The sequence below is a fragment of the Armigeres subalbatus genome, chromosome 2 (assembly GCF_024139115.2).
Source record: "Armigeres subalbatus isolate Guangzhou_Male chromosome 2, GZ_Asu_2, whole genome shotgun sequence".
Classification (NCBI taxonomy): Eukaryota; Metazoa; Arthropoda; class Insecta; order Diptera; family Culicidae; genus Armigeres; species Armigeres subalbatus.
The window spans coordinates 174,488,090-174,560,178 of record NC_085140.1 but is presented as its reverse complement, the minus strand read 5'-3'; the positions used below and the strand labels follow the sequence as shown (position 1 = coordinate 174,560,178).

At 39.6% G+C, this 72,089-nt stretch overlaps 3 protein-coding genes and 3 long non-coding RNA genes across 8 annotated transcripts; 4 read left to right on the top strand and 2 right to left on the bottom strand.

The window, feature by feature from the left end:
- The first annotated feature begins 26,778 nt into the window (after positions 1-26,778).
- On the top strand, positions 26,779-28,169 carry LOC134215522 (uncharacterized). The gene is made up of 4 exons (XR_009980203.1): positions 26,779-26,971; positions 27,034-27,099; positions 27,165-27,227; positions 27,330-28,169. It is a non-coding gene; the product is annotated as an uncharacterized LOC134215522 (long non-coding RNA).
- A 1,863-nt stretch (positions 28,170-30,032) lies between these two features.
- Positions 30,033-31,107, top strand: LOC134215521 (uncharacterized). The gene is made up of 3 exons (XR_009980202.1): positions 30,033-30,635; positions 30,703-30,814; positions 30,972-31,107. It is a non-coding gene; the product is annotated as an uncharacterized LOC134215521 (long non-coding RNA).
- Positions 31,108-42,595: 11,488 nt separating this feature from the next.
- Positions 42,596-43,697, top strand: LOC134215520 (uncharacterized). The gene is made up of 2 exons (XR_009980200.1): positions 42,596-43,246; positions 43,452-43,697. It is a non-coding gene; the product is annotated as an uncharacterized LOC134215520 (long non-coding RNA).
- A 3,055-nt stretch (positions 43,698-46,752) lies between these two features.
- On the bottom strand, positions 46,753-47,817 carry LOC134215519 (vacuolar protein sorting-associated protein 28 homolog). 3 transcript variants are annotated; one of them, XM_062694695.1, is made up of 2 exons: positions 47,660-47,817; positions 46,753-47,589 (listed from the first exon to the last, which is right to left on the bottom strand). In XM_062694695.1, exon 2 carries the CDS (start codon positions 47,577-47,579, stop codon positions 46,947-46,949), a length of 633 nt encoding a protein of 210 aa, XP_062550679.1. In that variant the 5' UTR covers positions 47,580-47,589; positions 47,660-47,817; the 3' UTR covers positions 46,753-46,946. The 3 variants fall into 3 exon arrangements, with proteins under 3 accessions (XP_062550679.1, XP_062550677.1, XP_062550678.1); XM_062694693.1 differs by having other exon boundaries at positions 46,753-47,597; positions 47,660-47,815; XM_062694694.1 differs by having other exon boundaries at positions 46,753-47,609; positions 47,660-47,813.
- Positions 47,818-50,542: 2,725 nt separating this feature from the next.
- LOC134211233 (nucleolar protein 11) lies at positions 50,543-52,965 on the top strand. Its single transcript, XM_062687928.1, has 3 exons — positions 50,543-50,809; positions 50,871-51,435; positions 51,495-52,965. Exons 1-3 carry the CDS (start codon positions 50,678-50,680, stop codon positions 52,925-52,927), a joined length of 2,130 nt encoding a protein of 709 aa, XP_062543912.1. The 5' UTR covers positions 50,543-50,677; the 3' UTR covers positions 52,928-52,965.
- Positions 52,966-68,188: 15,223 nt separating this feature from the next.
- LOC134211234 (UPF0389 protein CG9231) lies at positions 68,189-71,784 on the bottom strand. Its single transcript, XM_062687929.1, has 3 exons — positions 71,567-71,784; positions 69,361-69,649; positions 68,189-68,679 (listed from the first exon to the last, which is right to left on the bottom strand). Exons 2-3 carry the CDS (start codon positions 69,636-69,638, stop codon positions 68,469-68,471), a joined length of 489 nt encoding a protein of 162 aa, XP_062543913.1. The 5' UTR covers positions 69,639-69,649; positions 71,567-71,784; the 3' UTR covers positions 68,189-68,468.
- Positions 71,785-72,089: the final 305 nt, after the last annotated feature.

The window sequence follows — 72,089 nt, the reverse complement described above, 5'->3', positions numbered from 1 at the left end:
GAATTCTCCACTTCCTTCAAAGAAACAAGGTTTCAAGACCGTCCTGCCAAAGCGCGGAAAAAATAGAAGGAAACTGGAGAATTCAGATATTCCTTCTAACTCTAATATCGGAAATAATTCTTCTCCAATCGAACTGAGCAATCAGTTCGATTTGATTAATGATGAAATTGAGCAAATCGAATATACCTCTAGCCCAGGTGATTCGATTCATGCGAAAAAGCAAAGGATTCCGCCAATTGTGGTATCTGTTGCCGAGTTTTCTGGCTTCCGGAATGAGATTTTGAGTAACCTTCAGGGGATCAAGGTTTTATTTCAGATTGCTAGGAAGGGTGACTGCCGCGTTTTGCCGGGATCCTTTGACGATCGCAAACGTCTTCTTCAGTATTTAACTTAGAAGCGCCATAAATTCTTCACATACGACGACAAAACTGAGCGGTTGTTCAAAGTTGTCTTGAAAGGTCTCCCCAGTGATGACAAATCACTGGATGAGATTAAAATTGAAATTTCTCAATTACTTGGATTTTCACCAGTCCAAGTAATTAAGATGAAAAAGAAATCCCACTCTGGTACTTCCCAGAGGGGCATTTCTCAAGAATTTTATTTAGTTCATTTTAACAAAAGTGAACTAAATAATATGAAAAGTTTGGAAAAGGCCTGTATTATGTCCCATGTCCGTGTTACATGGGAACATTTCCCCCAGGCAATTTCCAAAACCCCACCTAGTGCCGTAAGTGCCAAAAGTGGGGTCACGGAACTAAACATTGCCATATGGATGCTAAATGCATGATTTGTGGTGGAACCTCTCACGCCAAGGATGCCTGTCGTATGAGAGGAGAAGATTCCAATAAATTTAAATGTGCAAATTGTTGGGGCAATCATAAATCCAATTTCTGGGAATGCCCTTCACGCAAAAAAGTTTTGAATTCCCGTGCAAAATTGATGACGGGAAATTCCAATCGGATCCCAGATTCGACGGGTAGAAGTTTTTCAAACGCTCAAATTTCGAAACCATTTACCGGTCGAGCAATTCATACCCACCACAATTCACAAACAAATTTTGCCGCTCGTCAACTGGTAGCAAGCACTTCAGTAAATTCCAATTTTTCCAATGTACCTACGTATGCAAACATCGCTGCTGGTAGACAAAATTTCTCTTCTCAAAATGAGGTTTATACCCATGTCCCAACGGAAAATAATGGTCATGTTGCCGATTCAGGTAGCATGACTGCTTCCGATTTTGATTTTTTAACTGAATAATTGCATCACATGATTGATGCAATGTTCAAAGCATATACCATACCAGAAGCTGTTCAGGTTGGTATAAAGTACACACAAAAAATTGTTATCGGACTCCGTTTTAATGGATCTAAATAATTGTGTGAAAGTTCAAAATTGGAATGCCCGCTCTCTAATGGGTAAGGAAGATGAATTATTCAACTTCCTAACAGTTCATAATGTGCATATTGCCATTATAACAGAAACTTATTTAAAGCCCGGACTCTCCATTAAAAGAGATCCAAATTATTTTATCTACAGAAATGATCGTCTTGACAGCGCCTGTGGTGGGGTCGCCATTGTCATCAATAGACGTATCAAACATAAATTATTTTCTTCGTTTGAAACCAAAGTTTTTGAAACTTTGGGAGTTTCTGTTGAAACAAATTTTGGTCAATTTTCCTTCATTGCAGCCTATTTGCCTTTTCAATGCAATGGGCAGCAAAAGAATTTGTTGAAAGCTGATCTTCAAATTCTGACTCGCAACAAATCAAAATTCTTCGTAATTGGTGACTTCAATGCCAAACACCGTTCATGGAATAATGCTCAAAGCAATTCCAATGGTAAAATTTTATTTGAAGATTGTTCTGCGGGATATTATACTATTCAATATCCCAATGGCCCAACTTGTTTTTCATCCACTCGAAATCCTTCTACAATTGATTTGGTTTTAACGGATTCAAGTCAGCTGTGTGGCCAATTGGTAACTCATGCTGACTTTGACTCTGATCACCTTCCTGTGACATTTGAAATCTCACAAATAGCTATTTATAATCCAATCAGCTCTACATTCAATTATCATAGGGCTGATTGGGATTTATATAAAACGTATATTGATAGGAATTTTGATGTTGATATTCCTCTCGATACCAAAAGTGATATTGATAATGCTCTCGTATCTTTGACAAATTTAATTGTCGAAGCCAGAGGCATTGCAATTCCTAAATGTGAAATTAAATTCAACTCCATTATTATTGACGACGATCTTCAGCTACTGATCCGTCTTAAAAATGTGAGGCGAAGGCAATATCAAAGAACTCGCGATCCCGCGTTGAAAGTTATTTGGCGAGATTTGCAAAATGAAATTAAAAAACGTTTCGCTATTCTGAGAAATACCAACTTTGAGAATAATGTCTCGAAGTTGGATCCCAGTTCGAAACCCTTTTGAAATTAACGAAAATTCTTTAAAAAACCTCAAAAGCCAATTCCAGCGCTTAAAGTGGGAAATAAAATTTTATTAACAAATGGCGAAAAGGCTCAAAAACTTGCTCAGCATTTAGAGAGTGCCCATAATTTTAGTATAGGTCTCACTAGTCCAATTGAGGATCAGGTTACACGAAGCTTCGAAGACATTCTCAACCAAGGTTTTTGACCCTTCGTTGGGAACTAATTTGGATGAAGTGAGATCTATTACTAGAAAATTTAAAAATATGAAAGCCCCAGGTGATGATGGTATTTTCTACATACTTATCAAAAACTTCCTGAGAGCTCTTTATCCTTTTTGGTTAATTTGTTTAACAAATGTTTTCAATTGGCATACTTCCCAGATAAATGGAAAAACGCCAAAGTTGTTCCAATTTTGAAGCCGGACAAAAATCCAGCTGAGGCTTCTAGTTATCCTTAATCAGTTTGCTTTCTTCAATAAGCAAACTGTTTGAAAAGATTATTTTAAATAGAATGATGGTTCATATTAATGACAATTCTATTTTGCTGATGAACAATTTGGTTTTCGCCATGGGCATTCAACCACCCATCAGTTATTAAGAGTAACGAATTTAATTCGGCTCAACAAATCTGAAGGATATTCGACTGGAGTTGCTCTTCTTGATATAGAGAAAGCATTTGACAGTGTTTGGCATGAAGGTTTGATTGTAAAATTGATGAATTTTAATTTTCCTCTGTACATCATTAAACTGATCCAAAATTATTTATCAGATCGCTCACTGCAGGTAAACTATCAGAATACTAAATCTGATAGATTACCTGTAAGGGCTAGTGTCCCCAAGGCAGCATACTGGGGCCCATATTGTATAACATTTTTACTTCTGACTTACCTGATTTACCACCAGGGTGTCAAAAATCTTTGTTTGCAGATGACACGGGCCTTTCAGCCAAAGGGCGAAGCCTTCGTGTCATTTGTAGTAGATTGCAAAAAGTTTGGATATTTTCTCCACTTACTTGCAAAAATGGAAAATTTCCCCGAATGCTTCCAAAACTCAGCTTATAATTTTCCCACATAAGCCGAGAGCTTCTTATTTGAAACCTTCTAGCAGACATATTGTCACTATGAATGGGGTTCCAATTAATTGGTCTAGCGAAGCTAAATATTTAGGACTTCTGCTAGATCAAAAATTAACTTTTAAAAATCACATTGAAGGCCTTCAAGCCAAATGTAACAAATATATTAAGTGTCTATATCCACTTATAAACAGAAAATCTAAACTTTGTCTTAAGAACAAACTTTTGATTTACAAACAAATTTTTAGACCAGCCATGTTGTATGCTGTACCAATATGGAGTAGTTACTGCAATACCAGAAAGAAGACACTTCAGAGGATTCAAAATAAAATTTTGAAAATGATTCTAAAGTTGCCTCCGTGGTATAGTACCAATGAACTTCATAGAATTTCTAATATTGAGACATTGCACAAATGTCCAATAAAATAATTTCCAATTTTAGACAAAAATTGTTGCAATCTTCTATTGCAACGATTAACTCCTTGTACCCTTAGTATAAAATAGGTTAAGATTAGTTTAAGTTGAAAACATTGTAATTCCTACATGGTTCAATTCAACCAGAGGAAAAATTCTAACTGCCAGAGGCAATTGAAATGTATTAATAATAACTAAAAATATAACATAGCAAATAAGGATGATAGTGTTAAGAAAACACGGAACACCTAGTCTAAGAGATGAATGCATGTATTAGATAATTAGCAAATAAAACTAAAAAATAAATAAAAATAAAAAAATAAAAATAAAAAAGTTAACTTCGATTCCATATCAGGTGTAGTTTACCTGGAGGACCAAATGATCTAAACTCCAGGATAATTTGGAGAACCTAGAACATCTGTAAGAATATTTACTGAGCATGCATGTTAACATAATTCTAGGAAAAAAACAGAATCAAAATTAATTGAAAAACAACGAAAATACTGTAGAAACATGAATGCAGTGCTTGGTTGATAACACCCGTAAGTTAGGTAATTAATGTTCAACCAGCACGTTTGATATTCCTCGTGGCTTGAACATGTCAAAACCTAAAGTTTGCAATTCGTATGAAATACGATTCATAACACTATTTGACCTGTTATTCTACCAGCCATTAAAACTTACCTCCAATGTCATGTGCCAACCAAAGTTAAAATGCATTCGACCCTTCTCATAGATCTACTCAAGTACTCCTTCGGTCAAGCTGTTAATGCTTAAAATATTGTCGTTTCATTTAACTGGTCACGATTTCAGCTAGCATGATGCATGATCCGAGACGCTATTCCGAAGCTTTGTCATTTCAATTTAAGTCAAAATCGTCTGCTCAAGTCAACGTCGTAGAACTTTTTCTTCTGTGATTAACAAAAAGTCGGATGTGTTCCCCAGCCATCATTATATTCTAGAAACTGCATTCATTTCATCTGAAGGCACGTTCTTACATTAAACCACACTGACAAATCTAGCAGCAGTTCGCATGTGCAATCATTTTTCATTCGATCAGTTGATTGCACTGGAAGGTCATACGCGCGCCATTCTTATGTGCACACACCGCGAATCTACCCAAGCAGCTCCCTCTATGATGTCATATAGGTCAACAGCCCTCTGTTCGCGGTGTGTTACAGTACTGGTTGGGGTAAATTCTCACCAATCCTAGCAGTATGCCCCCAAATCAAGTTTTAGCTTCAGAATACTTTAGTCTATAGACGCTGAAGTGAAAGCCATGTGCAACCGTGAGCAGCGCCAAAGACTCTACGAGAGCAGACGACGTTCGTGGATAAACTAACGAGACAGACGTTCATTGAATTTAGATGGAAGGAGTGTAGGGCAGAGCATGGAACGATCAGATATGAAATAAAACTGCATATAGGTAATGGCACATGGCTCCTTGAGCGGCGCGACGAATCCAATGCGTCGGAACATCGAACGGATCACGTGAGTCAACGAGTGTAGTAATGATGCCAATATTTATTGCTTCTAGTGCAGTCACTCCGTGAAAGGGAATTATTAGAATCAAACAATCACTCCGCACGCGGTGCTTTGACTATTCACGACAAATATCAAATCTGAACGTTGATTAAGGTGGATTTTGATTGTTACCTTGGGTACTCGATGTATTCTAGAGTTCATGAACAATTTAGCTGCTGTCAGCAGGTGTCATCATCTATGCATCAAACCCTACCATTACCCGGCAAATAACTCGTTACAAATACCATTCAACCCTGAGCCAAAATTAAAACTTCCGAACGTCAACGCAACGCAACAACGTCGACAGAGAGTGTCACTGGTACTGTGGCTGTTTGCCAAATGCATCTTTAATACGTTTGGCTGCATTGTGCTGTCTATAAAAGCTTTAATGACTTATATGCAAGTCTCAAACTTGCTCCAATCAATATCCGAAGAGTTTGATTGTGTGTACACACACATACACACGGACATTGTATCAGTTTGTAGAGCTGAGTCGAGTGGTATACAGTCCTATGAGTCTCCGAGCCTCCTAAAAATCGATTTCGGAGTGAAATGATAGCCTTTCAAAACAACCTTAATGTACGACAAAAAATTAATAAAAGGGTCGAAGCTGGATTTAATTCCCAGTCCTCCTTAGGCTGGATATTTCTCGTCTTCCCATAGAATCCGAGGGACGAATTTAATATAGATTAATATAAATACCCAAATTTTTTGACACATCAAAATAATTTTAAGGGATATCACGACAGAGTCCAATAATGGCTGCTACAAAGGCCGTCCTAGCCCTCACCTCGCGTTTTTCCTCGAACAAATGTCAATTTGTAGGTGACCAGCACATCTTTAAATCTTTGTTTCGTGTATTCTCCAAGTGAGCAAAGCTGACAAAACAATTCACTTTTGGCCCAAAGTTCACCCGATTTTGTGCCAAAATCAAACCAATTCTTCAGGCTCATTCATACTGCAGTACTTTTTCATTTGTTTCTTATTTTTGTGATTTTTTCAGCAGTGAGTACGCATGTTAGCAAAAAAAAAAGTGACGAAACTTAAGCCGTATTTCTTTGTTTCGTGATTAGATGAATACATGTGCCGTGAGATGGAAAACGGAACAGTTCCCCTACAACCTACGAATTTTATTCGCCGATTGCTTGTGCGCTGTTTATGGTTTTATGAGCAGTACTTGATATAATCATAGTCTACTCTACCCTAGACTATACCTCAGAGCAACGGCGCGTCTGACTTTGACTCGGCACACATGCAAAAAAATCTTTCACTTCCGCTCTCAGTGATTTTGATCGCTTAATACTGAATGCGACTCAATCACACACAGTGGGAGCGAGGATGCAAGAGAGTGTAGCGTAACGTCCCGCAAAAGCAATATTTATGCATATGAACAACTAGAATAAAAATTAAACTTCAAGGAAATGTGGTTCGAACTTGACCTATACCGAACGGAGGGAGCACCTCGCTGATCTTTCATTAGCAGTTGTAATCATTTATTAACTCATATTTTTGTCATTCTCATATAGTGAGTGTACGTGAAGACTATATCTTCGCTACAAAAAGAAACTTTTAATGGAAAGCCCGGAGACTCATTGTGTTATGATAATTTACCGATTGACTCAAAAAAATGTTGATCCGTTTTCAGGGTTTCCAGGCACTTATTCTTAATTGATTCGCTAGCAACAAGTTGCATTCGACGTGGAATCCTGTTGAATGCTGGCGAGGGTTACATTTTTAAATCGCAAAAAGCGTGCAAAAAATCTCACTTATTTTTCAGGTGCTTATTCTCAACCAATTTGCTCGCAACGAAATACAGTCATTGGCTAATAATTAGGTATAATAAACAAAAAAACAGTTTTATAATGTACGAGAAATGCATCATTAGCGCTAGTTGGACTGATACGTTTTTTCTGTTAAACCAGCGGTTCTCAACCTGGGGTACATGTACCCCCGGGGGTACCTTCGCTGACCCCAGGGGGTACCTCGGACGAAAATGCGTAATGGCGGACATATTACAATTCCAATAAAAAACTATTAGTAAAGTTTTTATAATTGTATAAATTTATATTCCAAGACTTTGTATTGTACATAATATGCATTGCAATAAGCATGAGCATGATGACCGTGATCTACTCCGTGATCGACCAGAACAATCGCAATTGCACAGGGAACCAATGGATGGAAGCATGGGATTTGCTCTCCAACCTCAATATGCACAGTCCGAGAGCTCTAGTATTTTGGATGGTCGATAACGGGGCTGGCCACGTCCTCATGGTCATCGGGGATGGGAAGGAATTGATGATGCAGTCACTCGCCCACTGCAAGCCGAGAACACCTCTGCACTCGCCACGAGTTCCTGCGGAATTTTATTGGAATCTGGGGTTAGGTTTTACGGCAGAGGTTCGTCTTGGTTAACGGGTTGCCAATGTGATAGTAATGAAAGGGTGGAGTATATTCTAATTGGATGCCGAAACGAGCTTTTTCTAGCTCATTTCGAATTCTAACAGTTATCTGCTAGAACTAAGTTGTAGGTATAGGGATAGAAGATGGAAACAGTATGAAAGCCCATTTCCAGTTCTAGCGGTGGCTAGAACTTGAGAAATATATAAAAAGATACAAAGTAGGAGGAATGAAACGGGCCTGGGATTGAACCCACGACCTCCTGCGTATGAGGCAGAAGCGGTAGCCATATGACCACCAAGCCCGTCTGTACATAATATGCATTGCAATAAGTAAAACAAAATCCACTTAATCGAAATAAAATTATGAAATATGTCAAGAATATACTTCCTAACTAAAATATTAAATTTGAACTCAGCTCAGCTCAGAAGCCTTAAGCATAAAGGTTTTTTTTTCACCTAAAAACTCTTGAAAGCCTTCTTCTACGTCGAAAGCCTTCTTCCAAGCAAAATAATTGAAATATTAAATTTAAAGGTTAGGACAAAAGTTTTTTTTTCAAAAAAAAAAAAACATTTTTGAAGCCTTCTTCGACGCGGTTCAACAACCACCTTCCAAGACCGCTTCAAGAGACTTGGAAACCTCCTTTCGAGGGGCTCAGAATTCTTCTTTCAGCCAGCCCCCTTTCATGAGGCTCGAAATCCTCCTTTTAAGAGGCTCGGAACCATCCTTTCGAGGGGCTCAGCCAACCCTGGTTCGGAAGCCTATTTTCAAATAGTCGGAAACCCAGTTTCAGTAGGCTCGGAAGCCCCCTTTTCAAGAAGCTCAGAAGCCCACTTTCAAGAGGCTCGAAAATACCTTTCATGCGGCACGGAAGCACCTTTTTAAGAGTCTCGGAAACCTCCTTTCGGAGGAGCTCGGACTTCTTTTTTCAGTCAGCCCTCTTTGAAGTGGTTCGGAAGCCTCCTTTCGGAAGCCCCTTTTCAAAACAGATAGGTAACCCTCATTCAAGAATCTCAGATGCCCCTTTATTAGAGGTTCGAAGGCCCATGTTTCCAGAGGGTTTGAGATCTTCTTTCAAACGACCCGGAAGCCCCCGTTCAAGAGGCTCGGAAGTCAACTTTCAAGTGGCTCGGAAACCCAATCGAGGGGCTCAGAGTTCTTTGTTCAAGAAGCTTGGAAGCCTACTTTCCAAAAAAAAGTATTTTTAAGATGGTTAATACCTCCCTTAAAGAGGCTCGAAAGACCCCTTTCATCAGGCTCGGAAATCAGATTTCGAAGGGGCTCAGAATTCTTTCAGTCAGCCCCCTTTCAAGTGGTTCGGAAGCCTCTTTTTGAAAGGGTCGGAAGCCCCCTTTCAAGAGGCTCGTAAGCCCCCTTTCAAGTGACTCGAAAACTTCCTTTGTAGGGGCTCGGAATTCTTCCTTCGAGAAGCTTAGGAGCCTACTTTCAAAAAACTCAGAAATGTCATTGTGGATGTGGAAGTGTCGGCTTGAGAAATTGATTGCAAGTGATTTGACTATGCGTCAAATTTGGGAATCTCAAGTTCATTCAGTAGCCGCTAGGTTGCGAAGGCCGACGGAGGTCCTTCGTAGTTTAGTTGGTTAAAGCACCAGTGTAGCCGCTACTCTAGCTACTCTAGCGTACTGTAGGGTCGTGGGTTCGAGTCCCATCGAAGGGAAAGTGGTTACCTCCAATACATTTTTCAAATCAATATCTTCCACATAATGTACATATTCACATATGAGTTTTCACAACATTGTGAATTAACGTCCAAGTCGGGTGGTTTAATCCTCGGAAATAGGCAATTAACTTTGATTGAACCACAGACAAACAGACATAACACATTGAACTTTTACTCATCAGATTCATCGTCGTCCAAACACTAACGACATCTGTTGATTTCAGTTAGTTGGGCAAATCACGAACCAGATGGCAATAGTGAGCAAACGTCAAACTCGAGTAAAAACGATGCGCGCGCCACGAGTGATCGATTGGCCAAATAGTAATTAAGGTACACTGGGGGAAGTGGAAAAGGAAAAATCGATAGTGCATGTTTGAATTAGTGTAAAACCAGTTTAAATGATCTAAATGCGTTCAATCAAAATGGGCTATCAAAAACAGTCAATTTTGCACCAACTGTGCGGTAATTCATACCATTTTGGTCGCTTGAAATTCATGGAAATAGATTTTAAAATTAGGAGTTGTTTTTCCACTTACCCTCGTGGGATGGGGTAAGTGGAAAACCCATGTTACCTTGACCTTCCATAGTGATGAGTTGTTACTTATAACTAAAATCAATACGATAATTGCTCTGAGTATCTTTTGTGGAATAATTTCATCATCTTACTATTCCGTTAAGATGATGAAATTATTCCACAAAAGATACTCAAGGAATTCTCGTAATAGCTAGGGGAGGACTGGTTTTGCCTTCTCGAACACTAAGTGTAGATAAAATCTATATGTTCGCCCCAAAGATGAACTTTTTATAGGAAAAATGGGACTTACAGGGTTACAAACTAATCAACTTATTTTAACGAATTGAGATGATGTCTGTATGTGCGTATTTGTATGTATGTGTGTGCGCAAAGCACGTACACAATAATCAGCTATTCTTAAGCTCTTGTCCTTAACCAATTTTTTCGCCAAAAAATTGCATTCAACGGTGAAACTTGTTATGAATAAAAATTAATTTGAATTATGCAATATATTTACCTATCAGTGCTATTTTTAATTTCTTATACATTTTTTTTCATATGTAAAACATATGAAAGGCATCAATACCGATAGGTGGATTAATCAAGCATTTTCTCATTTATATTAGTCCAATCACCACTGGAATCACAATAATAACAAAGAAGGAACATATTAAGATTCACAGCTATCGAAATAAACCCTGGAGGGAAGAAAAAAATTGCGTAATTAGAACATTGTCCACTTACCCCGCAGTGTTTGATACCTGGGGTAAGTGTAAAATCTTTGAATTCTTTGCTTTCTTGGTACAAACCACTACCAATTGAATGGGATTAGTTTAATTGTATTGTAACGGTCGTCTGTGATAGAAATTCTCTTGGAAAAAGGACAATTGGTGCAAATAAGAATTGATTTTATGAATGCAAAAATCAACTTTTCGCGAAACCTAAAATTACAGTTCAAGCGTTAACAGTGTTAGTGTGTGTATTATTCAAATTTCAACATAGTATTAGTGTGAGCATCAAAGTATATTCTTGCATAATGTTATGATGTGGTAAAAACTGTAAAGAATGTACAATTCCAATTTTTCGAGTCGCTTTTTACACTTACCCCCTTTTTCCACTTCCCCCAGTGTACCTTATTTGAATTGACCAGCAAATCAGTGAACAATGGAAATTTGACGAGTGTTATGTCTGTTTGTCTGTGATTGAACTGAATGTGAAAGAATTTATCTGAGTTTATGGAAATGATGATGACAAATCAACATAAACCGAGATTCTATCTTTTTACCTTGTTGTATTTGTTTGATCGCTTTCGAGATCCAATTTCATCGGGTTCTTGTCCAACGTTATGGCTAAGGTTTGGAGGTGTGCACAGCGGTCAGAAATAGAGATGGGCGTTCAGATCCGGAACCGTTAAAATGATCTGAATCTTTGAAGTGAATTAATGATTTGTAGGTCACTTTTTCAAAGATCCGGTTCACCAGATCAGCAAATTATCTAATTATTTGTAGGGAAATGGTAATTTTTTTTTGTAGGTTCTCTATGCATATTATAAGCATTAGGGTGCCAATGGAATGTATGGGAAACATTTTTCATCAAATTTCAAAAAACGACATTGCTCCCTAGTTTCATTACCCCAGATATGACCCCATGCTAAATTTTAGCTCAATCGGACATGATTTAGGGGTGCCTAAAATTCATCAAAGTTTGGAAATTTTTACCCATGAAAATTTTCCCAAGGAAAAGTCGAAAATCTAATTATTGTTTTTGATGCCAAATGACTTAAGAATGCATGAAACATCTAGATCTGACGTTATTTAAAAAAAATGATAAATTTCAATGATATGGAAAATGGAAATCTTCCAAACTTGGACGTACATGTTCATGATAGAATTAGAGGCGAAAGTATAGAATTGATAGTTCCGTTAGGATACGGCAGGCATGAAGAATGTTTTTTATAGAAGTTGATTTGAAAGCGAGCGGAGGGCAATATTTGTGATGGCACATATCACACGACCTTCCTTCTGCCAAGCTCCCGTATGAAGGGGGAGGGAAGAATATCAGTGTGGAAGCTGATATATCTCCACTGGCAAAAGGAAGGTGGTTTGACTTGCTCATATGCCATCGCATGCGGAAGGATTTGCTATCGACGAGTACTGTCTCCAAATTTCTAATATGACATCAGCATTTAGTCGAATAGGATTTTTATTGCACAGTTCTGTTTTCTCATTGCGTCCGTCTCGTCGCAACCAATTTGGCTGCCTCGGAGAGAACAAAGCAGAGAAAGGCACTGCTGCTGTACCGTCGACCAATAACAGCTGAATTGATGGATGCCCCCACCAAGGGTAGTACACTAAATTAATGATTTCGTGATAAATTTCAATTTTTTCTCTTAGAATATTTTTGGGACCTTTTTTTCATCGAATTTTAACACGATACGCAAACGTTTTCGTAGCCAAAAATATCCCCCTATGCAAAATTTGAGCTAAATCGGATATGATTTAGGATTGCTCAATATTAATCAAAACTTTATTTTTTTCATCTTAGGTTTGCCCATTACCATTATTCTTTTTCATAAAATGGTGGATATTCTGTTTGTTGTCATCTAATTTGACCTGAGCTTGATTTGAAACAAGACTTGCGCTTCTACTTGATTGAAGATCTGACGACCCTGAACGTTTTGGATGGCCTTCAGTGTATTGAAATGCAGAAATATCGGTATAACGTTTCTTGGCAGGTATCCAAAGATCTGTTGGGAAGAGTTTTGATAGCCTCCGAAAACATTTTCGAGGCCGTTGTTGCGTAGGTCTTACGAGCCGAACTTCAGAACATTTCACGCATTCTAGAATGTGATTATGGGACACGCAGCAAAATTTCCAGTAAGTCATTGGATTTCTTTGAACTGGGCAGGATGACCTGAACTTGATTTGAAATAAGCAGGGTTCGTAATGCTCACTCAATCTCAGGAGCACATGATTTTCCCTCACAAACGTTTTCGAGGAGAAATCGCTTTTCGGGAAAGAAAAACAGCCTGGAGAATGATAACAATTTTTCGCTCACTTCGATTGCTGCTAAACGTTGGTTTGCTCTTTTTCTTTCATATTCGAGTCTTTTCGTGGCATCATAAATGCAAATTGTAGTAGCTTATGTGGAACAAATAACTTAATGCTTTCATACAGATAGCGTGGTGGTGTGGCTAGAGTGAGCGCATCTCCACAGCTATTATTGTTACTATTCTGGGTTCGAATCCCGGCGTTTCTGGGTTCGAATTCTTGCGAAAAGTGAGTGAGAGGTAAAAGTAATGAACCGAAAAAGGATTTTCATCTTATAGGCAAGATTTTCGTTTATCTTCCAATGCTAATTCTAAAGAAAAGATTGATGGGTGAAAGATGATCCTCAACATAAACAACGAAACAAGATTTTCCCTCGGCCCGAAAAACGCTTGCTTTGGTCTCATTGAAATGAAAAGTCGAAACCCTGGAAATAAGCAAGCATTGCGCTTCTACTTGATTGTAGATCTGACGACCTGAACTCAAGAACGTTTTGGATGACCTTCAGTGTATTGAAATGCAGAAAGATCGGTATAACGTGTCTTGGCAGGTATCCAAGGATCAGCTGGGAAGGGTTTTGAAAGCTTGTCACCACCCCCTTGGGAGGGGAGGCCGCATGCCGACGGTGGACAAAAAAGGATAAGAAAGGCGGTTAAGATGGCACTGGTCCCCATGACCCACTTAACATAATCAGCCTGAAACAAAAAAACGGTTCGAACATGTGGGAACCAATGGCAAAAGTAATCAGAGCCGTTCTTAATAAATTAAAGCATAAATTTCACATGCACATAGTAGGGTGTTTATTTAGTACTTACTAGTTCAGCTTATACCTAGAAAAATGTTAGTCTCATATGTGTGTGTTAGTGTTTGAGGTGTATCCCCCGGCTTTGGGACAGTTCGTCGAATGATGTTTAGTCGAATGACATTTAGTACATTTGGTCGAAGGGACATTTAGTCGAAGGGACATTTAGTCGAATAGAAATTTAGTCAAATGGACATTTAGTCGAATGTACATTTGGTAGAATGGACATTTAGTTAGAAGGACATGAAGTCGAAAGGATATTTAGTCGAATAGATATTCAGTCGAATGTTGAAAGTGTTTAGTCGGTAATAGGTAATTAGTTAAATGGATAATTCGTCAATAGATTTTTAATTAAATTTGAATAAATAATCCACAAGATACATTGATAAACTGATAAAAGGAATTCAGTGGACGTGAGGAAGTTTCAATCAGCAGCGAAAGAAACGAATACGGATCCCAATGAGGATTTTTCACCTGAGCTAACAGAAAACTTCTGGAGACCCTGGTGGATTATAGAAAAATTTAAAACCTACAGAAATAGCAAAATATTAGGTGCCGAGGATCCCCGATAATTTGAACGGTACCTGAATTGAACGGTAACTGAATTAATTTTTTATTTGAACTTCTGGTTACTCTATTTGCATCAGGAAAACTGGTTCCTGGCTGCTCTCTGAGCTGGTTTGTTTTGATTCTGCGTTCCGTTTCACGATGTTCCATTTTTCTTTTCTCGATTCCACGTGCTAAATGACGTTTGAACCATTTTTAATTTGAACGATGTTCAAATGAACGGGGCTCAAATTAAAAAGATTAAAAGCGGTCATATTACCGGGGGACCACGGTACTGATGGTGAGATACCCTCTAATCAATTATTCGGCATATGGTCAAAAACCAATGATGACAATGTTATTTTGCCAATACTTCATCGTAGTCGGCTTTGGAACATTTAGTCTAATGACATTTTGTCGAAAGGACGTTTAGTCGAATGGAAATGGTTTTCTTATTCTTTTCATTCACTGCCAAAAATATCTATATAAGATATATGTGTCGCCGATATAATTTTTTGCAATAGCTCCATCCTAATATAATCGATATAGAACCACACATAAATTAAATAGTTGCTAATTCGAGACCACACATAAAGTTTATTTGGATATATATTTTATTAGTAGCTTGCTTGGAGAATGGTTATGTGTGCGCTGATAAACATCATAAGTTAAATCTATGGATTTTTGCCAATAAATATGTGTGGATTTTTAGTAGTGTTGAAATTCTTTCTTTCACTCAATATTTATACGATAATTAGTTCAGAATAAAATTCCGACCACAATTCGTTAATTATTGGCCGAAAATTTAATTCCGACCAGATGGTCATATGACCAAATATATTCGACGTCATGTCTATTGACGAAACATCATTCGACTAAATTTCTTTTCACCAGGTGGAATAGATTCAGTTAGAGGGGTTCTGCAAAGGGGTTCTCAATATCCAGTCGGGAATATTCTCGGAATATTCACAGTTTTTGTATTATTTATTATTTTTATGAACCCATCATTCTTTGGACAATATTAGAGCAATAATTATGTGACTTTTATAAACACCACGATAAATCATTCATTTTTTAATTGTTATTGACTAAAGTTCTTTGCCTATTTAATTCGACGAAACGTCATTAGACTAAATGTACCAAGATTTTTAATTCGAAAATCCGCTTATGCGCAAACGTCATTCGACCAAATGTACAAAGATTCTTCATTCTAAAATCTGGTTTCGACTAAATGTCCATTCGACCAAATGTCCATTCGACGTAGTGTCCTTTCGACCAAATGTCCTGCGTCTCTAGTGGATTAAAAAAATATGTTCGACTAAATGTCCCTTCGACAAAACGTCCATTCGACGTAATGTCATTCGCCGAAATGATATACATAGATTCGTATCCCCCGGCGACGATGGAACGAAAGGCCTGCCAGGACAGACTGATAAGCAGCGCCAGCCACAGGCCGGCCATCCTCTGCTGCCACTTCCACATCCCGCCAGGTAGTTGTTGTTGGCGATGAACAGAAAGGCCTAATGTTGAGAATAGGATTTAGTCACATCACAATAGCACATTGTTGCATCACAGAAACATGACATTGTTTCGGAATTGTTCCATTTCTTCACCCTTACCGATCTCAAGGCACTCCGTTTTCACTCTACTGCATTATGGTGGTTTCTGGTTGCACAAAATCAACAGGGGCATTAGTGGCTAAAGGGTAAATGGATAATTAATGCAAATCTTCACTTTTTATGTGTGCACTACCTTGCCCAAGCCCGAATCGATCACTCTATTAACCAATCTTCTCGAGCTTTGCACTTCTGATGACGAAATTTTGTCAATCAGGCAATTTAGCACGAATTTACTACACTGAGCCTTACGAGACACTCGCGTGCTGCCTGTCTAGCAGTTAACCGACAACTAGTTACTTGATCGGTATTTTCACCTCAGCTTTGTTGGAGCGTTGATTGTTCTCTTATCTTTGTGGAGGAGTGATAAGAGCAAGGAGTGTTATAGAGAGGGAGTCTGTTGGATGCAGTGAGATCAGTGAAATGAGGCGGCAAGCAGAGGGTTTCTGATGTTGAATTATGGTATCCATGAATAGATTGCACCAGTTTCTTATCATTCGGAGCAGCATTTCGGCACGTAATCACTCAACAGTCCCTATTTCTGTTGGTGACGAATTCTCTCAATGTGGCTCTCATCGAAATATGAAATTTGTTCGTGTTCTGTTGTTGTATGTTGTATGTGTAGTGTATTTAACATGGTGAGATTGATTTTTGCTTCAATTAGTTAAGGGTACATAGGGGCTACATGCCCTCGCGAGGCCATTGGAAGTGTGCAGGTTACAAACTGCCGAAAACATTTTCGAGGCCGTTGTTGCGTAGGTCTTACGAGCCGAACTTCAGAACATTTCGCGTATTCTAGAATGTCCCTATGGGGCACGCAGAAAAATTTCCCATGAGTCATTTGGTATCTTTGAACTAAGTATTTTTATGTGCACATTACCTTTCGGTTCTATGGTAGAATTCAAGACCTGAACTCATTTCATTTTGGATGAATTGGAATATACCAAAACAGTATCTTCAAGACATGAAATTAATTAGGTACATATATGTCTACAGTTTTTTGTGATATTTTTCCCTCCTGTCTGACACAATTTGGTTTATTTCGTGATCAGATTTTAAGAAATATGACCATAACTCTTAGATCAGGGATATGGCTTTCAATATCGATAATTACAGTAATCAGATAGCTCTTTTTTTACAAGGGAGAATGCATTTACACACTAACCCAGCACACGTGCATTGTAGTTACCAAACTACCACACGGAAGTGTACTGGAGTGTCGGACTCGACCGTACCGGTAATACCGACTAAACTCCCTTGGGCTCCGCCATCGTTTAATCAGATAGCTTGGAAACGTTCAAAATCACTTCTACTTGATATATTTCATGTAGCTACTTTATTTTATGATGCCAGAACTTTATTACACTTGATTACTGGAGAAATTTGGCCATCATAACAAACACACATAAATAAAGCATTTTTTTATGCTTTATCATAACAAAACACAGACATTTTTGAAACTCATGAACGCGGGGATGGGGAGTCTAGCAGGGTGGCACCTACGTTAAAAGAAAGCTCTACTAATCCCCTTTGAGAAAAGTCCGGGGTCATGAAATATGGTCAACGCTTTGAGAACGAGCACTTTGAAGGAGGTGACTGTCGTCCCGGCCTTTTAAGGGTTAAGCTTTTTCGATGTTTTTACCACAGAGAACAGACGTTGAAGCTCCACTCGCCATGTTGTGATAACTTTTTACTGTTCATTTTGAAATTACTTTGGAATGTCGCCGTTATCCCTTGCATAATCAGCGCTAGCGTCATCAAAAAATGCCACTGTGCGCTAGTGTCGTTATGCATGCAAGAGCATTCCAGCGCCATCGTGTTGTCAAAATGTGATTGTGAGTTGCAATGTCGACGTCGATGGCGTTGAGGTTCGGTGTGTTTGTTTACACATGTTTTGTAAGAAATTTTGTTCGAGCCTCCATGTCTGTTCTCTGTGTTTTTACTTACCATTTCAACGTGCAGGTTTTTGTGTCTTTTTCTAACGCAGTTAAAATATGTTTTAAAATGGGTGTTTGACAAAATGCCCGAATGGTGGTGCAATATGATTCGCATGATCAATAAATGGTGAACGCATGGTTATTTGTTTATCTTAGTAAGGGGCCATGCAGAAACCACGTGGTCATATTTTTGAAGATTTTCAAGCCCCCCTCCCCCCATGTGGCTTATTGTGGTCATTTGGCATTCCTGCATTCCTGTAGAAATTTCAGTATTGTTTTCAGAATCATCAATATTGGAAATAAATAATTATAATTTTTTTTTTCAATTGTTCATTGTTAATATTAATTTATTCATGAAAATTTTGTAATTTTTCGTTGAACATCTTTATGGAAAATTCTTATTTCATAATTGAAATTTTTGCTTTTACAAGTGCTAATTTATTATTGTTGTGTCGCAGAGTGTAAAATAATCGAAATTTTTTGGTGAAGTCAAACTTTCTTCACTTGTCAGCTCACTTCGAAACACATTCATAGTCGGCTCTGGACTGTCAATATTCGATTGAATGTTAGTCATTGAATATTTATGCACATTCTACAAATTGATAAATTATTTGAAATCTGAACACGTTTTAAATGAGTAAAATAATTTATCACATAGAACTGAACCCGATTTTCATCCGCGAGGCACTTTCAACGGTAAACATCAATGTAAACAATGCTAATTATGTATTTTTTTCCACATAGTGACCACACTCAGTGACAGTCGAATGAATGAGTTTGTGGAGTATTCGTCTGACTATGTTATTCTATGTTTTGAATATTCATGCGATGTTTGTCAAAATTCGGACTGAAGTTGATTCATGAAGTTGAATATTTCAAGCTCTGGTTGTGTGTATTATTGTTCTTTATTGGCAATTTCCTATTTTATTATGGAAAATTTCTATTTTTTTTCTCTACTAAAGAGATTTTCAATCCAGAGCTGGCTCATCTCTCAAAATTTCTAATTCTTCATTGAAATTTTATTTTGATATCGACTCGTGGAAGCCAATGATGCCATACTAAAAATATTTTCTCGGTCACTCTGATGGTTCTTTGGAATAATTTTCCAAGGAACTTCTATTCCACATCTCGAATATGCTTCAGTCAATGGTCCTTTCATAAGCGACTCATAGAGCAATGGATGTATTATAGACCAATTATTATTTTGAAGTTCGGATCATTCGATTTATGCAATTAACAAACTTATGAATTATGAATGATATAATATCCCAGTAGGTCCATTGGGTTGATATGACTTCAATTATTACATATTTATACAAGCTACTACAGACTTTTTAGGTTATACAAAACGTCCTTGAACTACTTGATCATTCAAGTCCGTGATCCCACTGCTTCTAAGACCCTACAAAAACAGTTTGCTAACATACCTCATAGTCATTGTGCAACTTGCTGTTGACTCAAGATAATTTTGGGTACCTTGTCTCTTGGATCTCATGTTAATGGAAATTTGGGTCATATGCTTATTTCATCGGATTCTGTATATACCGATGATGAGAACATTGCAAATGTCTTGATTGGTCTGGTAGATTCGTGGGTTGAACTTGAGAGAATTTTGAAGTACCTTGAGCATCTCGTATTCCTGAATATTAATCACTGGCTTAACGTTCAGGATGACCCATCTTATCTGACCACCCATTTGTTTAGAATGATTCAAACATTTAAACTTTATTTACACGCTCTTAGAATCGAATCTTCCCAAGGTATCGGATAAAGCCAATATCTAGATGAACAATTTTACTGGAGAAAATGGTGGCCGCTGGACATATATGGCCCATCATGAAAGGGTTGAGATTTGTTTTGGAATTCAATTTCAATCGTTATTATAACACTATTTTTTAGCCTAGATTGTTTTAGGAATTGGAGAGTTTTTTTTCTGGAACACTGCCACTTTTTTTTTATATCACAGGAATCTCCTTAGTTCTAAGACCCTTTTTCTGAATTTAAAAAGCATTTTATTTAGAATTTCATGTTGATTTTTTAAATGTAAGCTTCTCTATGTCATAACCTTTTTAATGCGCACTACTAGAATTTTGTGCATTTAGAACATTTAGGTGCATTAATATTTTTTTCGATCTATTTTGATAATTATTCAATATCATAAAAACTAGGCTTCTTAAGCCTAAATTATTTCCTACATTTATTGCTTGGATTAATTTTAAATTCCAAGATCTTCTTAATTTTCAAAAATAATTATTCTGGAGTTGCAAGGGAAACCCTTCGGAATAATTGATAAGAAATTTTTCGGAGTCTCCCCGGAAAATCTTTAGAATTTCAACGACATTTTTTCCGAAATTCTGTGGAAGAGTTCCGAAAAATGTTCGGTAGAAATTTTGAAGAACTAGAAGAATCTGTAGAAGGATCCGAGAGGCATATTTACGATGAAAATTCCGATAAACATCAAATTCCGAAGAATTTCAAGTATAAAATAGAAAAAAATCCTACTAATCTTACTTTTTTACAGAATTTCTAAAGATTTTTTTCAAAATCCTGGTCAACTTTAATGAATCTTCAAAGGAAATTCTTCTAAATTTCCAATGATTTTTTTTTCGTTTTCCAAAAAAAAATCTTAGAAATTTTCAGCAGTTTTTTTTTAATTTCCAAAAGAAATTATTCGGAATATGCCAAAATATTTCCGATGGAAATTCCTAAGATTTTCCAGTAGAAAATCGAAAAAAGTTTATCTGAATCACAAATAATGAATTTCCCCAGGAAATTCCGATGTTTTTACAAGTGGTAATAACGAAAAAAATGTACTTTTGTAGTACTTGTAAAGGTTGTAGGTTGTAGGTAAAATTCCAGTAGGAATTCCTTAAAAAATTAAATCAAAATTTTAAAGATTTTCTGATGTGAAAATTCCTCAAATTTTCTAAATCATTTCCTGTGCAATTTAAAGCAATGTTTAGCAATGTTTAGAAGAATGAATTCCCGATGAAATTTTGAAATGATTTCTGGTTCAAATTAAAAAAACATGAACCTTGAGAATTTTAAAGATTTATTCTATGAAAATCCAACGAATTTTTTGAAGATAATCCATAGACTCTTCCGTGGAAATTCTAAATAATGCCTCGAATAAAAAAATACTTGGAAAATTTTAAAAAAATGTGATAGGACTCATAAAAAGCGTAAAAAAGTATTCCGAAAAATTTTCATTTCGAATTGGCATTGGATCCATATTTCAACTGGAAGTTGGTCTGCTTTTCAACTTAGTATATTCTATTAGCATTTTTTCAGTTATAAATTGAAAGCATTTATATGCCAGCCATTGCACTATTATATATCTTGTGTAGCAAGTACGATGGATACACTATACCTAGGGTGTCGAGAATGTTTCCCACCCGAAAACATCCTAGACAGGAACGAGAATGGAACTCGTCATCTCCGGATTGGCAATCCTACGCCTTTGCTCGCAAGGCTAACTGGAGACTGAACATTTTGAAGTGCACTCCTTAAAATGTTCGAAAAACTTCTTTTGTATTGTATTGTATTGTAGAATTTCTGGTGAAGATTCGGAAGAACTTGTCGAAGAAATTCATTAGAATGTATTTCCACCGAAAATTATATGTATTTCCCACGGGACTGTTTTTAATTTTCAGACAGAATTCGCATGGTATTTTTTTGGAGTTTTAAGGAAAAAATTTCGGAATTAACACTGGAGATGTTTTGTTTTTATTTTATTCATTATCAATTTGTAGCAAAATTTCCAAGCAAAATTTTTCAGAGAGAATTGTTAAAAAAAAATCTGGATGCCAGCACTTTATCAGGATTGTATGAAGTAATGTCAAAGTTTATACAGGAAATTTCTTTACTTGATTTTTCCTGAATATCCACAAGAAATTCTTTTGAATTTTTCTTCTTAAGATTTTTTCAAAATTGTAGCTGCAGTCCGCTGATGAAAAAGTGTCGGTGGCGTGATGCCAAAAACCATCTGCGGCGGAATTTTTTTTAAATATTTTTCCATTTTTCCTATCCAATTTTTTTTTGTGGAAATTGAGACTGAATCGAAACCTGTTTTTTCGTTTATTTATGTATGGATATAGGATCTTAGGCTAAGATGGTCAAATAATGCAGATATGCATCGGCGTTGCGAGCGACGCTGCGTTATCGATTTTTCTCGATGCACACCTACGTCTCTTTAACGCTGAGTTGAAAAGACGCTACGTGGGCATCGGCCCTTAGATGCGCTTTGCATTTAATGATTTAATCATTAAATTTTAATGATTTGTATTTTTACACCGCTATTGTTATTCACCAAAGGTTTTTCGTGTAAAAAAAACCACGTGGTTCGAGAGCAACACCCCCCTCCCCCCATGTGGCTTATCGTGATCATTTTACAAACCCCCCCTCCCCCAATATATGACCACGTGGTTTCTGGACGGCCCCTAACGGCAATAATCATTCTGAAATGTCCTACAAGTGATTATATGAGTCATTTTCGGTAGTGGTGAAAACGCAATCAAGGCGTATATTTTGTTTGCATATGGATTTATTAGCCATTGTTTTAGGCGAATTCAATAATGAAGAACACGTAAAAATCATGCAATGATGCAAATCGCGATTCGAATCTTGAGGGATTCTCTGGGCCATGATTCTGATGGGATTTCATTCAAGAATTATTTGAATCACCGATGAGATTTGAGAAATTGAGATTCTACCGACCCTGCATTTTATGAGTTTTACCATTTTGTCCGGGGACGTGGGTGCGTTATGCACTGTTCTTCCCTACCTTTAATTGATCTTTCCTGTCAAAAAATTTTATTCGCTCAATCGATTGTTTGGCTTATTTGCTCCACACCTACATAAGTTGCTATCGACAAGGTTTATTCTGTATAGAGATGTGCATTTAGTGAATAGTGATTGGACATAAGCCTTGACATCGTGTGAATGAAGCCTCGGCTTAAGTCCTCACCTCTGAACCACGCTCGCGCAAAAGATCCATTGATTACGTAACGCAAAAATTGGCATTTTCAACCCCCCTCCCCCCCTCCCTTTCCCCTATGTCACACTTTTTGTATGAAACATCTGAAATTTTTGTATGGATCGTCACACTTCGCTCAACTCCCCTCCCCCTTTGAGCGTTACGTAATTTGTGGACGCTCCCTTAGTAAATAATCTCACAGTATGTTAAGTCATATGAAGTCTAAGTTCTAATCATCATCTCTTGAATGAGCCATGGAGGTTGAAAATCTATGTAATAAAAGACTCCAGAAACATGTGCTGATAAAATTGTCGTGTTTTTTAGGGCGACCCCAAATTTACGACCGGGAGTGTTGTTAAATTGGACTACTATTTTGCTAATTTACCGCTGAGATCGGTTCAAAATATATGTAGATCCACGAAGTAAAACGACATTTTTCAAAGCACACACCAACAAAACTTTCAATTTCATCTGATCTAACATAATAGCGAAACCAGGCATAAATGTCAATAACCGGATCTGAAACTTGTTCTGTACCTTCAATACTCCTCTGCAGAGCAGTACGCACAAAATCCTCTGACTAGTAAACTGCCGTTCCACAATTCGTGTGCGTTAGCTCCGTCGAACCTGTGACCCACAGTTCTTCTAGTGGCCAACCGCTTGTGTGGAAAACCTCTACCCACCATAGATGTTTAATAAACATGATCTAACTTAAACGCGTATACTTGCATTTCGAAAATATGCGGTAGGGAAAAAAAAGTTAGCATTGCATAGCACTGATTGCAAATGTTGGAATTTCTCAGTGCAAACCTCGTCACATTCCAATTTCAAGCGACGCATAGAAATATCCGCTCAAAGTCACATCGAATGAATGCACCAAACAACGACGTGTCACGTCAGAGCAATCACGCAGCTGGTGACCGCGCTCTGGTCCGATGCGTTGGATGATGGATGCTGTTCGCATTTAGTTTGCGTCTCTGGAATTTGTGCATCTACTTGAAATTTCGCACTTGGTTCATCCGTTTCATACGTTTGAGGGTGGCGTGGTGATGAAGGACAGGAAGCTAAATTTATTTTCGGAAGGACGTACCTTGATCTAATTCCATAAGGTTCACATGGTCAATGCATGGCTGTGCACAATAAAGGGCCAGTTGTAAAGTATATTGAAATGCCTGTTAAAACTTGTTTTATTGACGATTTACATTATTTTTGCGAACAAAGATGTCTTCTTTTGAATACCTATCTCATAAATACTTTCATGCATTGTCGGGGCTTCAAATGTCTGTCTGAATCTGCATGATAATTTTCTTATTAATCCTTTCTTTCCCACGGTAGCTGTAGAGCTCCCATCAAATTTTGCACCTTCCAACTTTCATAGAATTGTTTAAACGAAAAGCAATATTGAACACAAGTTTATGGTTTCATTGGTCATATAATTATATAATCAATTTTGTTCAAAAATAAGTTAAATTATAGAAAACAATCAGGTAACTATTGATCTACAATCGAAAACTTTTTTTTCGTCTTCCACTAATTTCAGCTATGCCAAAAAAACGTTTGTTCTAGCATTTTTTTAAGTGATCCGTGGCAAGCCGTGGTAAGGAAAGGGTTTAATTAAAAATAGTTAATGAAAATGATGTGCCATATGTACATTTTAAGCACAACTTCTACTGACAAAAATTTATTCAGGATTTATTTAAGCTGATGTATGTACCTATTTAGCTTCACGTGAGCAATCCAATATCGAAAAGCGTCCCATTGTAGTAGGATCACTTTTCAACGGGTCGGAAGTAAATTCCTGGCACTGGTTATCCATGTGCAACAAAATATCATAATACGAAATGAAAGTGGTCCACCGGTAGGTATTTAGTTGATGGGACTGGCTGCGCGCCAAGGATAACAGAAGTTCAAAGTGTAGGTGCCCGGTGGCGGTCGAACACGATACATACCTGCTGTCTGTTCTTCTGTCGTTGCGTCATCAGCTCATTACGTTTTATCTGCATTTCCGCTGCCCTTACCGGTGTGAATAATTATCCAACCTACTGTTGCAAGCAAAACGATAGTCCCCAGTGCGGTGCCTTCTTTGTAAATAATATAAGGTTCCATTTAATTTATACTTACTCGTCGCGCCGCGCAGCACAACAAAGCGGTTGACTGCACTTTGGGATGGGCCCACGCAGAATCGATCACCTCTCTTCCTTCGCCGCGAATCGATCGCCGATCGGTGGTTTCAGTTTCCAATGCTGCACTTCTGTTCTTGTCATTTCATGGTTGTCCGATCGATGAGCTGAGCTCAGAAGTAGCAGACTAAGTTGAAAGGTGGTTAAGATAGTGTAATTTTCTGCGATAATAAATTTGATACGAACTAGGTAATAATTCTCTACTCAGTCTTATTGCACGAAAATTTATAGAAAAAAGCTGCAGTTGACATGATGCCAGAATTAGTAATAGGGAATTTGCTTTTTTGCACACCAGCTCTTATGTGTCCCCCCGTTTTAATCCATATAGTGATTTTCTATGCAAAAATGGAAAACTGCCCAAGTCGAGTCAAGTACGAGACACTGAAGACGACCTTACTGTTGAGGTCGAAATACGTATCTGTCAAGTGTAGTGTCAAGTGTATTGTACATCAAGTGGTGGAATTAAATGGGATGGTACAAAATTGTCTTATGACAATAACTATAACCATGTAAAGCTCAACATAATTTTCTTAACAATTTAAAAACAGTTAAATGGCTCTATCAAAACCCTGATTGATCCACCACCTTTTTCTTCTTATTGGCATTTCATCCCCACACTAGGAAAGAGCCACCTCGCAGCTTAGTGTTCTTTAAGCACTTCCACAGTTATTAACTGCGAGGTTCCTAAGCCAGGTTACCATTTTTTGCATTAGTATATCATGAGGCTAACACGATGATACTTTTATGCCCAGAGAAGTCAAGACACTTTCCAATCCGAAAATTGCCTAGACCAGCACCGGGAATCGAACTCAGCCACCCTCAGCATGGTCTTGCTTTGTAGCCGCGCGTCTTACCGCACGGCTAATGAGGGCCTTTCTTAGCGTAGCGTTCTTAGCGTAAACCCGTGAAATCGGTGGAGTCGAGGTCTACCCAGACTGAGGCCCAAGGATTCGCGGACTCGGGCAAGGTCGAATCGACCGAAGGCGTGCCAGCGAAGACGGTGGTACCAAAGTCTACACAGACTGAGGTTCAAGTATTTGCGGGTACGTCGGGGTGACTGCTCCAACGGAGCAGACACAAAAACGGGGGAGATAGTCTCCAGGGATGAGCTCCCTGGGGCCGCTCCAAAACGCGGAGGATTACTACCCCGAACAAGGGTAGTGGGGCTGGGAAGCTGAACCCCGGCCAGGTACCTCCAGAACCGGGGGAGGAAGGACCTGGAAAGGTCCGTCCACCCAGGAAAGACGGTGGTAAGGGGTTACGGCAGGCTGAGAGTTCTCAGCCGCACCAGACCAGGGAAATAGAGGGGGTGACGCCTCCTGGACCCTGGTCAAGAACATGAGGAAACCGAAGACGTCAAGGGCCGAAAAGAAGGCCCAGGCGAATGAGGGTAGCAAGAAGTCTAGGGTAGGCGCCAATCGCTCCAGGGGCGATGCTGTAACCGTTGGTCACAAAATACAGCTTGTAGCTCCACCACAAGCAAATATTCCTTGTTTTCCTGTTAATCCTTCGTGAGTTTTTTCTGTTTAGTAGTCCGACCCTGTCCTTGTCAAAAGAACTCACACGTTTATGCTGTTAAGTCTGTCATCCAACTGTCATATTGTTTGTTTGCAGCGGTTTGAACGTCTACTTGTTTGCAAGAAAGTACGCAAAGCAAATTAAAAAGGTAACCCAGAGAGGACCGTTAAACCATAAATTAGTAATTGTTCGTGTCCGTTTCTCAAATTCATAGGTTTTATATGCTTGGCCTAAATCGATGTCGTTCTTTCTGTCCGTGTCCATCAAAGGAAATAGAAGTGCGCGACGTGATCCTAAAGTTAAAGTTAGTGTTAAATGTTAAAAATTAAATGGTGTAAATTATTAAACTTTTTGGTGTCATTGTAGGTTAAAACTTAAAAGTTACGATAGTAGTAAATCTTAAAAACTATTATCGCAGTTCGAAGTAGTACGGTTAGTTGTTGAACAAAAGTGTATGTTATATTGTTCTAATTGTTTCATTGTTTCTATTATAATAGAATATAATAAGCCACAAGAAGAGTGAAGAAGCATTGTTTAAACTCAATTAGCCTCACAAAAAGGTAAATGCAAATATGTTAGTTTTAAGGAAGTTTATGGATGTAATGTGGTACTGGCGGGATGGGCAAAATTATGTGTGATTATGTGCTAATCTGCTTTGGCAGGTCCGTCCAACGGGCCTTTTTGTGTTTTTTGCGAGTGCTTGCCTGGCAAGCCGATCTTCCCCAGAACCCCCGGAACAACGTCATAAAGGCTGAAGGATTGGAATCCGTCAACACATTCCGATCGGGAATATCCCCAAAACGGACAGAAACCCCATCCAGCCCCAACGTTCCACCAAGGTTCATCGAGGAGACAGACCGGTTTATGTTACGGCGTAAATTCGGTCTAGTCAATCCGAACCCAGCTACGAACCGCCATTGCCTGACGCCAACGAAACCGAGAAACCGAGACCGGTTCATGTTCCGGCGTGAATTCGGTCACCCCTCAACCGCCCTTGAAATCCGCCATCGAAGCCCGCACACCACCAGTTCCCGTACCACCTCTACCAACCAACAAGCGCACAAAACATCCCGAAAAATTGTAAACCGCAAGTACCACAAACCTAATTTTAAAGTGACGTCACTAATAGGCCAGTTTAGGTGAATAAATAGTTGTAAAACGATTATAGTTGGTGGTTAAGTTTTTATGCAGTGTTCCCTAACAGTTGAGTAGTTTACACCTAATTTCAATTTGTTTCCGTTTTCCGTGCTCAGAAAGGAGTTCCAGGCCTCATCCTGGTTGGACACTTTCTGAAGGGTCGACACGTGTGGCTTTTGAGCACTCAGCATTTGAGAACTGTGGTTTCCCTTTTCCAGCGTAACGTAGTTTCTGGTGATTTTCCCTTTCTGTTCCCTCTCGGATGAATTTGTATGACTGTGAGAGTGTAACCGACTGACAGCATAAGCGACCCAGTCTCAGCATAATTATCCCCGTGATAAATTCCTACCGTGAGTTGCGGCTAGGCTATAATGCCCTAGTCATAACGGCGGACGAGGCTAAGTTCTCGGACGTCTTGAAGGCGATGAGGAGTGACGTCAAGCTTGGTGAACTCGGCGCCGACGTACGTCGAATAAGACGTACCCGGATGGGCGAGATGATCCTCGAGCTGAAGCGGGATGTCTCGCAAAAGGGCGCCGCCTACAAGAAGTTGGCGGAGGAAGTCCTAGGGTTAAAGACCTGGACAAGATCACCGAAGTCGAAGAGCTCGTCACGGCACTGCGGCGACAGTGTGAAGTGGAGACGCCCACCGCAGCCGTTCAGCTACGGAAAGGTCCGGCAGGGACGCAGGTAGCATTGGTTCGGCTATCTGCAGCGGACGCATCCCAGGGTAGTCAAGTTAGGGAGCGTCAAGGTGGGATGGTCGGTGTGCCCTGTGGGCATATACGAGCAACCCGAAGTTTGCTTCAAGTGCCTGGAACTGGGGCACAAGCAATGGGACTGCAAAGGCCCTGACAGAAGCAATCTCTGCCGACGCTGCGGATTGGAGGGGCATAAGGCACAATGCTGCACGAACCCTCCCAATTGTTTGATTTGTTCCAGCAAAGCTGTGAACAGCAAGCACCCCATGAGGGGTTCGAAGTGCCCGGCGTTTAAGCGTGCTCCAAAATCACAGTGCAGGTAACGCAGCTGGCTTGCTCGGCCTTGCCCGAGTCTTTGGTGTGCGGAGGTTTAGAGGAAACGGCGGATCACGTGTTGTTCGTGTGCTCACGTTTTCGCGCAATGCGTGACCACATGCTTGCCACATTAGACTGGCCCAAAATGCATGAAATCCTGAATTTCAAACCCAGAAGCTCCCCTGAAAATTTCAGCTCATTCGGTCCAGTGGTTGGCGTGCGCAAATGACTCAAAGTTTGTATGGGAAAAGTGATCCAAATGTATGGGGAAACGCAACCGTTTCAGTTTTTGCTTCTAGGTGGCGCTGTAGTCGACGGATTTCTGTTGTGGACAAAATGTAGAACCTTTTTCATATAAGGAAGCGACTGGTGAAGACCGGATGTAAATCCCTTTGAAATTGGCCAAGTTATAAGCATCCAAAAACGAGGGTGTCGAGCGTGTTCCCCAGGGGTGTTTAAAATGAGAGCAACGTACCACCGACCATTGCGGCGGCGATGCAGACGTATTCGGTACCGTGCCAAATTAAATGCATGATTATCACGCAATCTCGCGAATTTTTATCCGATTGGTAAATACTTTCCGTACTCTGTACAGTAGTGTAGCTAGAGAGGGATGGGGTGAATAAGGGGGGGCAAAGGGGGGGATCTTTTTTTTTTAGTAGAAAAACACATCCGGGATATTGTTCGATGTTTAATCTCGCAATTTTCTGGCGTCGTTTTATCTTCGAGCTAAAACGCTAAAAAAATTTACTCAAAATTGACATAAATTGAAGAACTCAAAATTTGGTCAAGTTTGGTTTATGCTATAGTTTAGAGTTCAATTTACGAAGCGTGAATGTAAATACACGAAATAAATTAAGTACTTCTTCCATTTATTTTGTTAGCCTCAAATAAAAATATACAGCCATTCAGCTCCAACATTATTGATATGATCCCTCAAAATTACCTTATATTTGGTAGGATCGTTCCTTATAGAACAATATTGGACCCATTTTATTATTTCCCCTTTATGGTGACCAATTTCAATATAGGGTATTCAGAAAAATCGATCATTTCAGGAATTTAAATTTTTCATAAAATTGTAACTCCCAAATCATTAGGCCTATTTGTTGTATTAACAAATCAAATAAAAGCTTTTTATTTCTACAGGTATACCTCGATATAACGTATCTAATTTTACACTCTCAAATCGTTGTATCTCCAAAACCACTGGTCCTGCAAGAAAAATGTGCTTCTTGTTTTTGTGAAGTGATATTTGATCATGCAAGTGGAATACATAAAATAGATTCAAAATCTAAGGAAGAATTAAGTGTGGAACTTGTTGTCCCAATTGAAAGTTTTAAAGGTATAAAGTTGCCTTCAAACGGTGATGTGCTTGGTCGGATGCGTTTTATAATGAAAAATCAACACTTGAGTATACAACCAGCTGCTAAAACTGTAGTAACTGAACTTCAAATTTTTTAGGAGAAATATAGAATTCCTCTAATACAACACTACAATGCTCTTGTTAAGCTCCTAAAATTATTTAACAAAATGCGAGCAATTATCAAAAAATATTCTCACGCGGGAGATAAACAGAAAGAGCAAGAGTCTAGTTTCATTAATAATTTGGATCGATTGTTTGACATTGCTCGACGAAATGCTTTCAATTTGATTGAAAACGATAAGGATAAACAGTTCCTTATTCTGCAAAGGAAAGTTGGAAGGCCTGGATCTGCCTTTGCGAGAGTTAAAAAAGGCAAAATCCAACAACGGAACCAGAGCCTTCCTTGGAATCTCAATCAGCTACTAGCGTTTTTACTATTGATGGAGGAGGTAAGAATATAATCAAATAAGATGGTTACTTCTACTATATGTCAATATTTTTATGTCTTGCTTCCAGATGAGAAACCCTCCACTAGTAGAGCATTTTCCGAGCGAAGTAAATAAAAAATAATGACTCCTATACTAGCTGCCACCCTAGACCGTATTGGACTAAGCGACCGAAATGCAATGTATGTTATTTCTGCGGTTTTAACAAGTGCTGGACTAAACTTAGGTAAGTTCTCCTTAACAGTACTTTTAATGTATTGTTCTTTCTCCTTGAGTTTAATTTTATTATATTGATGGTATCTTGTAACTAAAACAAAATCAACTTTATCTATTTTTCAGACGATTTTACCGTTAGGGTTAGCAGAGAAACAATCTCAAGGGCCCGTGCAGAATATCGCGAAGAGATTGCTCAACATATCCAAAGCAATTTTGATCTAAATGGACCACATTGTTGTACATTGGGATGAAAAGCTGCTTCAAGATCTCAGAGTAATATATTTGAGTATTTTTATAGCATTGAAATGTGTTATTCTGTGTTATGATTTTTGGATATCTTCTAATTAAGCATGATTTGAAGTAATCGATAGGTTTTTTTGTTATTTGAAATATCTTTCCTACAATTTTAGATTACATTTGGTAATATTTGTTTTTTTTAAAGAAGCTGTTTGTAACATATTTTTAACTTTTTTTTTGAAGAATTTATCTGATTTTTTTTTCTTTTCAGGTACTGACAAAGTACAAAAATTGCCAGTTTTGGTATCTTCTGGAGCAAATGTTCAACTGCTTGGAGTCCCAAAATTGTATTCTGGAACTGGTGAAAGACAGGCAAACGAAGTTTGCAAATTGATGAATGCATGGGAACTAAGCGATCGCATCTGTGCAATGGGATTTGATACAACAGCAGCAAATACAGGAATCAAAAAAGGCGCTTGTACCCTAATCGAGAAGCGGATTGGCAGTGATCTTTTATGGCTGGCGTGTAGGCATCATATTGCCGAAGTTTTGATGACAGCAGCTTGGGAAAAACTATTTCCTTCAAAAGGCCCTTCTTCAAGTATTTTTATAAAATTTAAATCGGCATGGCCTACTATGGATCAATCCTTTGATGAAAATATGGTAGACGAAAACATTATTGAAATCCTTGGTGATGAAACACAACATTTGATTGATTTTTTGAAAAACCAACTCAATATTCAACAGCAGCAGCGACAAGACTATAAAGAGTTACTAAATTTATCTTTAGCATTTCTTGGTGTGAAAAGAATTAAATTTTCGTCACCAGGAGCACATAGCAATGCCAGATGGATGGCGAAAGCAATATATTGTCTTAAAATATGGCTGTTTAGAGGCCAATTTGACATGATCGATGATGAAAGGAAAAATTCCAGTAATGTGTGCTTTTATTTTACGAGTTTACATCTGGTCTTGGTTTAAAGCTCCTTTACCCTCATCAGCAGCACGAAATGATCTAAACCTGGCAAAAAAATTGATAACTTTACTAGATGCTTTCCCTGATCAATTAAGAAATGTGTATATGATTGCGGCTTCGAGATTTGCAAATCATTTATGGTACTTGAGTGAAGAACTAGTCCCTCTGGCTTTTTTCGACCCAGAAATATCTACTGATGAGAGAAAAGAAATTGCACACAATTTAAAATCTTGTAAGGGTGATGAAGTAAGAAAAATAAAATTGAAAATATCTACGATCGATAAGTTGACTTCTTGTACGCTTTCGGATTTTGTTTCTCAAAATACGATGATTTTTTTTGAAATTTCTGGAATATCTGCAAATTTTCTCAAAGAAGATCCTAGTATATGGGATGAATTGGAAGAATTTGTTGAATGACTGTGCTGAAAGAGGAGTTAAACTAGTTCAAGATTTTTGTGGAAAACTGACAAAAAATGAAGAACAGCTTCAATATCTTCTCAAAGTTGTTCAACAGTATAGGCAAAATTTTCCAGGTTGCACTCGCTCTGTTAGAAAGGAAGGCCTAGGAGTTGAAATAAATAATTAATATAGGTATAAGTGTTGTTTGTTGTTAACTTTGTAGTTTTATACAGTTAATAAATTATGCTATAAACATTAAAACTGTTGTTTGAAAAATATATAACTTACATAATATCCCAGGTCTGTCTGTCTTTCTGTCCTTCTGTCCCTCTGTCTGTAACGATTATATCATATCGTTCTAAAATTGATGCAACGGGCATCGATGTCCGAAAACAACTCGTTACAAATATTTCATTAATTTTGTCTCCCCTTAAAAACTTCAGCTCGTTGGCTTCAGTGGTAAGTCACCCCCTCCCTCTCTAGCTACACTACTGTACAGAGCACGGAAAGTATTTACCAATCGGATAAAAATTCGCGAGATTGCGTGATAATCATGCATTTAATTTCGCACGACACCGAATACGTCTGCATCGCCGCCGCAATGGTCGGTGGTACGTTGCTCTCATTTTAAACACCCCTGGGGGACACGCTCGACACCCTCGACTTTGGATGCTTATAACTTGGCCAATTTCAAAGGGATTTACATCCGGTCTTCACCAGTCGCTTCCTTATATAAAAATGGTTCTACATTTTGTCCACAACAAGAATCCGTCGACTACTGCGCCACCTAGAAGCAAAAAACTGAAACTGTCATTTAAGGGTGCAAGGTTTGAAATTCCAGACTTTTCACTTTTTCTATATAAGCTTGGGCCACTCTATTACCACATGTGGTCTGGACATTACCCCGGACAACCTAGTTCGAAGGATGTGTAAAGATGAAGTTGGCTGGAACGCCGTTTTATCGGCTATCGCCCAAATCGTCTCGGAGCTACACAGAAGGTGGCGCGTGGACTCAAGGATGGCTAGTTCAGGCGCAAATAAGAGGTGGTCCAAGGGATCGGAGTCGGCTTCATGGGTCATACCGGTGGTCATGATCTGTGGTCGAACTCGATCCTTTTATCAAACAAGTGGCCGCGCGAAGAACAACATGGTATCGTCGCTTTCGCGGCGTCGGTCAACTGGGCGGGTTCCAAGCCCGAGGACGGAACCCGAGCAACACACATGTTGTAAAACAGTCTATTATACTCATATAGGACTAAATTTGGTCATATATGAGTTATTTCAACCAAATCAACGTGAATTGTGCTACTAGGGAAAGGGGTCCTCGTCAAGGCTGGGGCAGGCGTAGGCACCGCGTCGGTAAGTCCCTCTGTGTGCTGGCGAATAGGCCCTATCGCAGAAAGGTCAATTTGGGGTACACGCGGCATCATCATTCTTGATACCAGTCGTGCAGAGGGAAGCAGGCGCGAAGTCGACCCTTCCCACCTTCCGAGGACATAGGGCGTGGTAAGGCCACCTGGAAAGCCGGTAATGCGCTGGCACGATACCATGGTGTTCTTCTAAAAAAGCGAGTCACGAAGTTCGATGCTGCAAGGACACGCAGCTAACCTCGAGGGTGCGTTGTGCACTGGCCCCCCTTTGAAGCATTACTTTCTGGTTGTACCGAGGGAACTATGAGCTTGGTGGCAATGGAAACGGCTTAGCGGGTCGGGGATGTAGTCCTGCCTCCCTCGTTTGCTATTGGAGGTGATCCCTAACCCCGCACTTCCTGGACAACCCAGGATGTCTGTTGAGCAGATTCCCCCTCCATTGCTTAGGAAGAAAAAAAAAAGACGTCATGTCAATTCGTCGAGCTGAGTCGATTGGTATATAAGAAGTGAAGTGAATGGAAGTGAATATATAGCCTTTTCGTCACACTTTGGTGTACGAGAAAGGCAAAAATATTGCTCAGATCTATCCCACTTGCCCCATGAATGCTAAAACTCAAGGGCAGGGGAAAATTATTGGTTTGGCTTTAATTGAAACGTTTTCGATGTCACACATTTATTAAATTGCTCAAAATATTCACTTTCCACATCAATGATAAATTTAGAAGCGACTGTTTTGTCGGAAATCCATTGAATAAAAATATAATCCGCTTTCCAACGTTGTTTTAACAGCGACAAACTGACGTGAATCTAAAATGCCAACCCTGACCAAAAATGTGAAACAGTCGATTAGAATAATCGAGTGATCGCTAATATCAAACTGATTGTGACGTTTTGCGAAAGGTGGTTACGCCAATTAGAAGAAGAATGTGCAATCCCAACTAACAATTTTGGTGCTAAAAGCTTCAACTTCTAGCCTTTGGCTGTATAATATTTAAATAAAAGCAGCCAATGCTGAATAATAGAGAAGCCTCCGCAAATAATCCCTTGAACTTCAACTCAACTATTACCCAAATATCTATCAGCTAGTCAGTTTGTGTCGAATATATTTAATCTTTTATCGTTTATGCAACTTTCATATAGTCATAAATCAGCTCTGTCTGAATTAGCAATCCAGCTTATCGGTTAAGAGCTCATGTATCCAATTGTGTTGCTTGTTAGCAACTTCCCATATTACGGTGAGTAGCATTCACAATGAGAACGTTTTCGCTGTTTTTATAGCACTAACAATATAGCGTAATGGCGATATAAATGAACCAACGAAGCTTTTAGGCAACTTCTGTATCTTTGAAGATTACAACAACGTTTAAGTAAACCTTATACTGCTTCTTTTAATAGCTTATCAGTATGGAACGTCAAAACCGCAATGTTTACATTTGATTTTTGTTACCCGAGCTGTGTATGAGCTATTGATTTCTGTAATTCAGCTACAAAGGTATTCACCTGCTCTTATAGCAACTGACAAAGCGCTGTCATTAATGCTAGCAGATAGTGTAAGTAAACAAGCCATTTAGAAGCGATATTTCTGTTGACGGCTACTGTTAAACGATTAGCACCAGAGTAGCATCTATACAGATCGAGAAAATGTTGCCTAAAAACAATTTCAGCGATTGATGATGGATAAAAGTTAGCCAACAGAACATGCTGATAGATGTTTGAATAATGGTTGAAATAATGATGAAAGCATATTTTTGAAGCTTATGTGCTAAAAGCAGCATGTAGGCCTCTTTCTAACGTTTATACAGCATGAATCCGAAAATAGCGTTAGCAAAATAACCTATAGGGTATGCGAAGAAGCACATCCAAAATTTTCTTTGTTATTTACATATGTCAAAATGACGGTGATGACAGAGCAGCGGCCATTGAATCAGGAGATCAGGAGTTCGAATCTAGGTAGCAACAAAATTGATATTTGAGTTTTCATTAAAAAAAAACATTAAATAAACTCCGAAATTTACTCTCCTCTCAAATAATATTTAATCAAATTGAATTCAGTGGCTGTATAAAACTTATTTAACAGATTTAAAAAATCTGAATAAGCGCCATTGAAGCGAATTATATTACTAAATGGTTTAGTAAAGATTGAGAAAAAATTGTGTAACATGCTGTAAAGTAGTTGTGCAGGCACGTCAAAAACAGCTGAATAGATTCGCCAGATTTGCTGGTAAAAGCATTGAATAGAAGTTCTTGATCATATGTATAGCACACATATTCAGCTTGAAGCCGTATAGACGAGTTGAAATAACATTTACATTTACATTAAATGTTAGTTGGGATGGACTTAACCACGAGCGTCTTCTTTTTCCACGATTCTTCTTCTTTTCGCTCGCAAAAATGGCATCCGCTGCGGGCCGATGAACATTTGAGTGAATTCGAAGCTTTTAGTTCACCGGATGTTCACGTTGATGTTCATTTTTTGTAAACTTTGCCCTCAGATGAGGTTTTCTTCTTACTGAAAATCGACGCGTGACGTCATCGTGGTTTAGTCCATCTGCAGGAAAATTCAACAGCTGTTCGATGTAAACATAACGTACACTCTTAAAATATTTTACTGAATTGCCGATGCATGTCTCTGCCGTCAGATAGCAGTGCGGTACAAAGGTCATCTCTTTGGCACGCAGCTGGCCTACCCTAGGACATGGAGCGAAGGATGTTGAAATCGGCTGGTCAGTATGCCCAATAAGCAAACTTCAGCCACCTTCAGTGGACAGGTATTATTGGTGGCTAGAGTCGAGGCATAAGTCCTACGAATGTAAGGGCCCAGACTGTAGCAACCTGAGTCGTCATTGTGGTAAGGAAGGTCCAAAGTACGTACGATTTTCAGCCACTATGCGTCTCCGAATTTCTCTGCTGGTATCATTTTCGGCAGTCACCAGTGAGCCCAAGTACACACATTCTTCTACCACCTCGATTACGTCACCACCGATGCAAACTCGAGGTGGGTGTCTCATATTGTCTTCTCTTGAACCCCTTCTTATCATGTACTTCGTCTTCGACGTGTTGATGACTAGTCCGATCCGTTTAGCTTCCCTCGTCAGTCTCATGTAGGCTTAATCCATTTTCTCAAAGTTACGTGCCATAATATCTATGTCGTCGGCGGAGCCAAATAGCTGGACGGACTTATTAAAAATTGTACCACTCGTGTTAATCCCTGCTCTTTGTATTACCCCTCACAAAGCGATGTTGAATAGCAGACACGAAAGACCATCACCTTGCCGTAACCCTCTGCGCGTTTCGAAGGGACTCGAGAATGCCCCTGAAACTCGAACTACGCACATCACCCGATCCATCGTCGTTTTGATCAACCGTGTCAGTTTATCCGGAAATCCTTGTTCGTGCATTAGCTGCCATAGCTGGTCCCGATCGATTGTATCATATACGGCTTCGAAGTTGCGGGGATGTAATTCATCGTAGATTATCCTGTCGCAACCTGCAAAACCTAGCGACTTGCAGTTCCATGTTCCAAGCTTCCAATCGTGATCATAGGATCATAGGATATAGATTCATCGCCAAGGTCTTTGCCGATTATATCGAGTCATATTATCTCTTATATTGTTCGTAATTATTGGTTTTCCAGGCAGCTTATTGGGCCTGCGCAAACGTCCTGTCTCGTCGGAGGGCTGTTGTGTCAGGTATGTTTTGTGGCCCACCTGACACCAGGACTTGGGGTTGTGCGCTTTGAGCGGCACACAGTTGCTTTGGCGGGGCCTACTTGCGGATACATGCAGCTTTTTATAGGAATTTAACAGGGCCCACTGTCAAACCCCACCACATCCTAGGCAAGCCCCACAACTCGCAGATGGCCTGGGGAGGGATCGTCAAGCCCTTGGACATAATTCCTGCTGCCCATATTTGAAACAGATCGACAGAAAAAAAAGCCTTGCTCAGGGATTTTTTTGGATAGCCAAAAAGTTAATCTTGGTACACATTCTATTTTATGTACCATGCACCATATTTCAAACAGACCTTTGGTTACGCGTGTATGTAGATCAAAAGGTTTTACTCCAGGAATTTCTTAAATAGCCAAGAAGTTATGCTTTGTACAAATTCTTTTCTACAGGGGTTGGACAGAATGATCGGGACAGGCAAAATTTTATCAAAATTCAAATGACCATAACTTCGTGAAATATCAACCGATTTCTTTGGTTCTGACAGCGTTCGACGGGAAAATCAATCAAGTTTTGGAAAACTAGTTCAAATCCATGATCAGACCGCTGGATACAGGAGATAATACGGATTATTTAAGGGCATGTCAAAAATGCTATTTTTAGGCGCTTGTATTTTTAACTTGGGTGAAATGTTGTATTTTTACATAAACTAGAGCTTTTACTGAGTTGATTGATATGATGATGTCACAGATCGGACAACAAACACCTGAGATACAGCCGATTCCGAGATAGCCGAGATACAGTGAAATCCGTTAAACCGGTTCCACCTATTGTAGCACGCACGCTATTGTTCTCGTAGACAGCGTTCTAGCATCAAGTCGGGTCAAGTATGAGACACTGAAGACGACCTTACTGTTGAGGTCGAAATACGTATCTGTCAAGGTACAATCAAGTGGTGGAATTTTTGTGTTTTTAAATTGTTGACTAGTGAAAAGAAGATGGGCCAATACCACAAGGCAAGGGTTGTTACAATTCGTACAAGCTCCGTTTCGCGAACCGACGACACAGGTAGCAGTGCTTCCTATTTCGGACCACGAGGCTCAATCAGTAAGGATATCGACTTGAGCCAAGTCAAAAGGCGGGAGGAAGTTACTTCTAAAATAACAAGATGAAATTGGGACAATTATTTTTGCCGCCTAGGATTTAATTTCCTTTTTCGAATTTGCACGCTGCCTAATTTGTAAAATCCCCTTTACAGTTCTAATATGCATGTTCATCTAAACGGACAGGTGTTTAACTGTCTTCCCAAAACCCGAGAAAAAAAACGAACAGTGGGTAATGTCTGTGACATAACCGCTAAGTGGACGTAGGACTTGACTTGACCATGCCTTTAAGATACATAATATGTCCAAATTTCTCACATCAACTATTTTGGATAAATAATCGGCGTTGCATACCATTCCTTGGCAAAATCTTCTCATCAAACCGAACCAGAAATCAAATCTACATCGAACAAAAATCATCAAAAAAAATTCAGGAAGTATCTGTCCGGTCACGAAATATTAGACTCGACAGTGGCAACCTTCCCACTGAAGGACTGCCTGAAATAAACCACAAGTTGGCCCAGCAGGGGATGTAGACTGTATCTCAGCCAAGGGGTGGGTCGCTGAGCACAGTTCAATTTGTGTTCATTACATTCCTTGTGACTCAGTGTGCCACAATGTGCCATAAAATGTGCCTCACCTTAAATATGATACATTGTCATATTGACAGTCAGAAATATCTGGCAACACTAACAACATCAGCAGAGTGAAACGCATGTTATTACGTGATATCGCGCGAGACAATGGCACGCTTCCCAACATTGTTGTTGTCCAAGTTTTTGCCTCTTGCTGTGATGGGATCATTGAACGCTCACTGCGGTTCATTCGCATCAATTGCAGTATATGTATCCGGATGATTCGGTGGTGACAAAAATAAAGAGTAGATGGTTCAATCACAGAGAAACAGACGTCTCACTCAGCACATGTTCCATCGTTCACCTTTTTAACGGTTAATTTAATTTTATGTAGGTGGTCAATCGATGGCGCTTCCATCGATTTTGCTTGCGTTTGACGTTTGCGCACTACCGCCATCTGGTTGCTGCTTGACCACACACAGTGATTTTAGCATTGGGAGATAATGTTTTCGTGATGATGATTCTGATTGCATTTTGTTCTAAGTGAGACGTCTGTTTCTCTGTGGTTCAAATGAAGACAATTATTTAGGCAAGGACTTCTTCAATACACTAATTTTACGTGTCCTATTGGGGAAGATCCACAGAGTACGTTACGCAAAAATCGGTTATTTTCAACCAATCAGCCCCATCGTCACACTTTTTGCATTGAACCTCCTTAATTTTTGTATGAATCGTCACGCTGCTCGGAATCCCTTCCCTTCCCTGAAAGCGTGACGTACTTAGTGAATGACCGCTTGTTGAGCAAATGTAATGTACTTTTGACAAACAACGACAGTCTTTGAAGAAATTCAATGATTTGCATAATCGACTACTAGTTTATGATTTTCACACAGCCTCTCCGGAAAGCACATAAAGATCTACACTAAGGGTCTGTCTCATTTGGAGAATTAAACTGAAATTAAACTTAAAAGTGACATTTCAATAATTATCAAATAACCCTGCTCGCAGAGCAAGATTACTTTTGACAGATATCGAATCATTTTCCATCGATGTCCTATTGGAATTGCTGGGTAGCACCAGCCACTCTTGTAACGGGGTGATTTTTTAATTTACGAACTGTCACTTTTAAGTTTAATTCTCCAAATGAGACAGACCCTAAATCGTTTTACTTCCTCTTCTTTAATTATTTTGTTCCCAAAACTTATTTAATATAAAAAATTGTGAACATTGCCCCCACGTGAACTCGGTCGCGGCTGGAAACATGTAAATATTGTCCTAATATGTCAGATGACGTCACGCTGCATTCGTCCATAATTCAACACAAAATTTGGCAAGTTTGCCGGTATTTTTTGTTCTGATCACTTAAATGTCAAAAGTGTGCCGCAGAGTGTGCCACACCGTGCCACACTTTCGAATAAAATCCTTAAAATGTGTGCTTGGAACATTGTGCTCAGCGTCCAACCCCTTGATCTCAGCCCTTCCACTGAAGAGCTTTCTAATCCGTGCGATAGCGACTGAAGGAGAACATTATTTTTAACTCTCAGAGCCTTGAAAAAGGCTGTTTGCTTCGGCTAAGTGCAAAAAGTAAGAAAACGATCTTTTCAAATAACCGCGAATTTCTAGTGATGGTATTAAAAAGACTGAATGCTCTGCGAGCGAATGCACTTTTCTTTTATACCTTATTTTGAATCTTCTCTGCTTCCCAATTGGTGGGCCAATCAGCTACTGTCTTGTATCCCGCTTCTTTGTCAGCCAAAGCGTCATCATCATCAACGCGTTCGAGAAGGGCTTCTTCTTTTTTACGCTTATTGCTCGCTGCTGGCGTCTATTTCCTAACGGGACTTTTCGCTAGATATAGGCCGATAAGCCAGGCAAGCGAGCTAAGAATTGCAGTTCAGGTGGGAAGTACGTGTTCTTTTCTGAGACAACATTGTTAGTAGTAGAAGGAAGGAAACACCCGGACATGGGATTTCAAGTGATAAGATTTAGAATTGGTGACATGGGACGATCATTCAGTCGCGTTCGCTTTGTGTGCGGTCAGTATCAAACAATGTTTATCTACATATTTTTTTATCAATGCCAAAAATCCAACATTTGATGAAAAATCGATTGATAGTTTATTCATGTTTGAGCTGTTATCGGTGTTTTTTATCCAAACAAGATTATGTGAGAGATTTGGACATCTTATGAATCTTTAAAGGCATGGTCAAGCGAAGTCCTTCGTCCACTTCGTGGTTAAATCAGAAAAATTATCCACTGTTAGTTTTGACGCTATTTATGAAAATCACGCATAAAATTTTATCTCTAGAATATTGGATTTGGCACCCAAGTACAATTTCTATCCCGAAGGGTATTGAAAGCATTGATATTGATCTCTATTATTGGCTCTCTGAAGAACCGTTTGTTTTTTGGACATACATGCTGCATCATGTGGCTTTTCTTCAGCCTGTCTTGGCTCAGCACCGATGCCGGCCGGTCTCGGCTCGACTCTGCTGCTGCTGCCGGTATCTGCTCAGACTGCTTTGTGGGGTTGTAGGGTGGACTGCTGATGTACTGGCTAGGTTTCGGCTGATGATGGTCGCTTCGATGGTGTCAAGCCGAAAAAGCGTCGGTGCAGACATTCCCTGCTAAAATGTGTGAGTGCTGTTCAATCGATGATGAGGTTGCTTCGCTTGTCCCAGTCAGAATGAAAGGAAAAAATCGCGTTGAGCTATTTTATGGCTTCTCGGCAGACCCAGCGGCTGCTCATTCGCTGGTGTCTGCACCAATCAGAACGTGGTAATGGAATGATGCAAGAATTATGCGGTACCCATATTTATAGGTTCCCTTGATCTCAATGTTTTTCATTGAAAACAGTTTCATGCCTATTGAAACAAGTTTTTCGGGTCTTATCAAGCATGGACATGGAAGGCATACTTGAAATCTGTCGATTGAGAGGCTTACCGCAGGAATTCGTCCACTGAGACGAACGCTATTAACGTTTAAAATAAAAGATATTTTAGTTACTAGATAAAGATTGTCGCTGTCGTCGCTGTCCGGAACATCTTTTGCTGGCGAGGATAGGGGAGCTAAATGTCAAAGAAGGAAAATCCATACGATTTGACAGGTATGTACCACACATGTTTCGGACAGCAGAACAAAGGGAACAGTAGCGACAATCTTTATCTAGTAACTAAAATATCTTTTTTTAAAATCTTTCAACACAGCGTAACGCGGTCGATTGGAATATTTTGAAATGACACCCGGTATAGTAAAGAGAGACGTAAGTCCTACGTCAAAACAGTCCATTGCGAGTTAACCGAATCAACAACGGATACACTATGCCCAGGCAATCGAAAATGCTTCCTACCCGAAAATATCGTGGACCGCTTAAGCCTTATGTTTATAACACTACCATACCGAAATGACTTCATTTATACACACAAAAAACAAACATAGTTTCACAGAAGGTTTTACACTTTTTCTTTGAAAAGTGATTCGTTTTCTTGAAAATAAAAGTAAAAATAGTCTTAGTCAAATTATTTTTTCATTTCCAAAGTTTTTTCCTGCTATCTCCAGAAGTAAAATTGAAAGTTCTTCCGTTCAATTTCAAAACTGTAGAACTGTCAAAACATTAAATGATAAACCTTGGTGAAAAGCAGAACAAAAATTAACCATCCTTCAGTCATGTTCACCATGGAATATCAGATGGTATAAATTTAATAAAATCTATTATATATTTTTCTGAATATGAACTATAAAACTTTATTTATCATGAACCAAACTTCAGAATTATCACATATACGTGATTAAACAACGCTAACATACAAAATTAACAGCCTATAAATATTTATCTTATCTCGAATTACTTATGTGAATTTTGTCCATTCATTTATCGAAATAACTCATAGTGCTTCAAATGTTAAGCTCTCAACTCTCTCGACTCTCTTTTCGTCATTTTCCGCTCAGCATACAAAAGCGACAACTGTCATTTTTTTGTTCCGTATTTGTTCGGTGGTGCCTCGGAATTACATTTTTCCAGATTTTGCCGTGACGTTCCTGCGTTTATGCAGACAGCAATATGGAACCGGAAGGTAGGTCTTTTTATCATATAAACAAAGTGAAAATAACCGGTATCTATAGTACAAAACGAAACTACCGGTAATGTGCTGATTCAATTGCTACCCAATCATCCACCTCACACTTTCATGTCGCGAAATAATTGCTGGTTCAAATAAGAGCACATCAAGTTCAATGTTTACGGAATACTTAAAAGATTTTCTAATTCTTCAATTTCAGATAAATTGTCCGTTTGGGCACTTCCCGACGAGCCCCGAGCAACCCCCATGACTGGCAGGAAAAATATGGCGCAATGTCTATAGCTCATCTAGATGGCTGCGCATCACAATTCATTGGCTGGTTATCGTCAATATTTTAAAATCCTGTTGCTGATCTAAACGGTGCTGATAATTACATCCTTTGTATTTATGATCTGACCCCGATTGAATAAAACACCCATGTGAAGTTTAAAATAAACAAACAAAACTAATACTATTAATCCATATAAATCTTCAAAGGAAAAACATTAATGGATGGTAAAGGGTGGGAAATTTTGATTTGGGGAAAGAACAGCTTCGTTTTAGTATGAAAAAAAAACACTTTCTTATTTATAGTGTGACCTTCTTGATTTGACAGTACAAACTTTTAATTTCAGAGTGGCATGCAATTTTTGATCAATGGGTGTAACAAAAGTTTGCGTACTTTTATTTTGAACATTTGCAACTCTCTACGAAAAAGAACCAACGAAACTTTTTATTTTAACCAACGGCTTTTTCAATTTTATAAATGATTTTTCTTTCTGTGTAGAGATGAAAATGAATTCGTTGATACATTCAATGTAAAATATAAAACTGATGTAGGCTTTCATTTCATTTATTTAGTCTACATCTATACAGATAACACTGAATAAACAATTTGACGCCACAATACACGATGCAAGGCTGCATCTCTCCATCCTCGATTGCGCCACACGCCCGCCAAGTCGTTCTGTACCTGGTCAGCGCACCTCGCTCGTTGTGCTCAACTTTTTCTTGTATCTGCCGGGTCGGAAGCGAATAACTTTTTAGGGTTGCTGTCCGGCATTCTAGCAACATGCCCTGCCCATCGTATCCTTCCGGCTTTAGCTACCTTCTGGATACTGGGTTCGCCGTAGAGCTGGGCGAGCTCATGGTTCATTCTTCGCCGCCACACACCGTCTTCTTGTACACCGCCAAAGATGGTCCTAAGCACCCGTCTCTCGAATACTCCGAGTGCTTGCAAGTCCTCCTCGAGCATTGTCCATGTTTCATGTCCGTAGAGGACTACCGGTCTTATTAACGTCTTGTACATGACACATTTGGTGCGGTGGCGAATCTTTTTCGACCGCAGTTTCTTCTGGAGCCCGTAGTAGGCCCGACTTCCACAGATGATGCGCTTTCGTATTTCACGACTAACGTTGTTGACAGCCGTTAGCAAGGATCCGAGGTAGACGAATTCCTCGACCACCTCGAAGGTATCCCCGTCTATCGTAACACTGCTTCCCAGGCGGGCCCTGTCGCGCTCGGTTCCGCCCACAAGCATGTACTTTGTCTTTGACGCATTCACCACCAGTCCAACTTTTGTTGCTTCACGTTTCAGGCGGGTGTACAGTTCTGCCACCTTTGCAAATGTTCGGCCGACAATGTCCATGTCATCCGCGAAGCAAATAAATTGACTGGATCTGTTGAAAATCGTACCCCGGCTGTTACACCTGGCTCTCCGCATGACACCTTCTAGCACAATGTTGAACAACAGGCACGAAAGTCCATCACCTTGTCTTAGTCCCCGGCGCGATTCGAACGAACTGGAGTGTTCGCCCGAAATCTTTACACAGTTTTGCACACCATCCACCGTTGCTTTGATCAGTCTGGTAAGCTTTCCAGGGATGCTGTTCTCGTCCATAATTGTCCATAGCTCTACGCGGTCTAAACTGTCGTATGCCGCCTTGAAATCAACGAACAGATAGTGCGTTGGGACCTGGTATTCACGGCATTTTTCAAGGATTTGCCGTACAGTAAAGATCTGGTCCGTTGTTGAGCGGCCGTCAACGAAGGCGGCTTGATAACTTCCCACGAACTCATTCACTAATGGTGACAGACGACGGAAAATGATCTGGGATATCACTTTGTAGGCGGCATTAAGAATGGTGATCGCCCGAAAGTTCTCACCCTCCAGTTTGTCGCCTTTCTTGTAGATGGGGCATATAACCCCTTCCTTCCACTCCTCCGGTAGCTGTTCGTTTTCCCAGATTCTGACTATCAGTTTGTGCAGGCAAGTGGCCAGCTTTTCCGGGCCCATCTTGATGAGCTCAGCTCCGATACCATCCTTACCAGCTGCTTTATTGGTCTTTAGCTGTTGAATGGCATCCTTAACTTCCCTCAAGGTGGGGGCTGGGGCCACACGTTCGTCTGTCAAGATGCTCCCATCCTTATCCCGGCACATTTCGGCTCGCGGCACGAAGCCTTTGCGGGATGCGTTGAGCTTCTGATAGAACTTGCGTGTATCTTGAGAACGGCACAGCTGTTCCATCTCCTCGCACTCCGCTTCTTCCAGGCGGCGTTTCTTCTCCTGAAAAAGGCGGGTCTGCTGTCTCCGCTTCCGTCTATAACGTTCCACGTTCTGCCGGGTACCTTGCTGCAGCGCGACCGCCCGCGCTGCGTCCTTCTCCTCCACAATCTGTCTGCACTCTTCGTCGAACCAATCGTTCCGTCGACTTCGACCCATATACCCGACGTTGTTCTCCGCTGCGTCATTAATGGCTGCTTTGACTGTATTCCAGCAGTCCTCAAGAGGGGCCCCATCGAGCTCACCCTCTTCCGGCAACGCTGCCTCGAGATGCTGCGCGTATGCAGTGGCGACATCAGGTTGCTTCAGTCGCTCTAGGTCGTACCGCGGCGGTCGTCGGTACCGAACATTGTTGATGACGGATAGTTTTGGGCGCAGTTTAACCATCACCAGATAGTGGTCAGAGTCGATGTTAGCGCCACGATATGTCCTGACGTCGATAATGTTGGAGAAGTGCCGTCCATCGATCAGAACGTGGTCGATTTGTGATTCTGTCTGCAGTGGCGATCTCCAGGTGTACCGATACGGGAGGCTGTGTTGGAAGTAGGTGCTGCGAATGGCCATATTCTTGGAGGCGGCGAAATCAATTAGTCGTAGGCCGTTTTCGTTCGTCAGCCGGTGAGCGCTGAACTTTCCAATAGTCGGTCTAAACTCCTCCTCTTGGCCAACCTGAGCCTTCAAATCTCCTATGATGATTTTGACGTCGTGGCTTGGGCAGCTGTCGTACTCACGTTCCAGCTGCGCGTAGAATGCGTCCTTATCATCATCAGTGATTGATGTAGGCTTAGTCATCTTAAATTTGTCAACTTGTATCTCAGTCGATGTCGGTGAACCGCCAGAGAACAAAGGAAGCCTTATGCCAGATATTCATTGCATTTTTCAATTTGTATATGATTCAATAGAATCAGCTTTATGTCGATTAATCTCGTTTCATTTCAGAACTCTCAGCGATAAAACATTTTCATAAATTATGGAATAAACGATATATTTATTATCTCTTAAATATTATAATATACGCTTCTTTCTTTCAGCACTTATCCATATCATCAAACTAGTGGACTACAACACCTCATGCTTCCTCTATAAAACAAATTCCTATTTGATCAGTAACTAGTCTTGATCTAGTCCCAGGTCAGATCAACATTCAAATGCTTAGGTCGAATGCAGCAGATTATTGAAAGCCGCATAGGACGATTCCAGATCGAACAACAGTTGCCGCACCTGTGTTTCCGACAGTTCATCCGAGGCCTGCATCGAGTTCAGCGTTGCCAACCAGGTGGACACCTTTTCCTTGCCCTCAAAATTATCGGGGATAAGTGAAAGTCGATTCATCGTGTCTAGTAAATCTCGCAATTCCGGCTGCAAGTCATCCATGGCCCGAATCTCCAAACGTAGCTTGTCCATAAGGGTGATGAACATCGATACGATATCGGCGATGCACTTGCTAGTGTTTCCTTTGTCGTCCCGGATCGTAATGGGACGGTCCTCGCGAAGTCGTTCCAATGCAGCCGGACAATCCAGACGAAATTTCTTCACGAATGCATCAATTGTGGGATACTCGTCGCCCTGCACCAACTTGAACGCCACCTTGTACTGGACCAGCAACTTTGAACAAGCCGCCGTGTATTCCTGCGGGGTCACACAATCTCGGATGTAGGCTTTTTCGAGATTCTGTAGCGTTGAGACCAGCGCGAATAGATCGGCCATGTTGTCATACTTTTCCCGTTCCCGGGCGTGACGGTATAGCTTGACCTCCTCGTACAGTTCCGGACGGTTTTCCTGCATCGTAAAAACTCTGGAAACCTGACAAAGTACCTTTATAAAAAGATTTACAGGATTTTCGATGACCTAAAGTGTTTACTTACTGTGCAGAGTTAATGAAGAAAGCTTCTATGAACTTTAGACGCTTTCTGCTTATTTTACGATGAAAATTTCATAAAAGTTATGAGATTTGAATTTTTGTATCAAAATTTATTGCTTTGATTATGAATGAATCACCAAAATAGGAAACTGTCAAATAAAAGGTTACCAGTTTTATTTTCACAAAACTTTATGTAGGGGTGCTCAAGCCGATTCTGTCAATAAATAAAAATACGCACATATTTTTTCCATTTTATTTCATTTACATAAATATATGTTATAACATGATGATATAGATATACCAGGATATACCTATTGGCACTTTGATGTTGCATGAAGAAGAAGAAGCAGAAAGATGATAATCGAAAAAATCTCCACGGGAAATCATACGAAGAAGTTTTTAAAACTCTTCTCAAAAATTCTAAAAGCAATTTAATTAAAAACGGTAAGCACTACGGGGTTGGACTTTTCTTCTACTGTATAATAAATATAATATTTCTATTTGAAATTTTATTTCGTAATATTACACTTAAAACACAGCATCTGAATGTAGGGATGAATCGATACAAGTAAATACGAGTAAATACTCGATACTTTTGATTCGATACCAAGTACTTTTGTAATCGATACTTTGGTGTCCAATACCAAGTAAGTATCGAATTGAAGTAGTTGAATCAATTGAGTACTCAATTCAAAATCCATTAAATATAATAAAGATAACTAGAAAAATTGTTTATTTTTATTTAAAATTTAATAGTATTTAAATCGAATATATACTTTCAAGTATTGAACTTTTTCTGCTCAACACTTATTTCTGCTAACTGCTATAAACTATTTGCGAAAATTTCAAAAGCGAACTAATGTCGAATTCGTTTTTAAACCTGGGTCAGTGCCAACCCGAACCCTGAATAAAAAACATTTTCAGTTCCATCTGTCATTGGATATGTTGGTGTGCGTAGCATCGTGTTTGTTTTGATTCGAAACATATGATCCAGGACATCCAGTGCACTGGCAGTGCGTTGGCCTTGACTAATCAGATCATGATAAATAAATATGTTTAAGTGCGTGTACTGATTTTTGCGGATAGTGAAATTTACTTTTGGGTGGATATAAATAGGGAAACTTCTCCTGTAATTCATCTCATAGCTCGGATATTCATCCCATCGAAAACAAAGCAATGGAAAGGCATTTGGATTGTTTATTATTTTTGTGATTTTTCTCAGCAGTGAGCAAAGAGGCGACGAAATTGGTGCTGCATTTCTTTGTTTCCCGATGCGATGAATATATGTTCAGTGAGATGGAGATCGGAACAGTTCCCCTATTTAATTATTACAATAATCCCGTGCATATTTTTATACAAAGAATTCCGTATAGAATTCATGTAAAAGAGATTTTCAATTTTACAAAAATTCATCTATTTCTGCAAAAGTGTTTTTTCGGAGAACACTCAGAAGCATGTAATAAAAATTCTCCAGGATTCGTAAATTTTTTTCCTCGCTACCTCTCCTGCTAAAGGTAGCCCTCACATTTTGGGCCCGGTGCATTTTTAATTTTCAAGAATCTCCCGGAGGAATTGCTCAAGATACTTCCGGGGAAATTTATGTACGAAACTTGCGGAGCAATTCCTGAAGGAAACTTCGAGTAAGTTCCTGCATTCCAGAAGGATTTCCTGAAGGAATTATATTGTAGGAATTTCCAAATTAATTCCTGGATAAAATTCAAGAAAGAATTACTGAACGAATTTCTGGCGGAATTCTCGAAGAAAATTCTGAAAACCACGAAAAAATTTGGGAAGAATTTCAAAAGAAATTCTGCATAAGAAATAATTCTATTCGGTATTCCTCAAATATATTTTTCTGATAATTCTTAGCGGATTTTGTGAACGGGTTTCAAGGGGAATTCCCAAACTACATAATTCTATCCACCAACCTAATATAGGACACCATCTGTCAGGAAAACCTGAATGAACTTATGAATACATAACTTCCCTAACATTTTTTTTGAATTGAATCTAGACAACAGTACCGGATTAATTTCATTTAAAACTACAATAACAAATATCACAAAACTCCCGGAAAAAAAGATTTTCAGCGCGCAGTTTATTTTAATAAACAGACACTTTCGTTTCTCCCTTCTGCTTGTTTATTCCGCCCAGTCCCACCCACCCACGTGGTTTTGACAGTTGATGTACAGATGTATTGGTGAACCCGGTGCGAAACCGTGAAACAACACAGTGCGAACCCGGCAGCTTTGGGGTTGGAACTAGTGCGAACCTAGTTCCAACCTGAGCGAATAAAAAAACACTTTGACAGCACTTAGGTTGGAACTGGTTCCAACCTAGGTTGGAACTTTTTAAAAACGAATTCGACATAAGTTTTATTTTAATGATCTCGAGGTAAGTTAATTATAGAATCAATGGACAAAAAGTAATGTAAAAGTGCTTAAACAAAAGCCTCCCGGAATCCAACTTTAAATCTATTGCGTTTTCAAGGGCAAACCACTCAATACGGCAGCTATTTTTATTATTTCAGATTTTTTCATTACAGCTAAATGTGGCTAAATTATGGATAACTGCTTGTTAATGACAAAATAATTTTATTTCAAATTTATGAGTACTCATATGATACGAGTAGGTATCGATACTTTTAATTCGATATTAAGAGGTATCGATACTTTTATTCGATATTACTTTAAAGTAAAAGTATCGATACCTTAGTGGTATCGTTTCATCCCTATCTGAATGTAATTCTATTCCAAAAATTTCAAAACGCTGACAGCCCTATTCAAGAAATTCTCGAATCTAGTACTGCTTGTTCAAAAATCCCGGGACCAAACAATTTTTTTATTACGAATTGTGACTTATAACGGAGAGTAGAAGAATTTGACATATTTACAACCCGCTCCAGTCGATGCTGCAGCTTGGAGCACGTTGTTTCGATTTCACATCGTTCAACAGTTTGAGTTTCTCGGATTATTTTTGTGGTTTTCTATGCGAACATTCATAGATTATTAAAGTAATTATTATGGCAAAGTTGTTATCGTATTACAGTTTGTGCCCTATAAACGATGTTCGTGAATTTTTGGGCCTGTCCCGCGATGTTGACACCGGTTGTGTGATCAACACTCTTGGAAGGAACATCATCCAAGTGGTGAAGGTAATTCAACACCAGATCCGTATTTATATTTTTTTCAATTTGTGCCCTCATTTGCTTTTAGTTAAGCAATCAAAAACTACAGAACAGTTGGACTTCGCTGGAGCGGCTGACAAGCAAAGTCGTATACGATTTCCGCTCGGAGCGATATGTGGCGGTTTTTGGAAATCGTCAGGTCCGCTGTTGGAGCAGGGATCAAGTCGATATTAACAAAGTGAAAAAGTTAAAGCTCTTTCGTAACATTCTGGAACTGTTCACCTTAGATAACGGACAGGTTTTGGTGCTTTACGAAGATGGAACGTGTGAATCGCTGGAAAGCGCTGTCGATACCCGAAATGAAGATCGAAAAGATCCAGAAAATATTTTTAAAAACCCTAACATTGATCCCGCAAATGAATCTATCTTAAATGCCACGTCCCTCACTTTGGACAGTGGAGAGATAATGTTAGCGTACTTTGTTAAAGACCAGGACACTTCGTTGACCCTAAACTATGCACTTTTAGAGAAGGAAAGTTTAAAAACTCCGAACGGATTTCACAAAATCAAATTAGAACGGATTGAACAGAAGGTGCACCTGGTTGGACAGAGTATTGTAGATGGAAGTGGAGGGCCCTCACTGATTACTATTTGTAAGTTTAAGCGCATTTTTATTTTAAGATTGCAATTCTAAATCATATTTTTCTTCCAGGGTCGGATAAACGAATCTTTTCCCGACAACTGGCGTTTGACGATGAGACACATAACAAATCTATTGGAAATTTTATTTCTATTCTCAACATGATCAACACCGTTCAACCATTATCTATGCTTGGCATTAGCAAAGACTATGTGGCCTTGTACGCCGGCAATCTGAACCAGGAAGGTGCTACTTTGTTTTTGTACAACATCCAATTCAAAGTCGTGCAAGCAAAGCAGTTCTTCAAGGTCTACTTTGACAATTCTCGGTTCTGGTTGAGCGAAAACCACATTTTGCTGGCTTTTGGGCAAACGCTGGCCGTGGTTCCATTCAAAATTAGCAAAGAACAACTGTCGGATATGGTTGGCACTCAACGGAGCATTGAACTCGGATCTTATGTAGACAACGAGAGCATCAACGAGGATTGTGATTTCAACGAAGGCTTTGCGTTTGTTGGGAATCTGCAAAGCGTTATCGATGAGGAAAGCGAGGAAGAAGAATCGGAACCCGAGGTCTATAAAATTTTCAAGAGTATCGAAACCTTTGAAAAATCGTTGCAGAAAGCCTACAAAAGTAACCTACAAGTGGATGTGCTACGCGACGAATCACTTCCGGACGACATTATTCAAATGCGGTTGATGGCCAACGCTGATGCGTCGATTGGACCATTAATTTTCTCGGAAAATTTTGAAATCTTCGCAAGTGAACTCGAAAAATACGGTTTTTGCGAAATGGAAATCACGGATAAACTTCTTCCGCTGATGATTAAAGCAAACGCTTCGTTGGATATTGGTAGATGTCTGAAACGCTACAACACAGTGTCCGAGCGAGCGCTCGTGTCAGTGCTCAAGTATGCCCTATCATGCAAAGATCAACCACGTAGTCAAACTGTCATCCCTGATTTGGAGGAACTCCTTACGAAGCATGGAGATTGCCCACTTCCAGCTGCCAAACCTGATGAAGTTTTGCCAAATTTGGACATATTAGATTGTCATGATCTAAAAAACAACTCGCTTAATGACCTTTTAAACATAGCCCTGTCATGCGAATTCAATCGAAAAGTAATGCTCCCTTTACTGCGAAAGGAAATCAATTTGAATGCAGTTCTTTATCTTCTGGATCATTTACTGTTCTTGCTGACGGACCCCGTGGCCAGCCTAGGCGAGACTCCGACCAACTGTACCAGCTTCGATAGTGACGACAGGGTCGTCGAGTGGGCCACGTTGCTCATCGATTCGCACTACCAGCACATCATACTTTCTCGGGATGCCGAAGTTCGGATGAAAATTGTCAACTGGATGAAGGTGGTGAAGCAACACAGAGACAGTTTGAGCGAGTTGAAAGATTTTGCGCCGTCCATATTGCGGCTCATCGAGCGGAAAGGCGGAGAAGCCGAGAAACGGGTGAACAAGTGGTACAGTGTTGAGACGGTGCAACTGTATTGAACCCGGCCCAAGAATGAAATAGAGGACCAGCAAATAGATAGTTGTCAGGTAATTATTTTATCCGAATCTTCCTTAGACTGCAGTACAACACGCAAAGAATTATAGTTCGGTTCGGGAAAGAAAACCTGAGAAATGTTTATACAAATAATGATTACCAACGTTCTCTAGTGCTTTTTAATGCTTTTAATCATCTGGTTTACGTATTGCCCACATTGTATACGTCTTTTCTATATTAGGGTACACTTTACAAATGCAAAAAATCGAAAAACGCTTCATACCCAATGAGCTTGAGCTTGATTGACTGCTCGTAGTTGCTACTCCATTATGACCAGATCAGCTGTTCTTGCACAGGGAAGCAACAGATGTTTGCTTGGGACTAGCACACATCTTCAATGTACAAGTACTGGTGATCTCATTTGTTAGGTCATACTGGCGCCTGCCACGTCAGAATGCAAGTCAATGTAGGGAAGGGGGAGGAAATGATGATGCAATCACTCGCCCTCTGCAAGCCGAATATACCTCTGCACTTGCCACGAGTTCATGCGGAATTTGTTGGAATTTTTGGGTTTTAGGTTCGAGAGGCAGAGGTCCGTCTTGGTTAACGAGCTGCCAACGAGGAGAAGGCAACTGATGGAATTTCTAATTTAATGTAGGAAACGAGCTCTATAGTTCATTTCCAATTCTAGCAGATTACTGTTAGAATACTCAAGTTAAAGGTATAGGAATTAGGAATAGGGGTGATCGGGGCAATATGGGCCACCTAAGGAAATCGTTCCGAAAAGCGCTGAAAAGCTCAAAAAAGCATCGTTCAAATGTAGTTGACTTATACTAGAGAATGTTACCTTTCATATGACGTCGATGAATGACGAAAAATGCGTTTGGAAATTGTTGAAATGCACTTTTGGAAATGTATTGATTTCAATGTGTGTTCCCGACTATACGGGGCAATATGAGCCACCATTTGGGGCAGTATGGGCCACCCTTCCAAAACCTTAATTTAGGCGAAAAAAGTATCGTAATATAGAAGAATATGATATTCCTACAACAGTTGTGAGTATTCCACACCAAATAAAATGAAAAAACTGCACAACAGCGGACTAAACTGATTTGCCACTCTTCACCGTTTGAACAGCCACATTTCAATTGGTCAATGGTCATTTTTACTGTTTCTATCGCAGTAATGCGCTGTTGTAATTTTTCCGTAATGAATCTTACATATATGATAATATTCTTGTATTAGAATACTGAAATTTGAACTTATTCGCATTTAAAGGCCAGATATCTTGTTCTATGCAGATATGCCCATATTGCCCCATAGAGACTGGTTTTGGGAAAAAAAGTTTTATGATAAATTCAGATTTGTATCAATATAAACATGTGTGCACAATATTCAATTTTAATAAATCTTTTGATTGTGGTGTATTTTTGACCTGTATTTTAATCAGTTTTGTGTCAAAACCTTATTTATAAACTTGAAATCTTATAATAATTTTGCCTATGCAGTGAAAATTTACATTTTCAAGTATATTTTCATGTTTGAATTGAATTTTAAAGCGGTTTTCACGTTGATGCATATGTGGAGCATCCTCTTAAAGATCATATAACTTTTTCATGATAAAACTTGTCAATAAGCTCAAAATGAGGGTGGCTCATATTGCCCCGTATGTTCATATTGCCCCTACTGCCCCTAGTATGGAAGTCCATTTCCAGCTCTAGTGATTGCTAGAACATGAGAAATATAGAGAAAGATACAAAGTAGGATAACGGAACGGGCCTGGGATTGAACCCACGACCTCCTGCGTATGAGGCAGAAGCAGTAGCCATATGACTACCAAGCCCGCTCCGAAAAACGCTTCATACCCAATGTACACTAAAGTCGTTTCTCACGCGGTTTTTTAACACGAATCGCTTTTAACGTGATTTTTTTTTCACTCGAATTACGGGATTTCCGCGTGTGATGTACTATCACTATGATGATAATAATAATTATTTAAATAATATGTTACCTATAAGGGGTTTATTTATCGAATTGAAATATATAACAAGTATAATATGTCTCCGCTTTCTCAGAGAAAGTTGTATGACTATAGTCGAGTGCGCGCATTGTTGTTCGGTCGTACGACGGTGATGCTATTGTGACGATTTGTGCGTTCAATAGGAATGGGAGATACTATGGATGAAAACGTTGTGAATACCGTTCGATTCCAATTCCCAACGGCTAGTCCGCGTCCGACGGGGGTACGCCGTTTGGCATAAAGCCGTTTGGCATAAAGTCGTTTGGCATAAACTAATTTGGCATAATAGTCGTTTGGCATAATAGCCGTTTGGCATAATGGTCGTTTGGCATAATTGATTAAAAACAATATGTACTCAGAAAAATGACAATTCTTTCAGCAAAGTTGTTATTGGCATTTATGTAGGTTATAATTACAATATGATTTTTCCCTTCATTTGCACATAGTCTGTTCTTTCAGTTTAGATGGTTACACTTTAATAATTGATATTCTTATCAAGGATTTAGGTTCATTACAATTTCCCAGAAAACTGTCTGTCGAAAATCGTACCATTTGAATCTTTTTCCCAGAATATATTTACTAATTCCTCAGAACGTAAAGTGTTAGTAAAAGTAATTCTATTTTATTGAATTTTTGTTCGCATCATTTTTTAAATCAAACGGTCGCTCGAGATAGACGAAACACGTGATGTGGCCTTTCTTTTAAATCACGCGTTTGCTCGGTGCAATGCGAAAGGGGAGGATACTCCTTCTTTTATGCTCGGGACAATAAATAAGAGCTAATGATGCCTTCTTTTAAAGCCGCGTTTGTTCGGAGCAATGCAAAAAAGATTGTTTCTTCTTTTAAAGCACGCGTTTGCTCGGTGCAATGCGAAAGTGATGATGGTGATGGTTTGTTTTTGAGGGATATTAACTCAGGCGGTAAATGCGAAAGTGTTGATGATGCCTTCTTTTAAAGCACGCGTTTGCTCGGTGCAATGCGAAAGGGGAGGATACTGCTTGTTGTTGGTGCAATGCGAAAGGAGAGATAATTCCTTTTTTATATTACGCGATTGCTCGGGATGATGAAAAAGAGTTTATGATCCCTTCTTTTAAAGCACACGTTTGTTCGGAGCAATGCAAAATGGGAGATCATTCCTTCTTTTAAATTACGCGATTGCTCAGGATAATCCAAAAAAGTTGATGATGCCTTCCTTTGAAGGAACCATTTGCTCGGTGCAATGCAAAAAGGGAGATCATTCATTCTTTTATATTACGCGATTGCTCGGAATAATGCAAAAGAGTTGATGATGCCTTCTTTGAAAGCATGCGCCTTTTTTATTGTCAATATCAAGAAGTCTATGTTGAAGTCCAGCCTTAAGTTCCGTAAAGAATATGATTACACCCAGGTTTTTTTTTACACTGTTGGAATTCATTAATTTCTCGGTTAACCCGAACTTTAACAGCTTTTTAAATACCACCTGAATTTTCTTTGATTTTTTGTGAATTTTTTCATGGGGTTTATTTATGGTTTCATTGACGCTGAAGGTCTTACGACTAAAACCAAACCGTGTAAAAAAAAACCTGGGTGTATTGAAAATAAGATCATTTTCATTACGTTATGCCAAACGACCATTATGCCAAATGACCATTATGCCAAACGGCTTTATGCCAAATGACTTTATGCCAAACGGGGTAGCCCCGCGTCCGACATGGACGGAGATTGGGAATTTTCTAAAACAGTTGGAAACCAACTTGACGGACATGGAAGCGGCCTAAAGAACGGCACAAGAACGTTCGGTTTTCATTAAATTTGTTTCTCTGGAAGCAATAAGGCAGTCGCTTAAGAAGCCAAAACAATTTCATTACTCTAGCGGGTACGGATGTCAATCGCGATAGCAATATGAAATACATCCGTATCTTCGACTTGCCGCCAGAGACAAGTAATAAAAGCTTATCGATGGCACTAGGGCGATATGGCAATGTGGAATGTTTGACACGAGAAAAATTTAGTGCGGAATCTGGATTGGGGCATATGTACACTGGTGCGCGTGGTGTATATGTCGACCTGAAAGAAGAAATACCACCATCGCTTAATTTCGGTGGCCGTAAAGGACGAATATATTACGACGATCTTCAGGATGCGTGTTTCCTTTGTCGGACTGCGAGTCAACGGAAGGATTCTTGTCCAGAACGACCCTCCGGAAATCGTAGGAAAGCTAAGCCCAAAGACCAATCCCATCCGAGTACATATGCTGATCTTGAAGATCTGGTGGAAGAAAACTTTGTGGAACAAATGGATGAAGCAGTTACTGAACACTTGGACCCGATCGGAAGAAAAGATCTTGAGAACGAAGGCACACTGGAAGAAAAAACGAGTGAAGTAGAGCAGCGGTTCTCAACCTGGGGTACATGTACCCCTGGGGGTACCTTTGCTGGCCCTAGGGGGTACCTAGGACAAAAATGCGTAATGGCGGACATGTTACAATTTCAATCAAAATTCATTGCTGAAGTTTTGATAATTGTGTATTTTCTATTTCAAAAACATATGTACATCATATGTACTGCGATCACTAAATCCCAATTGAATCCTGCCTTCCACAACCAGCATAATGTATGGAGGGCTGTGGAACAAAAGATCGAACAAACAAAACGTCGAATGAACAAAATGATTTTTTGTTCACTAAAACTCGGTTGCTTCGTTGCAAGAGGATTAGAAGCATCCTTTTACGCCTCTCGAAAGCCTTCTTCCAAGCAGCTCGAAGGCTTCCTTCCAAGCAGCTCGAAGGCCTCCTTCCAAGCAGCTCGAAGGCTTCCTCTCAAGAGGCTCGGAAGCCTCCTTTCAAGAGGCTCGGAAGCCTCCTTTCAAGAGGCTCGGAAGCCTCCTTTCAAGAGGCTCGGAAGCCTCCTTTCAAGAGGCTCGGAAGCCTCCTTTCAAGAGGCTCGGAAGCCTCCTTTCAAGAGGCTCGGAAGCCTCCTTTCAAGAGGCTCAGAAGCCCCCTTCAAGAGACTCAGAAGCCTCCTTTCAAGAGGCTCGGAAGCCTCCTTTCAAGAGGCCCGGAAGCCTCCTTTCAAGAGGCCTCAGAAGCCTCCTTTCAAGAGGCTCAGAAGCCTCCTTTCAAGAGGCTCAGAAGCCTCCTTTCAAGAGGCCTCAGAGCCTCCTTTCAAGAGGCTCAGAGCCTCCTTTCAAGAGCCTCGGAAGCCTCCTTTCAAGAGGCTCGGAAGCCTCCTTTCAAGAGGCTCGGAAGCCTCCTTTCAAGAGGATCGGAAGCCTCCTTTCAAGAGGCTCTGAAGCCTTTTCCCAAGAGGATCTGAAGCCTTTTTCCAAGAGGATCGAAAGGCTCCTTTCGAGAGGCTCGGAAGCCTCTTTTCAAGAGGTTCGGAAGCCTCCTTTCAAGTGGTTAGGTTGCCTTCTTTCAAGAGGCTCGTAAGCCTGCTTTCAAGAGGCTCGGAAGTCTACTTTCAAGTGGTTCGGAAGCCTTCTTTCAAGAGGCTCGGAAGCCTCGCTTCAAGAAGCTCAGAATTCTTCTTTCAATAGGCTTGGAAGCATACTATCAAGAGGCTCAGAATCGTTCTTTCAAGATGTAACGGAAGCTTCCTTTTTAATGGCTCTAAAACCGCCTTAAAGAGGCTCGGAAGCCTCTCTACAAGAGGCTCAGAAGAGGCGCGGATGCCTACTCTAAAGGGACTCAAAAGCTTAAAGGAGATTCCCTTCAAAAGACTCGGAATTATGTTTTCAAGAGGATTGGAAGCCTACTTTCGAGAGGGGGTACCTCAAATCATGCAAAAGTTCGAAGGGATACCTCTCAAGAAAAAGGTTGAGAACCGCTGAAGTAGAGGATAAAGCAAAGCGGGTGCCATCTGCCGGTTACTTGACTGACTCGGAAAATTATGAAGATGTGAGAGATGACGACTTTCAAGTGATGAGAAACCCACAGGCGAACCAACAAAGAGCCCAGTTTGCGTCTTCCGGCGGCAGTTCGAGTTCCCGTCCTAAGAAGAAAATTCGACGTAAATTAATTTTTTGATTCGTAATTGAATATTAGACTATAATATTTCTAGAGATCTGCGGTTCCGTGAAGTTTTTGATTAATGTTTTTGAAGTTTTTGAAAAATAAGCCTTATAAATAAATAACTTGAAAAAAAATATGTCTCCGCCTAAGTCAACGGCTCAGGCTCGAATGAGCATTATATTCTACAGAACGGACCAACAGTCCTTTATAAATAGAACATCGCATGCACCACACTAGGGGCAGCAGGGACCATGTCCAAGGGCTTGACGATGTTGTGGCGCCTGCCTAGGATGTGGTGGGGTTTGACAGTGGGCCCTGTTAAACCTCTATAAAAAGCTGCATGAATCCGCAAGTAGGCTACGCCAAAGCGACCGTGTGCCGCTCAAAGCGCACAAGCCAAAGTCCTGGTGTTAGGTGGGACGCTAAACAGCCCTGACACGACGGCCCTCCGACGAGACAGGAGGTTTGCGCAGGCCCAATAAGCCGCCTTTAAAAACAACCATTACGAACGACATAGAAGATAATACGACTCGATACAATCGGCAACGACCTAGGCGACGAATAAAGGATCACGATTGGAAGCTTGGAACATGGAACTGCAAGTCGCTAGGTTTCGCAGGTTGCGACAGGATGATCTTCGATGAATTACATCCCCGCAACTTCGACGTCGTGGCGCTGCAGGAGATTTGATGGACAGGACAGAAAGTGTGGAAAAGCGGGCATTGGGCGGCTACCTTCTACCAAAGCTGTGGCACCACCAACGAGCTGGGAACCGGCTTCATAGTGCTGGGTAAGATGCGCCAACGCGTGATTGGGTGGCAGCCAATCAACGCAAGGATTAAAGGCCGTTTCTTCAACTATAGCATCATCAACGTGCATTGCCTACACGAAGGGAAACCCGACGACGAGAAAGAAGCGTTCTACGCACAGCTGGAGCAGACATACGATGGATGCCCACTGCGGGACGTCCAAATCGTCATCGATGACATGAACGCGCAGGTAGGAAGGGAGGAAATGTATAGACCGGTCATCGGACCGAATAGTCTGCACACCGTATCGAATGACAACGGCCATCGATGCATAAACTTCGCAGCCTCCCGCGGAATGGTAGTCCGACGCACCTTCTTTCCCCGCAACAATATCCACAAGGCCACATGGAGATCACCTAACCAAGAAACGGAAAACCAAATCGACCACGTTCTAATCGACGGTAAATTCTTCTCCGACATCACGAACATCCGCACTTACCGCAGTGCGAATATTGAATCCGACCACTATCTCGTTGCAGTATGCCTGCGCGAACAACACGCGTCGAAGTCGGACGCCGCGGCCTCATATTGGGCGGCTACAAGATGGTAGACCAAGAATACGCGCAGCAGCTGGAAGTGGCACTCCCAACGGAAGAGCAGCTAGGCGCAGCGTCTCTTGAAGATGGCTGGAGAGATATTCGATCCGCCATTGGTAGCATCGCAACCGCTGCACTAGGCACGGTGCTCCCGGATCAGAGAAACGACTGGTATGACGGCGAATGTGAGCAGTTAGTTGAGGAGAAGAATGCAGCATGGGCGAGATTGCTGCAACATCGCACGAGGACGAACGAGGCACGATATCCAGTATTTTGCGCACGGTAATGGCGGCATGAGTTCCTCCCAGTTTGACATTCAAGAGGTAGAAAACATTGGCACTCATCAGGTTAGCCTTGAATTGCATGAAAACTATTCGTAAATAAACAGATGTCAAAGAACACGCAAGGCTTGAAATATTTTCAAATCCAAATTGCTTTAATTCAAATACATATTTTTTCATGCGATCTCATCAATGGATTTCAAGAATTGATTATGATGGGAGGAATCATCAGAAACATTATCCTCAATATTCACTCTCGAAGGAATACTTTTTTACACACTACGTTTTCGAGTTGAAGCCACGCATTAAAGAACAGTTATCGATAACGGAAAAATAAAAAAGTTTTCCAAATAGGACAATTCATTTTACTTTTTTTTGTGTAGCTTATTACACCACCAGATCCCTTAATTGAACGAGTCTTCCTAAATTGTGAAATCCTTCATTTGAAATACCTACATGGCAAAATTACTATAGTAACTATAGTAGTCGAAACCGCCATGCTTCTGACGTCAGCATAGTGCATAATAAAATGATATTCTGAGCTGGGCATGTGGTGAGTGTTAATAGAAATGCTGATAATTATTGGAGGGTCTTATGAAGATGAGCATGCTAGCCGTAATTTAGTAGTTGCTCCGTGATTTACCAGAATAAGCGCCTAGAGGGGCATAGGATTTGTTTTCCAGTGCATAATATCACTATCAATTTGCAACAGTCAACACTGTAGAATCCGACGAAACAAAGGTAAACATGGTTTCCCTCTGGTTGTTCGTCGGTTTCCAAATTACCTTTGTTTCGCGGGATTCTACAATAAAATTGACATCAGTCCAAAGTCAGATCAGAAACTCTGGTTGAAATTGCGTTTGAGTTCGAGATGCACACCTATTAACTATCAATATTTCCATAGCTTGGCCCATGTCCTGGCTTTATCAATTTATTATGGGGTTTACATTCCTAGATAATAAAATTTAAATATTGGAAGAGTGGAACCTAAGCAATGAAATTCTTGAGTAAAATATTTTGACGTTATATGTTTGTTTTCAACAATTCCGGTGAGTGCCAATTTTTTTCAATGAATCAAAGCCTACATTGATCAAAATATGTAAATATTTTCTACCTCTTGAATGTCAAAAAGGAACTCGTCGGAACTCACCAGGCCGCCATTATCGAGCGCAAAATACTGGATAAACAGGCGCGGAACAGACAAAACTCGATTTTCCGGAGGAAAAAGCGTCAGCAGGATGATCGAGACCGTGAAGAGACGGAGCAACTGTACCGCGCTAATAACACACGAAAGTTCTATGAGAAGTAGAACCGTTCACGTAAGGGCCACGTGCCACAGCCTGATATGTGTTAGGACATAAACGGGAACCTTCGTACGAACGAGCGCGAGGTGATTCAAAGGTGGCGGCAGCACTATGAAGAGCACCTGAATGGCGATGTGGCAGACGAAGATGGCGGTATGGTGATGGACCTGGGGGAACGCGCGCAGGACATAATTCTACCGGCTCCGGATCTCCAGGAAATCCAGGAGGAGATTGGCCGGCTGAAGAACAACAAAGCCCCAGGAACTATACACCAACTACCAGGAGAGCTATTTAAACACGGTGGTGAGGCACTGGCTAGAGCGCTGCACTGGGTCATTACCAAGATTTGGGAGAAGGAGGTTTTGCCGCAGGAGTGGATGGAAGGTGTCGTGTGTCCCATCTACAAAAAGGGCGATAAGCTGGATTGTAGCAACTACCGCGCAATCACATTGCTGAACGCCGCCTACAAGGTACTCTCCCAAATTTTATGCCGTCGACTAACACCAATTGCAAGAGAGTTCGTGGGGCAGTACCAGGTGGAGTTTATGGGGGAACGCTCCACCACGGACCAGGTGTTCACCATTCGCCAAGTACTGCAGAAATGCTGCGAATACAACGTGCCCACACATCATCTATTCATCGACTTCAAAGCCGCATATGATACAATCGATCGGGACCAGCTATGGCAGCACGGTTGATCAAAGCGACGATGGATCGGGTGATGTGCGTAGTTCGAGTTTCAAGGGCATTCTCGAGTCCCTTCGAAACCCGCAAAGGGTTACGGCAAGGTGATGGTCTTTCGTGTCTGCTATTCAACATCGCTTTGGAAGGGGTAATACGAAGAGCAGGGATTAACACGAGTGGTACAATTTTCAATAAGACCGTCCAGCTATTTGGCTTCGCCGACGACATAGATATTATGGCACGTAACTTGGAGAAGATAGAGGAAGCCTACATCAGACTGAAGAGGGAAGCTAAGCGGATCGGACTAGTCATCAACACGTCGAAGACGAAGTACATGATAGGAAAAGGTTCAAGAGAAGACAATGTGAGCAACCCACCGCGAGTTTGCATCGAAATCGAGGTGGTAGAAGAATTTGTGTACTTGGGCTCACTGGTGACTGCCGAAAATGATACCAGCAGAGAAATTCGGAGACGCATAGTGGCTGGAAATCTTTGGACTCCGCAAGACGCTCCGATCGAATAGAGTTCGCCGCCGTACCAAACTGACAATCTACAAAACGCTCATTAGCCCGGTAGTCCTCTATGGACACGAGACCTGGACGATGCTCGTGGAGGACCAACGCGCACTCGGAGTTTTCGAAAGGAAAGTGCTGCGTACCATCTATGATGGGGTGCAGATGGCAGACGGTACGTGTAGAAGGCGAATGAACCACGAGTTGCATCAGCTTTTGGGAGAACCATCCATCGTTCACACCGCGAAACTCGGACGACTGCGGTGGGCCGGGCACGTAGCCAGAATGTCGGACAATAACCCGGTGAAAATGGTTCTCGACAACGATTCGACGGGCACAAGAAGGCGAGGTGCGCAGCGGGCAAGGTGGATCGATCAGGTGGAAGATGACTTGCGGACGTGTAGCCATGGACCGAGCCGAATGGAGAAAACTCTTATATACCGCACAGGCCACTTCGGCCTTAGTCTGAATAAATAATAATAATAACAGGAAACAGGGTGGCCACCGAACCGGGAAAAGCGAGAAAAAGACGGGAAATTGAAGTCACCGGGAAAAAAAGCGGGAAAAACCGGGAATTCAGAACATGAACCGGGAAAAAAATAAATTGTTGACAACTTACATTCAAAATTCTTCAAAGTTTTTAATGAAGTTGATATAAATGGAAAGATTTACTCTTTAATTTTTATTGTTCAATCGCATTCTAACTGAGTTATTTGATTTTAGTACATAATGTGTGAGGTATAAAAAATAAGTAGTTTTTTTCCAGATCCATTTGCCTCTAGATCATTTTGATTCCCATTTCGAGTAATCGGCTTTTTGACTGACTTGCGATATTTTGTACGTATGCGTACATTTGTTGTAGGATATCTTCAGTTATGGGGTTGAGGGATATCCTTTAGTATAGGACCTAAACGATTTGTGATTAATCAAATCTGTTAAACAAAAACTTGGGCTAAAATATGAGTAATTTACCATATATCATAAATATTATAAGACATTGTGGTGCGCACTACCAACATAAAAGCATAGAATCGAATATCGAAATGTTCATTTTTTCATTTATTCTTTTAATGTCCAAGTTTGCCTTTGTATGTAATTTCCAATTGAGCAGAATTCGAAAAAAAATGAATATGGTGAATAGTATATATGTTAACACATGTTCAAGAGTTGTTTGGAATTATATTTGAAAATTCTACAAATCATTGAAAATGGTATTTTTTTTAATACTTCGTGAATATGTCTGTAATATTCTAAAGAGTAAAATATCTTTAGTTTAGTATTTTTTCACAACTAGCATTAGCATTGAGCAATTCGCACAAATTCGTAGGTGATACAAGCCAAGACTATTGTATGAGAGTAGCATTACTTTCATCCGTTACCACAGATATTGATTTGGGACTAATCGCCATCTCTTAGATAAAAGCAATGCACTCTCTAATAGAAGAGATCTGTCCTAGCCACGTCCTTGTGAATGATGAGGAGGGGGAAGGATGGCTAGTTGGACACCTACTTAAGAAAGATGCAGAGAACGGGAGGTTTTGGAATTGTTAGTGTGGAAGGATTTAACAGTAGGAATCGTTTTGGTAGAACGTAAAACACAGAAAGAACTAAGATAGAAATACAAAGTAGGAAAGGGACGAGTCTGGAATTGAGCCTACGACCTCCTGCTTATAAGGCGAAGCGGTAGTCACTAGACCACCGAACTCATAGTTTAGTACAGGTATACCTCGATTATATGGACTTCGATTATATGGACTTTTTACCTCGATTATATGGACATTTTTTTTTTCGCTCAATTATTTTTGTGTTTTGGGGTTTTAAAAAGATGTTGAATATTGTAAGTCATATTTTACATTGATTCTATATTTATTAAGGTACATTGGGGCAAATAATGGCCCATAAGGCATGTTTTGATGTTATATATGGAAGTGCACTCTGAGTCATATGTTCGATTGACTTGATTGATTTACCATTTTCGCGTTGCAAATTTCATTGTATATAATGATAAATATACAATTCTTTAATCCGCAACAGCCACGGCCACGTCCTTACAAATAGGTGGTGAAAAATAACGCGTATTTTTAGTGGTCTCTGACATACGAAAACGTGAAAGTGAATTGTCAGTCCGACAGTATGCGGAGCAAGTGATGAGATGAGATTGCCATATTTAGCTGTTAGATCTTTGCTTCCAATCTTTTTCTGCTTTTGGTGCATGGAATTAAGTATAGGGGAAGAGGCCCCAAAAGAAGGGCGAATGATGCATTAACATCTATGTACCCACACGTCGTTTTGAATTTCAAAACCCGTTGCAAAATATAGCCCTGCTGCTTTAATATACGAAGATAGTCCAAAATAGCCATAACAATTTATTCGACATCCTTTAATATTCCACTTAGCAGGTGTAGGTGCACTGTGCAATTGACCATTCCCGTCGACAATTTTTATCCGCACATTTTTGACGCCATACTTTTTGACGAAAAGTGCTGGTTTCCAAGCTTGGCCTAACATTCGCCCGATTTTGAATTAAAATAAGGCCAATTCCAAACGCGCGGCCGGTTCAAACGTGCGGCACTTTTCCGATTTTTATTATTGATTCTAAAAATAGTTACAGGCTTCCAAAAATATGAGTTCTGTGAAAAAGTTGAACTTAAATAAGTCAAAGAATTGACTGAGACAATAAAACGAGATACAATTTTTGACGGGAAATGTCAATTGGTTCTTGTAAAAATGACACTGATACGTGGATAGAACCCCTTATTTACAATCATTTAAATTCTTTTTAAGAATATCAATCAAACGCAACTTGTTGCAAGGAGATCTGTTAAAGATAAGTGTCAGAAAAGAGAGACTGTTTCTACGCGATTTTTGCATAATCAAATGCATTTTGACCATATCTTCTGAGCCCATAGTCCAATCCGGCCAATTTTCAATAGGAGACAATAGGACAAAATTTTCCATCAGTTTCAATTTGCTGCGATCAAATCAAAGGAGGACAAGTGTCAGTCCTTCTATATAAAACTTGTTTTTGAATCGAACATATAGCTTTCTCGACCACTCAGTGTTTACTTTGTTGCTGAAACAGGAAGGCACTGTAGTTAGAATTCGTGAACAAGTATATTAGTGTGTTCACATTAAGCTTGGCGAAGTTTTCATCACTAACGTAATCTTAGAAACTAGCGACTGGAAATAGGTTACGTTCTTATAAAAAATCATCATCTACTGAGTTATCATAAAATGAGCCCAAACATGCGGATTAGATTGTTAGGCAATATATGAATATTTTCTTTCAACTTTTAAGACTTATTTCATCGTGTAACACAAATTTCGAGAAAAAAAAATTTGCTTCGATTATATGGAAAATTCGATTATATGGACTTTTTTTGCATCGAAAAAGTCCATATAATCGAGGTATACCTGTATATTTTTCCACAACTAACCTAATATAATAGAAGGTTATGATGGTGAAAAAGATACTCTAAGATAGTTTTCTAATTTGTTACACGGGGAATAATGAATAGGTTCCATAGCTTAGAACATTTCAATATACTAATATTGAATGGGAACGTTCAAAGTTTTCAATAAAAAAAAATCCAATATTTACTTTCTAGACATTATTTCTAGAAATTAAAAAAAGTAAAATTGAATAAATTACGAATTGAATGTTTTGATTGCCTAAAATGTGCATAAATCTTTTTTAGAAAACTGAATCATTATTTTGGTCGAAAGCGAAGATTATCTTCGGGTTAAATCTTTGTTCAAATTAGTTAATTAATAATTTAAGTATAAAAGGTATAAAAACTCTTACCCTGATTTTTTTTCAAGTTAAATTAAAACCGGGAAAATTTGATAAAAAATACCGGGAAAAGCGGGAAAAAACCGGGAATTTGAAAATCGAGTTTCAGTGGCCACCCTGAGGAAAAATATTTACGTCTATAGTCTGTGGTAAATATCGCAAAATGATATTGTATTCGTATGTGCTGAACGACACAATAAAAACGATTTGTATGTTCATTAGATGTATACCATCTTCAAGTCTTCCAACAGAAGTTTCTCTTTGAGGAAGTATTGGAATAATACATATTGCAATATGTAATTCATCTGAATGATGCTTCCCTAGTAATCCTACGCATAAAATGTCGTAGATATTTAAGGGGCCGTACACATAATACGTAAGCACTTTTGGGGGGAGGGGGGGGGGTATGTTGTTTTCTTACGCACCATATAAATAAAAAATCATTTGTATGGGAAAAATTTTACATGGGGGAGGGGGGGTCGAAAAACCCAGAAATAATGCTTACGTAATAAGTGTACGACCCCTAATATGAATTTTTCAATACCTATACGAAATTGTTTAGTGGTCTATGTATTCAATGTAATGGTTACGTTTTCTTTTTCTGAGTATCAACTTCACGGTATAGCCACGGTATAAGGCACTACTGGCGAAGAAGATGGCCTAATACCGCGACAATTGTTTTGAACAATAAAAATGCAAAAACAATAAATTTAAATACCATTTCAGTACCCAGCTTATTTTTTATAGCTGTAAAACTGGGCTCAATGAGATATTGGAAGTAAATATCATTTAAAAATCAAGTTACAAGACTTGGAAATATAACCATAATTTTAGGCGTTTTGCTAAGCGGATGCAAATTTTGGCTTGTCGAGCCATACATTTTCACATTTATTTTTTAGCGCCTAATTTACGTCACAAATACCCACAATAATAATTTGCTAACATTTTCTGATATATATTTGTGTATTTCACCAAATAATGTGATGTGTATGACAGACAGTACCTCTATACTCATCAATTTGGATAAAATCCACGGTATTAGGCAATGCGCAGAATTAGGGCGGGTCACGGTACTTCTTTTTCAGTTATGGGGCGATATAAATACAACATGTTCACTTTGTCTCTTGTTTTTTCCCTGATTGGTTAATGAATTTCCTGATTTTTCCAGGTTGACACTAATTCCCTGAAAATTCCAGGTTTTCCAGGTTTTTCCAGGCAGTCAACACTTTGTAATAATTGTAATCTCTATGGACTCTAGTCTCCGCTAGCTTTAATAACGAAATACAGTGACACTCGAATTTCGGATACTTAATTGTCATGAGATGCGACATTGATATCAATGAGGAACATTCTATATTTTCTGTGTTATTCTGTTTTGAATTACTCTGTCACATTAAATATCTATGACACATTCCTGGTCATCACACTTCACACAATCGTTATCATTACGCTCTCTTACAAAGTCGTCATTTTCAATGGGAGCTTGAACTATTCTAACACAATATATGACCATACACGTAGTGCGGTCCAAATATATGAAAAAGGAAACTCACTTTGGCTCCCGAACGGAACCGTTTCCACTGGTGCTGGAATATTTCCCAACACTATAAAACGATTCAATTTTTTGAAGTCTCTGCCATTTCCTTTCGGGCCTTTTCGTTGTACTCCTTGTGCCAGTCAAGATTCATTTTTTGTACAGATTCACCCCGTTCCTGGGCTTTTTTGCCGGCGAAGATCATGACGATACACCCAATGGCAGTCGCGATCATCATATAATTGGCGATCTTTATGCGCACCTGGTTGCGACATCGTTCCATCACATCTTCACTGGAATGAGAGATCGAATACGTGCGATTAATGTCATTTAGTGGCAAAATGTAACGTAGAGTGAAGCTTCTCTAATTAGAAAAATGAGCATAGTGTGTTTACTGCCGTTCTACGCATAATTGTCCCATGTACATAGGAAATCCCAGCAAACATGGGACAAATATGCGTATGACGGCAGTTTATTCCTCTCAGAAAAAAAAAACGAATTTGCGATACTCCAATCAATTACACCAATTTATAAAAATCCTCCGTTTACTGCTGTCCATGTGTTCAAAAGTGAACCGAGCCAAAGAAAGTCGGCAAAACAGTCAAAATAGAACAGTGTAGTACATTTGAAAATGTTTAAAAAATATTTCTTTTATATGCCTAAATTGAATTAGGTCTGGAAACAAAAACGAAAAAAAAGACAAAACGTATTATACAATATTCTTGAGCTAAATATAAATAAATAAAAGACACGATACCTACTACAAATGAATTGAATAAAATACATATTAGACTTCCTCTTCTAGAGCTATAAATCCTTTCTGCTACACACTAAATTATTGTCAATTAATTATTGTTCTTTAAGAGCAAGTTTTCTAAAATGCATGTTTGTTTTAGGAAATGCTACCACTATCACTCTCGTCTTTTAGACTCCAATTAGGTATGTTTGGTTATCACATTTTACTCTTCACTCACTTGATGTACTGGGGAATCTCGTCTTTGGATTTGTACTTCTTAGTGAAAACCAGAAGTCGTTTCTCAAAATCATTCGGGCGATGAGTGCGGGCATTAAAAACTACGTTTTCGGTAGGGCTCGTCGATGGTGTCTTCGGTGGTTCCTTAGGTTGGACCGAACTGGACGATGAGCAGGCGGCCACCTGCTGCTGATGTGTACGTGCAACAAAACCGGTTCCCAGCTGACGACCGCTGATGGCGTAGATACGTGCCAAACTGCATGCACTGAGAAAACTCATTGCGACTAAAACTATGTTGCGTGTCGATGATGATTGAGAAAGGGAGAAACCGAAAAAAAACAGAGCAAGTTGATTATCATTAAATTGTTAGTCTGCACGATCTACTCGTTCATAACGAACATAAGGAAAGGACAAAATTTAATAATATAGAAACAAGGGGGTGGCTCTAAGTGGGTTTTCAAGATCAGTGCAATCGATCTGAATTGACCTTACGCTAAAATCACGTATGCGAATTTTATATAACAATTGATATATGACCTTAAGGTCATTTTGCATACATACTTTATTATGGATTTAATAGATCAGGGCGTGCTTGCTTGCAACTTGTGTTTCATAACTACCGCTCTTACTATGTAGTCTTGAGAACATTGTTTTTTAATTAGGTTGAGTTAATAGTTTTACATTTACAATTGTCAAAACATACGTCTTTTACATTGACAATAATTATTGAACCGTCTAAGACGAATTAAGTACTCTCCATTTAATTCCACTACATTCCACTAAAAGAGCTTTATATATTTTTCTGAATAATTATTGCCCTTATCGGCAATGTTTTCCCTCATTAGCATTCCCATTAATTAGGAATTAACTAAACATCAACTATATCTAGGGTCTCCAGCTAGCCTTGCAAGCAATGGATGTTTTCGGGTGGAAATACATTCTCGACACCCTGGGCGTAATGTATCCATTGTATTTGCCTTGCCACAAGATATTCATGCAGTGGCGGAAAGAGAAAAGCTTTCAATTAAATTAATAACTGTGGAAATGCTAATAGAACACTAAGTTGATGAGCAGTTCCTGTTGGATTTTTGAGCTATAGAACAAGAATTTCAACTATATCGATTATTTGAAGATTTGATTTACCAAATTCTCGACTGTCAGTGATTCGAATGTATGGGGAAAGAAGGCTTTGGCAGGTTTTGTTCTATTATTGGCAGGGGGGTTTTTGTCGACCGAATTTTATGAAATTTGGCCACAATATTCTTTGATATGCAAAGAATGTTTAGGCCAAATTTGAGCCTAGTCAGTCATTAAAAACTCCCCTGCCAATAATAGAACAAAACCTGCCAAAGCCATCATTCCCCCTATGTAAAAGTGTTTAATCAAAATCCGAAAAAAGTGTTTCCTGTATATTATTTCTGTCCTCTCTGACTACGCTTCTGCAAGAATGTCTTATCAAACTGCAACAAATGGTCGCAGTGATTGAAATACCCCACAAGGAATAAACAAAATTGCTTTAGGCACCTATTATCTATTTAACACTAATACATGCAACAGGAATCTACTTACTAGCATTTCATAACTTCTAATGTTTATGACTATCTCTGCTGTTCATCGTTAGAAAAAATTGTTTGAAATACGCCAGCCGCCGAGAAAAAGCAACACTCGATAGTTAATTATCACATTTAGTAACTGTATGCCAATATTTGAAACTTAATTTCTAAATAATCTTCTGCTAAAACGTTATTGCATCAGATTGAATTCATTCAACCTGTTAACCAAAAATGGGCACCTGACGACAAGAATATTGTAGTATCATAATGATCGTCAAAATATTTTCCACGAGGGGTTTCTAATCAGCTCAGTGAGTGAAGGGAGATGATTACCAATCCGTATGATTTTTATTTTATAGTTTTTCAAGAATTTTTTTTTTGTCTTTCAGTTTTTCAAGAAATGAAGTGTTTCTATTTTATTTTTTGACCAAGCTGTTGTTTTCAAAAGGAAGTGGATGCTTTAACCTAAGGGCAGGTAAAAATCCAGTGAAAACGTAGTTTCATTATAAAAGAACATACGAAAATATTCAAATCTGGCTCAATACAATCAAGGTCATTATCCCCTCTTGAATATTCGCTGGTAACACGGAGGATATTACACAACACCAGATAAGATTCCCCATTCTCAAAATTTCTAGATTTCCAAATACTTACCTTTCTAATGAAGATTTCCGTAACCAGATAATTTCACTCGCGGAGGATTGCAACACTTTGCCGTGCTTTTACGAACGGTTTCCAACTTGATCTGACCAACGAATGACCGACTAGGAGGATCTTTTGTACGGCGGAAATCTGAATGTCTTCGTGCGTGAATCCACGACCACCACAGCTGCTGGTAATGCGACTCGATCGAGAAGATGAAAATATTTTTATATACTGGCTGTCAAACTTCACACATATATAGAAGATGGAACTGCATAAAAATTGATAAATAAATGTGCCTTCGAAAAAACGTAAACGCTAAGGAACGATGTACTAGATTTCTCGTGTAAGTTTCAAAAAGGACCATAACATACACTCTGATCTGAGGACAGGATTTGCAAAGAGGAAAAAACGGAGACGAGCGGAATTAACGGAATTAAAGATATAGTTTCAGTAACTTAGACTAAATGTTAACAAAATTCCAATCATTTAGTTTAAGTTACTGCAACTAGCGCTATATCTTCGTTATTAGTTT

Coding starts and splice junctions, on each gene's coding strand:
- LOC134211234 (XM_062687929.1), bottom strand. CDS start 69,638: ATGAGTTTTCTCAGTGCATGCAGTTTGGCACGTATCTACGCCATCAGC. Junction 68,680..69,360: donor GAGATTCCCCAGTACATCAA/GTGAGTGAAGAG, acceptor CTCTCATTCCAG/TGAAGATGTGATGGAACGAT.
- LOC134211233 (XM_062687928.1), top strand. CDS start 50,678: ATGGCAAAGTTGTTATCGTATTACAGTTTGTGCCCTATAAACGATGTT. Junction 50,810..50,870: donor ACATCATCCAAGTGGTGAAG/GTAATTCAACAC, acceptor ATTTGCTTTTAG/TTAAGCAATCAAAAACTACA. Junction 51,436..51,494: donor GCCCTCACTGATTACTATTT/GTAAGTTTAAGC, acceptor TTTTTCTTCCAG/GGTCGGATAAACGAATCTTT.
- LOC134215519 (XM_062694695.1), bottom strand. CDS start 47,579: ATGCAGGAAAACCGTCCGGAACTGTACGAGGAGGTCAAGCTATACCGT.